Here is a 70,370-nt window from a genome sequence, read left to right as displayed (position 1 = left end):
CTGTGCTAAGCTAAGCTAATTGTCTCCTGGCTTCAACAGCACAGACATGAATGCTCCATTAAATTGAAGCATTTTAGTGTGTAGATGTGTTTTTTTATCCAACACTGTCAAAAATTAAACCCTACTACATTTTTTTTAATGATGATCAAATTATCAGCACCTTAACAGTGGAAACAGAGTTTGCATTAAGTGAACCAAAGACATCTGAACCCTAAAATATTCTGAGTGATGTTCTGGTATTCTTCACACGCTTAAGATCAGAAGCTGAGATCGTCTGTTGCAGTTATTACTTGTGCACCACGATGCTTCTTTTGTGATGTGTCCAGTTTACAAGAGGCTTCGTCGTGCTAACTTCAGGACCTGCCGTCTGCACGTCTTCCTGTCTTCTCTTCGGCAGACTGGATTAACGGCAAGCTGCAGCAATGAGCGAGGTTTCTCTGTGGACCAGCGGGTGGTTCGGACGGACTGGGTGGCTCTAATTGGGTGAGAGCAGCAGGGTTCTCCCTCCAGCAAAGTCACAGCCTCCCTGGTGGTCGGTTTCCACGCTAGCATGCCGTTCATTACCCCGAACAAACAACAGGGTCCAAAACAAATCAAGGGAAAAAGAGGAAGGACAGCAAGGAGAGGGTGTTGAGAAGACTTATGCATTCTTTTTACGTCGTCTTTAAAGCTGCCATATCTAATGATTGTATATAAAATAGTTCGAATTACTGGGATACATGCATGTGACATCATTTCTGACATTTAGCAGTTATAAAGCCAGATATTTACCTCAGGAGTAGGTGCAGGCTGATACTAGAGATTAAAGACACATAAGCCAGAATTAAAAATATGTTAGTGTTGCGTTTACAGCTTGATAAACAAATTAAAAAACGTTAACACAGCTTTAAGGTGAGTTTTTTTTTGGTCGCTGCTGCAGTCAGGTTAATAAACAGGAGTGATGATGAATCCAAAAGTTTAAAATGAGTCTGAGCTCTCCTCCCGTCAGTAATCGGCTCCGGATCAGAGTCGGACTCGGGATGTTTATTCCTCCAGAAGGTTCGGCTCTGCAACCGACTCTCTCCTTCATTTCTAGACGTAGAAATCAGATGCGTTGTGTTTCAGATGCACAGCAAGGAATCGCAGTAAGACACGGACATATTTTCTGTTTCTATGGTCGTATGTGTGTGTGTGTGTGCTGTGCTGTGTCTGGAGTTTCCTCCACACAGCCGCGGCCCTCTCGATTTCATAAAGCGTTATTAGAATCACATTATTTCCGCAACAGTTCATTTTCCACAATTCTTGCCTTCCTTAGGAAACCGGCCTGTATGTGTGCATGAAACAGATCAAATTTTGTAGAAGATTTCACACCACGGCCGCGCGACTTAAGAGCCCCGCTCTCACCAGTCGACATGAGCCTCACCGTTCAGTCACTTTATAGAGGGTTTATTTTTTCTGTGTTTATCACAATAATGGAAAGTGTTTCATGTGCTGCATGGCTGACACAGTCGGTATTCATCTTTCAGGGCGAATGAACAGGAGATTTTTTATGGTTCCGTCTTTTCTAAACCCTTTATGAAATTATGGAAATGGTCGAAGCCTGCCTGACCATCCTGGATTCTGTTTATCTCATGTGAGTGAATATATTATTTTCTTATTGGAAAAAAAGCCGAGAATAAATTTTATATTACTGAATTAAAGATAAAGGAAATGCATTTAGGCTACTGTACTCATTTTCCTCATTTGTTCAGCTGGATTGCAAATTAGTCTGAATCTGAACATGTGCCTCTGAATGAATATTATCTATTTCAGCTACGTAGTATCGTCTGTTTGAGAATCACCCGTTAATGATCCCACGCTGACGCCTCTTTGTGTCTCCAGAGTGAAGAGCTTGTCAGGTTGTTTCCTGACAGCGGGGTCAGTCGATAATGACGGAGCGCCGTGCCGGCCCCCCCAATCAATGTTGTTTTGTCTTACGATTTCCTCGGGGCGAGCTGATTTGATACTTAGAGATGTTGCATATTAGATTGTGCTGTTAAATATAGCTGTCATGTTGTCAGATGGTGAGCGATGATATTTGTGTTTTTGTTTCTCACTGCATCGACTCGGCTCTTTTGGAGGGTGATTTGGTGCACAGATGAAACGCTACAGCACCACAGGGAGGGACGAAATGATATTAAACTTCCTCCTTTCCCCCATAAAATCTCAATATTTCATTGCTTCTCTATTTTGGGTACTTTGTATATTCAGACAGTTCAGTTCACCTCGAAGGGAGAGCGGTGTCCAAGCTTCATGCTGGTGGATGTGTTGGTGCAATGGATACTTTCCATATTCGAGATCTAATCTATTAACATTACTGGTTTTATTAGTCTGATCTGAGGAGCTGACACGAGTATCAATCTCATCTTCACGTAGTTGTATTAGCATATATATTTGGGTTAGGGTTAGGGTTAGAGGGGGCTTTTATTGTGAAGAAGTTATAGAAAATGAAACGTGTTTGTAACTGAATTAGCGGAGCCACTTTATTAGCATTGATTCTTCGATGGTCCTGCGGAGAGTAGAGCAGATGTAATGGTCCCAAAGCTCCTCTGCTGGTGGTATACTGCTTTACTGGTACTGTGAGGCTAACTGAGCAAACTGCTTTTGCCCAACGCAACTTATTGGGTTTCAGTTTCAGGACACTTCAACATGCAGACTGGGGGAATCGAACCAGCGATTTTCCGATATCAGGACGCTGGCTCTACTCCTGAGCCACTGCCTCCTGCGTCTTGTGACTATGAATCTAACAGGCTGTTCTTACATATTGCACCTTTAAAAACGTACTTTTCATTCCTCAGTATAAGTCAGCTCACTGTATATTCTTCCATAAAGGATTATGAGCCTCGACTTGCATAATTTTTAATCTGTAATCACATTTACCCAAACGAGATTCCAGTTCTCATCTCAAGATGTTGTGTTGCACTTTGCACAGAGCGCAGTTGATTTCTTTGGTACACGTCAGGAAAGGGTTAACCTCCAGCGAGGGACTTAACTTGCCAGCAGGCACAGGGCTCAATCATTTTAATCAAATTTTCACAAAACCGTGCGCAGCAGCCAAACGCTTCTCGGTGTCTCTTCTGGAATATATATTTTCTATTGGCAGCGGTGGATTCGCACACTCTCCCATTTGAGACGAGGCCATTTTGTTTATCCCATTACAGACAGGAGGTCTGATTCTAAGAGCCTGCTCAGAAAAAATGCGATTTGTCCCGATAAGCCAATAAATGCCTCTTCATCGGTTTAGTGTTCAAATCCATTAAGGGAGCACTCTCCTTAGCAGAACAGAGAAAAATGGCGGAGTACAAACAGCGCCTCGAAAGACGCTCATTGATCTGAGAGATCAGAAATATCAGCTTCTGCATCTCGGCTGAATGTCAGTCAGGGAAAAACACATCACGCAGGCAACTTTCAAACTAAATTTTAAATGTTTTTCTCGCGACTTGAGCTCCAAGTGGGCACTTGGGAGTGGGAGCAGGTGACACCCAGGCTCAGGTGGGCAGAGAGGGCGCTAATTAATTCAGCAAGGTGAAGCCCAGCAGAGCGAATTGGTCTGGAAAGCGACGTGAATCACACACACAGGAGGTCTGCAGGGTCTACTAGGACTAAACTGTCTGCAGGGAGGCAGACGACGAGATGGTTCACATTAATTAAATCTGCCATATGTTGGCTCCTCTGCCTCTCTCCTCACGTCCCAGGCTGCAGCTCCCACAGCACAGCAGATGCGACAAACGATCAATTGTTTTGGAAATTAAATCTATCAGGGCTTGAAACATGAGAGATTGAGTGAATCAGCCAATCGCTGCTTCCGTCCTCATCCGGTCAGGTTTTTCCAGCTTGGCGTGAATCACAGTTCGTCTGAACGCTTGCCAAAAAAAGGCTGTTGCACGTCGTTCGTCCGTCCCGTTATATCTCGCTCTGATCTCCGTCTTGAAATACTGATCCAAATTATAAAGTTAACGTCTTTGAGAGATTTTGTTTTCCCATCCCGGGTGTTAATTGAAGCCACGGTGGCTTCAGATGGAGCTCAGATAACTTCAGATCCTGACAAGTTTTTATTTGGTTTCTGAATGGAGTAATATCACACAGTGTTGTGCCTCACAGACTTCTTACAGTGGCATCAAGTGAGTCCTGGTCTCGGCCTGCAGCTCTGCTCTCTGGGAGAGAGATAATCTCTGTCGAGAGCACCATCGTCAAAGGACTTTCTTCCAAGCCTTTATTGCCACTAATTAGATCAGCGTCTTCGAGAACCCCCGAAGGCCCTGTCAGTTCACTCTTTTTGTGATCATCTACACGTGGATTCGCTTTTCTTTTTCTTCTTCTTCTATCTTCTCTGTAGTTTTAGTTTGTAGTTTGAGTGGAAGGACTCTCTGAGTGCTTCGGTCAATAGCATCCTCGTGGAGCAGATCTTGATGGGCCTTTCCGATCAATTATTCCTCAAACTGCTTCAACGGGGATTAACTACCCCTCTGAGGGAGCTTCTCAGGTCAAAGCTCGCCTCATTTAACAGCTAATTAGATGCTTTCTATTGAGCATATGGTTCCTGTGAAGCCTCCGTTTCAGCAAAACATACAGTTAACGCTGAATGTGCACATGCTGGTCAGTGGGAATACTGCGGCCCTGCTTTGGCTGATAAGGAATTGGGATCTGTGGTTTCATGTTTGTTTGCCTTCAGTAGCTTTAGAGTTTTTTGTTTTATTTTTCTTTTTGATCAATAGGCGGCAAATTGCCTGCAGTATATTCACTGACTTGAGTAATGTGGAAATGTCTCGTGGAGTTTTTAAGCACAATTCCCTTTTTAAACCAGAACAAATCATCATGACGCCGGAGTGGAGCATCAATTGTCCCTCCATTACCCGATCAATCAAACCCGGCACGCCACTGGCAACTTCCTCTTCCTATTAGATTTCAAGACGAATGGCGCAGCAGATTCTCTGTTCATTACTCGTAGCGAGCTAGCGTCTGTCGGTGTTGTGCGCTAATCGTGCTCGTGTTTGCTCTTGTTAATGTGGCTGCAGACAGTGTGTGCTGTGTGTGTGTGTGTGTGTGTGTGGAATAATACACAGCCAGAGCAGGTCAGACTACACTACGCTACAAGTCCCTCCACAACAGACCCCGTTGATTATATTTATAAAATTGAATTACTCTGACACAGACAGATGGACTTGCTGTCAGTGGGGACGCTCATCATTTGTTAGCATCAGCGGACATGTCAGCCCTGAGGTACTGATGGGACCGGGCCTGTGTGACTGGAAACAAAAGAAAAAGGAGGGGGAGAGACAGACTGAGGAGAGGAGGACGAGGAGAGCCGGTGATCGGCTGATATACTGTAGCCCTGAAGAGCCTGCACTCATTCAGAGGAAAAGTTAGATGGTAATTTACTTTGCAAGAGTCGGACGAAAGGTTCACTGTAAACGCTGCGTCTCTATCAGGACGAGGCGGTCAGGCTCAATCCCATTTCCAATTTTTACCCCCTCGTTTTCGAGTGGCCCCTCGGCCTTCAGTACAGAGTCGCAAGTGGTGGTGGTTGAAATCTCCCTCTATGAAACGGGACAACTCCTCAGTAACATGATGCAAGCGAACATTTCCATTATGCGTCTTCAGCTGTGGAGCGTGCATTACTGTGGCTGTCCTGGCCATTTATCTGATGGAGGTAGAAAAGCATCGAGACTCGCAACTGATTCACAGCTTTAATCCATCAAGTAGCTCCTGCTGCTACTGGAGGAGCAGGAACACGTGCAGCAAAGTCGCTGCTGAACTTCAGTTACATTTCTGGCGTCATATGCCATCAGAGGAGGGGAATTAAAATGTGTGACCGTCGTGCACAAATCAGTAATGACAATGTGACATTAGCTAGTGAGCTCCCGAGACATCAGCAGACTAGTAGAGGTTGTTTTTACGTACAAAACCGAGGGGAAGGGCCGCGTGGTCGGAGCACGGGGTGTATTGGGATTGGTCCTTACCCCGACGCTGTTTAAAGTTGAATTAAATGCCTTATTTACATGATTTATCTTGTTTGTTTCACCCATAATAATATATCATAATGTCATAAATGTGAAAGGGCAGTTGGTGGTTTTAATTACACATGCACCAGCCAACTGGATTCAAATGTACAATCTCACAGACTCCACACAGTCACCAACTATAACAAGATAGAGTATAACGTGCTGATTTGTGAGTTTTAGTCGGGATATACCTTTAGACAGAACCAGGCTAGCTGTTTTAGCAGTCCTTGTGCTAAGCTAAGGTAATTTTATTTAGCGTGTGGACATGAGAGTGTATCAATCTCATCTCACTACCAGCAGAAAGACAGTAAGTGCACAAAATGTTGAATTGTTCCTTTTAAGGTAGTTAAAATGAGCTTCATTAGAAACAGCTGGCTCGTTAGGTTTCCATTCCTTTACGTATGTACAGGACTAATGTACAGCAGACTCGTACCAGAGACCTGCCATCAGGAGGTGAACAAGAACCAAATAAAACACATTTTTTAATTAAATTATTTCAGCATGTAGGATGAAGTTAATTTAAAGGGGCACTCAGCTGATTTTACACTTAAAGGTCCGACTGTAAAAATATTTGTAATAATGTCATCGGGCTCATCATGAGTCAGGCTCGAGACTTTAACCGTTTGACAGAAAACCTGTTTAAAACCATAACTGAACTTAATGTTGTGACATTTAACAGGCAAGGGAAGTTCAATGAAAGATGCTGTTGTATTGCATTATGGGGGATGTAGGATCTAGCCTAAAAATCTAAGATATCCCTGCCTCTGGTGCAGCAGTGAATCACCAGGTGAAGATGAACTGTTTGCTGGCTGTTGCCTGTAAAACAAAGACAAAGCAGTCAAGAAAAACTCACAACCATCCACGCTGATGTTTTTGCAGTCAGGGTCCATCTCCCCCCGGCGCCCTCCTCCATCCCGTCTCTTCCGTTTTCCCTTTCAACATATTGAAATTGGATGTCTCAAATGCCGTTTCAATGAATATAAAATCTATTCAAATTAAACCGAATGGAATGGATGCAGTACTTGGGCCTTTAATCCAGCTAGCTGCCGCTCTGTTCGGTGCCCTCTGTTGGTGAATTATGGATGAGTCTGGAAATTAAAGCTTGTTGGGAATTCATTGAGGAACTGCTGACAGTGTTGGTGTACCTTTATCTCCGCCGTGGGAGCCGTGGGTGGGCGCAGGTGGACGAGAAAAAGAGACGGGGACAACGGCTCAATACAAAGTACGTTAGGCAAAAAAAAGCTCGACAAAGAAAAGCAGCATTCGTATGAAACTTGCCCCGAAAAAACCCTTCAGCTGCTGCAAGCTGGGATGAGTGGGCCGGGAGAAACACTGAGGCCAGAACAGAACTCACAGAACAGGGCCGAGAAGCATGACGTGTGATCCGATCGGAGCCTGCAGGGTTGTGATCACACCTTCCTCCCACTGCCTCTGTGATACCGCAGCCCACGCCTCGTGCTGTGCTTTAGTTCTCCTTGTGTAAAAAGAAAAAAACTTCCATAAGTGAGAAGAGGAGGAAATAAAATAAAAAACAAAAATCCCACAGACCTTTTCACACCTACTGTTCTCTGAGAGTGAGAGCTGGGAAGTGAAAGGAAGAAAGCGATGCCAGACGGGGGAGGAGGAGGAGGAGGAGGGAGAACGGAGGGATGTGGGGCACCAGACCAATACTCACATCTAAAACATCTCAGCCTTTGGACCGGGTTTTTCTAAAACCTTCCGGAAAGAAAGACAGAACTCTCCTCGGGGTAAGATCCTTTAGAGCAGCCTGGCTCTGACTGTCTGGTGAGAGGCGTCAGCGGGGCCTGTGATGGAGCGCCAGCAGATAAACTGATCCACTGTATTCTACTGAGAGCACCCTGAGGAGGCCGGGAGGAACAGAACCGGCGCTTTGCTGCGAGCTACAGAACCAAGCGAGGATTTCACAGTCTTTTTATTTAGCGGGCTGAGCCTAAAAAGTAGTTTTGCTTGAGTATTGACATTTGACACTTTATTACTTTCTACTGCTTCTACATTTTTTTGAAAGTCGTATTGATTTTTTTGATTATGATATATGATTAATATGGTTTTGGCTTCATGAGGCTCCTTGTCGTGCTTCATGCCGCTCCACCGAGGAGACATCGGCCTCATCGGCACCGGTTAAACATTGGAGAGGCAACACATGTAGGTGATGTTAGATGATGTCACGATGTGAGCACAGGTGTTGCTTTAAAACAGTTTACTTGCACACCAATAAACCGTAATCATTATCTGATTCATGGAGTTACCAGATTATTTAAGTGGTCATGTAAACAATATAATGCTTTATTGGATAAAAGCCGTTATCGGATTATGAGAAATCGGATAAACACAGCTAGTTTTTTGCCAAATATTCTGTTTTCTGCGATACAAAAACAAACAGTTTTACGTCATGAACTGACTGAATCATCACATTAATAAAGTGCATGTAAACAGATTATTATCATCACCTGATTATTCCCAGTTATCGGATTATTCTGCTCACTGACTGGATAAAATATGGTCAGAGCTTCCGGGTCTGATAACTGAAGCCAATGTGGATCTGCATTCCTTCTAATGGCCATGAAGGGGCGACTCCACTGGTTTCAAAAATAAGTCTGATTGCATGGAAGCATATGAGAGAATGACCCTACTCCTCACTTCATTCATCACCTCAGTAAAGACTTTCTCGACGAGTTTACAGTCTCGATCGCTAGTTTCAAGTCCTCGTCAGTACAGCGTGATGTTCATTTTGTAAATGATGGTCGCGTTTACAGTAAAAACAGACGATAAAGCAGTTCAGTCAAGTTTCATTCAGATCCAATCAGAATATCCAACCCAGCACCTTCTGGCTCCAAGAATAACAAGACGGCGACTGCTATAAAGCCAAACTACGGGTGACGCCACACGATGTATCATTGATGTATCAGCATTAACAATCAAATAATGTCAAATATAATATTATAATAAACATTTTTCTGCAGAACAAACTCTGAGTACATGCCTCTTTAATTTACGTAGGCCTTTAAACAAAGGATCTTCACTTATCTTGTGTTATTATTACCTTAAGGTCGAATGGTTTGTGTATTTCTTCCACCGTCTTTGTCAGAATCAATACGAGACAGACTGTAACACAAACACGCCGGCTGTGAATATGAAGCTATTTACCCCGTGATGATCCTCAGAAGCAGCAGCCTGTTGTTACTCACCTCCTGCTTGATGTTACGTCTCACCTTCCCTCTCTGTAGATGAACCTTCCGCTTCATTGTGCATCATAAAAAGAGCCCCGGCATTTCATAACCTGCAGACGCTTTTTAAAATTAGAAAATATCTAACGCCTTTCTACCTCAGACAGTAAAACGCCTAATTACCCTTTTGCAGTATCACAGCAGCGGAGCAATCACCGTTTGCCCCTCACGGAGTGTGTTTTCCACCCAATAGGGCAATAAAGGACGAGATCAATTGAGCGTTTAATTATTGTAAAGATGTAAAGCCCTGATTTAGCTCCTGCTGACGGTTAAGAGTAGACTTACAGCCCTGATAATAAACATGTATACGGAGCTTTAACTGCGCTGCTGTTATTATTGAAGCTCTTCTCTGTTATGCGAAACACTTTTTGAGATTCACTGGCGTCTTTTTATTTTTTTAACGGCAGCCTGTGTGCGGATAATGCTGACGGTGCCGAGTTAGGCTGGGGGCCTGCTCGCATTTACCTTGAGGAGTTCTACCCAAGATGCATCTCTTCCAGCTGGCCGTTTGATGTTTTTGAAATGAAAGCCCCCCTTATTAGGATCAGTGGGGAAAACAAACTAAATAATCTGCGAGTGAACTCACGCTGGAAACAAACGCCTCGGAGAGATGTCATAAAAATGCAGCTATGACTACAAAAGATGCTCGGAGAGAGAGAGAGAGAGGGAGGGAGAGTGGAACGGCGAAGGAGGTAAAGAGGCAAAGATGACCGATGAGGTGCACTCGGAGGGCTGGTGTGTGTTTGTGTGCGAGTGCACGGGGGGGACATAACAGTATCTGAATGATGGGTGTGACAGAGGCTGATGTCTGCTCGGGGCCCGTGTGGCTCCGGTAATAAAGATACTGTGGCTCAAAGTGGATCCATCCCGTCTTAAATGCTCCTTAATCTCTCCATAAATGACATGTTTGGCTCCCAGTAAGGAGAGTGACAAATGCAAACTGTTTTGCGCCGCGTCCAACTGGGATTTTTTAAATGGCCGTGTCGACGGAGAAAAAGCTGCCGAGCGTAAAATGTCAGGAGAGCGTGATGCATCCCCTCATAATTTTTATACAAAACATTCAGATATGATACACTGCACATACTTAGCTTGTGGAAATTACAGCCTTACAGTAGCTCTCAACACTTAAGTGGCAAGAGAGAGATGATAAATATTGTGCGCTGCAAAAAAAAAAAAGCCACGTGTCTCTTTAAGTGCTTCTGTAAGTCAGATACAAGACAGGAATAATGTTTTTCCTGATGTTTCTCTGGTCATCAACAGCACTTTTTATGAGTCACTTTAACCGGACCGTCAATACGCTCCGTGTTCGGCTCTGACCTTTCCTTTTTTCTTCTTCGAATCAATGCTTTTCTACAAGGAGGGCAATTTGTGGAGCTCAAAGAAGCGGCAGAAATCATTCACTGCCTCTCTGCTGCCGGGTGTCACCTTTGTCATAGCACATATCTACACAGTACTGCATGTATGCTCACACATTCACGCAGGATGATTGTGTGATGAAAGCGTGTGGTTATGTCAGTGTGACAGCGAGAAAAGCTCATCATTTTGCAGACTTTTCTGGCGGCGCGCCCGGATAAGGGCCGTAAAGAATCGATCGTCGGGATAATGAACCTGCATGACACACCTGCAGCTGGAGGAGCAAACTCCAAGGACGTCTCACGACCTCCTTTCGCTCCCACATCTCATTATGACCAGCGAATGGTTAAGGCCGCTGATTACAGACAGGCGTCAGGGCAGAGCAGAAGGAGGGGGATTTACTTGATGGAGCTTATTTGGCTGACGCTGACACAACCGCGGCGCTGTAAGGTCGAGAAGGTGCTCAAGGAGACATTGTTGGAAGCTGGTTTCACACTGCGCTCCTCGATGCCTTTGACCTGAAGTTTCTGCAGCCGCGATATTCATCCGCCTTGAATCTGAATAGCAGAGGGGGAAGTTGTTTCATAAATCTGCTTTCGGGCACCAAGCGAAAGGAAATAATCAGGACGAATCATGTGTCTGTTGTGTTTGAGTCTAATAAACATAATATTAGTTGCTTCTGTATATTAATGTGATTCTTTATTGATCCCTGCAGGAAAACTCTTGTTTTTCTTGCACTGGAGATGAGAGCACAGCAGCGGAGACTCTTGCCTACTCAGTCTTTGATTCTTAAAGCTCTCAGCTCGAGGGTGATCTTCCTCCTCATCCTGCCAGCAAACCTCCATCTTGTCTCGATTTACTTGTTCATCATGTTTTCATTCTTTACGAGACAGCAGCGGCAGCCAGGAGGACATATTTTAACCTTCTCTACACACATGCAAATCACTGATACAAGAGGAGTCTGCACTCACACAACAACGACTGAACGTCTGAAGGCGACTTGGACATTTTGTCGTACTGTAGTGTCGCTCCTGCGTCCCAGGAGCTGTCAGTGTGACGGATGTCAGCGGTGCCCCCTCTCCACACGACCACAAACCATTTACTGAATAAAAATGGTTCCTTCAGCTTCTAACACCTCGGCGTGAGCCTGTTATTCATGCTGTAAATGTGTGTGAGAGCTTTTCTTGCATCTGCTGTGACCTCTGCACTTCTGTGTGTGTGTGTCTTGTCAGGATCACTGATTCAAAATCAGTGTTGTGGCAGCAAATCACAGAAACATGTTGTGCACAGTGTGTCGTGGTTTTGAATTTTACTTTAGTTGTTTCCTGTTTTATTTTGTAGGTTTATCCTTCTGCGTCATGTTCAGTTTTACGCTTCCTGTCTTCGTCTGCCTCGTGTTTCTCGTCTCTTTCTTTGTTGGGTCGTCTGTGTTTTCTCATCTGTTTCCTGCTCCATGCCTTAAAATAGGTCCAATACGTCAATAACAGACTGGCCTTCCTGACACATATTTTGATAAAGTGGAGGTCTGTTCCTCCTCCTGTGAGTCAGCCAGACAGAAGAGCCTCTTCAAAGGTGCGCTAGACGGCCTCGTTGTGTTGAATTTCATGGATATCAGGAGAGGTCAGACGATTGTTGTGAGAATGTGCATGAAAAAGCACGTTTGATATCCAGCCACAGATGTAACTAATATACCTTTTCCACTGGTCAAAAATCTCCACTTCAACCTGCTAAAATCGGCTTTTGTGTTGACACGCAGACAATCGACCTATTCAGTGGTTCAGGTATGAGGATGTGCTGGGATAGTTTGCTGATAAACAGCTGAAGTAGATAGTTAAAGGTCGTGGATGAACAGTTTGCTTAAAGTGAGTTAAAAGTTAGCCAGAAGAAGAAAAATCGTCCGTGGCGTCAATGAAGGGGCACTGGAGTTCATCTGACAGCGCTTTGTGCTCCGCCTGACAAACGAGGCTGGATACCAGTCGTGTAGATTAACAGTGGGCTATTTTGCATTTCTCAATATCAGCATGCACTTCATATTTGTTAGCACTATTGATAAGAGCTTAATTTGTCAGCACAGTTAAGGAGACAGAAAGGGGTTGCCGGTATTGAGTGCAAAGAAATGGGTAATTAGCTGACGGCTGACTCAGGCCACTTGCAGCTTTGTGTGTCAGCGTGTGGATGGAAAAACCGATGAGGAGCGTCTCCCCGGGTGTCATAAAGCTTTGCTTTATGGCCGGTTTGTGTAGCCGCGCAGATTAAGTTCAAAGAAAGACGGCCGCTCTTTTCTCCATGCATCTTAAATCCTGTTTCTCCTTAGCTGGATGTGTAGATCAATTCTGTAGCTGCGCTGAGATATCCCTGGTGTCAGCAGCTATAGGGCAGCTTCAGGAGGGATGGGGAGGACCGGGTGTCTAAAAATACATTATTAAAGGGACAATTTCACCTCAGATTTAATGGTGCTCATAGAGCAGCATGACCGTTCCACTCAAATTACATACTTTCCTTCAGTCTGGAGTGGCTTTCTTCCACAGCATAAGCACTGAAGCCCGTAGCCCCCAGCGGGCTCCAACTGCAGCCCAGGAAGAGGCGATGCAAGAATTTGAAAGGCAGGAAAATCACAGTCAATCAGTGGCTCGACTATGAGTCATGCAAAGCGTTCTTCCCTCAGAAACTACTTCCAGCATTTATCTCAAGAGAGCAGCACAAATGCGCCGGTGTCTGGAGATGGCACGCTTCTTTTCTCTGTTTAGACACAAAGACCAATTTCAAATGGTGGAGCTGGCAGAGGACCTGCAGCCGTCTAATCTCTGACTATACGCCGCTGCAGACAGCTGCTACCAGCTGAATGATCCCCGTATTGTTCTTCTTAGCTTCAAAGTCAACGCGAAAATGAAACGGCGCGAGCAGCATGTGTTCTGTCGTGTAAAAGACATATCTGTTACTACAGACACGTCAGCGGGAGAGAAATTTGGCTGCGAGACAAACTAAACACAGAGGGATTAAAAGATAAAAGACGGTGAGCGTGCACCATTCTCTGTTCTGAGCACTAAAACTGAAGCACTTATTCACTTTTCCTCGGGATTGAAGACATAAAAAAACACATCAAACAAATATGGTTCCAAGAAGATTTCAGCAGCGTGGTAGATGTATTAATATGAATAATTTATTTTAAAAAGTCTAGAAAATATAAACAGTATCACACTGACAAAAAAATGCCCCAAAACACCCGGCACAGAACATCGGCACACTTGCATCGAAACAGTTAATCAGTATTTACAGTCATTAAGTATTTATAGTAAGAAAAAAACAAATATATTCTCATATTCGTGACATTTTCACACAGAAATTAGAGCCGCTGTGCACTGCAGAAGATTGCGCCGGTGACATTTTAATCCTTTTTTCCAAAATGCATTAGAGACACTTGGAAGGCAAGCCCTGTAATTTCTTTTTTTCCCTTCGTCTCCTCCTCCCCCTCGCTTCTTCCGTGCGTCTCACCTCCAAGAATAACACTTTTTTTGTCAGACTTCAGGTCAGATTTGCTCTTTCAAGTGTCGTCTTTTTCTCTCTGAAAACACTGAAACGATTAGAAAATGTAATCATGAAAAAAAACAAAACAAAGCATAGTAACTTAATCACATCAGGACTTTGCGTCTTAAGAGTTTTCCATCGACACAAACAGCAGTTAGGACCTTTTATTTTGGATCACACACGCTCATAAATTTGGCACTTTTAATATCTTTAGCAAAACCATTAAAAAGTGACAATACGTGATCTTAGGCATTATTCAGAACTGAGATAAACTACATTCAATTTATCAGCATCGTGACGGAGGAAAACGTCGGCATGAATAAATAAATGTAATTCAAATCGTCTATGTGACGGGTTGGAAGGTCCTGTGTTCCACCAAACTATGGGACAAGTTTCTGAGCTCGGCCGCGGAGTGGACCTGTTTGTATCCGAGCAGCGCCAGAGTGTCGTTGCACAGATTCTGCACAGTCCTCACGATGTCGAAGCCGAGACGAAGCCTCCAGCTCTCCGCCGTCGCTCTGGAGTCTCTGGTCGTGGAGTACCTGTAGTTCCACTCGGACGGAGACGACGCGTTACTGTTGGTGTTCTTTGCAATCCACATCCGCACCCTGTCCTCCATCTCCAGCCCCGCGAACCTGTAGATCTCCCCGGCCTTGTCCCTCGGGTTGAGCGCCAGGTCCTCGTACCGCACCAGCAGGTAGCGCCCCCGCAGCCACGCCGGCCTCTGCAGGCCCGTCTCTGCGGAGGCCGCCATGTCCTTGCAGGTGCTGGTGATCTGCGACAGGTCGACGTACCGCGGCTGCCGTCCTGTCGCGTTCCATATTTTCCAAGCGCGGAACTGATCCGAAAACGCCATCATGCGCGAGGCGAGGATGGCTCTGGGGTCTCTCACCAGGTGAATGATCTTCAGGTCCAGACGTGGATCTTCTGTCAGAGTGCGCAGGTCCCCCACCTCAGGGACCCGCACGGTCTTTATGGCTACGTGTCCCCTTGACAGACATGACATCGAGGCTAGCGTGAGGTTGAGGGCCCCACACTTCTTAGGACACCAGCTTTCATCAGGCGGGTCGGAGGCCGCTACGTCCCCTCCTTCTAAACACACCGGAGGGGAGCAGAGGGCGTGGCTGGAGCTCCGGCGGAAGAAGGAGCTCGTGACGTGGTCCTGCGGCTCCGGGCGGATGTAATTCTCAATGAAGTGAAGGTCGCAGGCGTACAGGTTGAGAAGGAGGTCACGGTACGCTCCCAGTAGCGCCCGGCGGTCCAGGGTGCGGCGCAGCCTGCTGCTGGAGTTGGTGAAGGCCTGCTGGACGTGATAGAGAGGCTCGTACACGTAGAAGATCTCCGGGTGCTGGTTGAGGAGCTGCCCGGTGAACGAGGAGCCGCTGCGCGTGGTGGCAAACAGCAGGATGTGCTTCCCGGGCGAGTCGACGGGCATCCAATCACACAAGGCTCTCCACCTGGAGTCTGAAGAAAGACACAGTCTCATATTACATGATGCCAACATCAGCTCCATCAGTAGCTTTGAAAAAAACACCTTATACAACCTGTTTTTCCTGTTTCCTAGCTTCTGGTGGAAGAGGAGGCACTTCACTTATTTCAGAAGAGTTATTTCAGCTCATGAGAGAGAAAGCGAGCCAGCTTTCGTCATAACTTCAAGCCAGGAGAAAGTAAACGACTGAATCAAGCCAATAAAGCTTAAATAATTCAGAGGGTAAACACGCATGAGTAAGTTGCTTGTCTGCCTGGTGGTTACCGAGGGGGTTTATGAAATGGCGGATCTCTAAATATAGCGCAAATAGCTGAAGTGTAATTACTGCTGATGAGGAGTTGATTGCAAAAGGGATGTTACTTTTGTGTACAGGAGCTCGACGGCGGTGGCGGCGGTGGCGGCGGCGGCTGCTGCAAGCTACAGCTGCGCTACGAGAGGAGTTTAATGGAGATAAATTTGAGGATAATTGTAAAGCGAATCACACATATTTCATTTCTCTGTCCTCCACACTTCTTGGGAATTCCCTAATTTAACGACCAGCCTTCCTTTTTCCTCTTGCTTCAGTCACAGTTTTGATGCAGATAGCATCTCTCTAAAACAGGTGTTACAGGTGTGTCTGTTTATTACCTCACACACGTACCTTATGGATTATTTCTGTTATATTTGCATTAACAGGAGCATTTACACAGCAGCAGCTCCACACACGCTCTGTTCTCAGTGCGAGTATGTGGGGCGACCCTGACTGGCTGTCGAGGCGTACCTCTGTGGTGTCTGGTCTGGCAGCGGTAGGCTCCTTGACAGGGTCCAGACAGCGAGTCCCTCAGGGTTCGGATGGCCGTGTACTGGACCCCCAGAGACGCACACACCAGCAGCAGCACCGTCTTCCAGGAGCACTCCATCCTGCCCCCCCCGCCGGCTCTACATCCTTCACGCTGACGCCGCGAGGAAGACACACACACACACACACACACACACACACACACACACACACACACACAGATTTCATGTTGATGCATTTTTCTCAGCTTCACACATGTGGAGCTCCGGATCATTTTTTTTTTTTCATGCCTGCAGCCCCTCCACTGACGGCCAGTGAGCAGCTCTTACTGGAGCGATGAGTGTTCTTGCTCAAGGGCACTTAAACAGTGGAGGGTAAATTATGTCCCATTAACATTTCCCATCCAGATTTCCCTCCCGTCATGAGAACGACAACCTTTTTTCACCAGCAGCCGGTTAGCTTATCTTAGCATAAGGATCAAAACGAGGAGGAAACAGGAAGACAAAACAAATGGTTCAGCTCGCTAAATATCTTGTTTACTTTTTGTTACTATACATGAAGAGAAGTGTAGAAAGTCAGCTGTAGAGGAGACATGGTGGTTTTCAGGTTCTGTCTCTTTAAGGCTCCTCCTCCCAATTCACCAGCCTCCTCTGATTGGTCAGCTCACACACGCCTGACCCAGCACCGCTAACAACAACAGAGCAGCTGTGCTAAATCAATTCTTATACGCCAAACTAGTAAATAAAATGCAAATGTGTGACATGGTGACGCAGTGTGATGTCACAAAGTCACAGAATTAAAGGCGGGTCCACGGACGAGGCGTTTCAGGAGCAGTGTTTTGTGTGGGAGAGAGGAGCTTCTGTTTAACTCTCAAGACCTTTTTACATGACAGTACATGAATAAAACACTGAGGGAAAGGACAAAAAAGCATTTAGTTTAGCTGTTTCCGCTTGTTTCTGCCAAGCTAAGCTAATGGGCGGCGGGTTTCGCTTCATATTAGCAAGGAAGCAATTTATAGTATTTATCAAACCGTTTCACTAAAAGCACATATTTGCAGCGTTTCTTAGAAAATACAGATTGGAGAAAAGGCTGCTCTCTCTCTCTCTTTAAAAAGGGCAAACAGACAGCACCTCTTAGCATCTCTAAACACTTTAAAGAAACAGTTTTAAAGGTTTCTCCCTAAAAGATCCACAGAGTTGTTCTGCAGAAAAACACGACCCCAAGGTCAGACGTTCACTGGGAAAATTGTAGCGGTAATGTTCCCATCCACAATAGCCCCACTATTCAGGATACCGTGCACACAGTTGCGTAATTGCATTTCGTTTTTTTGCTTTTCCTCTCTTCTGGGTAATTAAGCCTCTAAGCACAGCAGAGAGCTACACACTCAGATAAATATAGCCGTCTGCACATCGGCTGGATGAGTGGAGAAGTTTCCTTTATACACTTGCGAGTTCTTTGCCACTGGGCCTGAAAGAGCAAAAAGGGAGATGCGATTTTCCAAATGGATTTTTTCGAGAGCAAAAAAAAGGTGCTGCCATCCATTTTTGTCCACATGCACTAAACTGATGGTAGGTAATCACAGGAGATCTCTGGGCGCAAACCGTCTCCATCACTCAAAGTGGCCTCACTGAGGCAATCATCATCAGAAACCACAGGTAAATATACATCATATTACTGACAAAAATAAATACAGCCTTCCTGTTTGCTTCCTCGGCCTGTTTCCCTGTCGCTCGGTCTCTCTCCAGTCTGCCTCTTGTTCATTAATGATGTTTATGTGTCCCTGGCAGACTCGTGTCCTCAGGAACGCATCACACTGAGCTCGGATCGGCTTTTGATGTTCCATTAATCACAAACAGCGCAAAACCAAAGACATTTACTCTGTGGGTGAGGGTGGGGGGGGGGGGGGGAGAAATCGAGCTGACATCATGAGGCAGTCTGTTTGAATATGGCTTAAAAACAGCGATCGCAGAATGAACTCATCAGGGGGAAGAAAGTTTTATTTTCTTGGAGTCGCACCCGGGAACTGTTTGTTTCTTGTTTCACAGCGACTTTAAAGCAGCTTGTCCTGTTTTTTTTTGTGTGCTCGTTGAAGGACAGGAGAGTCGGATGAAAAGGCAGAGATGTATAAGCACGAATGACTGCAGATAATGAGAAGCTTTTGACCGAGCTCCTTCTCGTCTCTGACACTTAAGAAAATGTCAATTTGACAGTCCTGCCATCCGTACCCTGCATGTGCTGCACAGCTGGCTGACCGAGGCGCATTCCTCAGCGACAGGTTTTGTTTTGGTGATCAGGGCTCAGAGCCTCTGTGCTACACTCCCAGCTGCCCTCTGGAGAATGAAGACAGATGCTTCAATGGATTAAAGCAATTTGATTTGCAAGTCCTCCTTTTTTTTTCTCCGTGACTTATAACTCCTCCCGCGCTCACACCAGGAATAATAGACACTCTGTCAACAGCTGGAAGGGGACTGCGAGCTTCAGACGGTCTCCGCCTTTGTGTCCCTCGTACAATAACGGTGCTTACAGGGGATAAAAGCCTCGGGGACGGGATCAGCCAAAGATTACACTGTGTGGCGCACGCTCCTCTGGCAGGTTTGAGTTGTAAATTCAGTGAGCAGCGCAGGCGTCGCTGCTGCCAAGATAACAGCTAGCTGCAAAAGTGTTGGGAGATAATAACATTTGTGCACGGTGCAGGAGAGGCAATTGCCTCGGTGCAAAAATAAAGGCAACAAATGAGGTTAGGAGTTAGTGATGAGGTTGGGACTGAGGGATTTGGGATGCAAGTGATTGAGGGATGTGACAGTGCCAAAGATTTTTCTATTAAGGCACCTCGGTGTGTTCACAGACCCTCTGAGTGAGGCTGTTTATTGGCAGAGCCCGGTGATCAATCCTGGAAAACACAAGAGTTGAGCAGCAGTAGCAAAACACCGGGAGGAGCTTCCAGTCTCTGGTTTGTCTTTATCGCTCTGCTCTCCATCTAACCCCCCCTCTCTAAACCAACACCACACACACACTCAGAAAGCCACAGGCGGAGAGGAGAGCAGAGTAGAGCGCAGAGGAGCTAATCTGACCCCGGGCTAAGAGTTCCTGCGATACGAGAGAGGATGAATCTCGTCCTACATGATTCCTCCAGCCGCACAAACAACACGGAGCAGGAGCACCGACACTGGAGGGAGGACGGCTGGAAGATGAAAAGGTCAACTCCTCATCTGATCTCGTCCAATTTATTCCTCTAATGGGATGCTGAGCGCAGGTGGTCGATTCAGAAAGAGAGGAAGGAAGGAGGGAAGGAAGAGCAGCGCCGGAGTAACTGAACCGAGAGAATAATGTAAAGTTTGGTAACGATGACGCTGAAGGATGGACGATGAGATCAGCTGCGTCTGAGCTCAAGTGATTATGTAATTCAAACTCAGAATGACATGAGGGAATATTGTTTACAAAACTGAATAAACAAGCTGTTCCTCAGAGGAGAGCTGGAACGGTGGCAGGGTCCGCCACATGTAAACAAAGTAAAAACAGTATAAAATTGAGTTCAGTTTGTGAAAAATCAAGTCAATGAAGATCTTTCTCTTCTGATTATACAATTTCTTCCCCAAAAACTACATACTGCACCTTTAATCTACATGAAATTTGGATCTTAAAACAAAAGAATGAATAAATGAAACAGTTTAAGTTGAGTTTTAATAACTGTTGGACGAATAAAATAAGCATATGACGCCACATGAAGCTCATGTGGAGCGTGACAGTGAACCACACACACTGCCTGTAAAGTGAGACCACATCACTTAACTCACCACTGACGCACTTTAAAGTCAATCACTGACACATCCACTGATCATCCTGCCTCATCTGCTCACTTCCACGTCTGTTGTCACTGCGCGTAAAATGCGCAAAAGACAGAAAAAAGAAAAAAAACAGAAGAAGAAGAAATGATGCCTTACCATCAACGCGCTCGATCAGATAGGATTCCTCCAGCCGGTCCGGTCCTCTCCGCTGCATTTGTAAAAAAAAAAGTGTGTGTATATGTGTGTGTGTAGGAGAGAGAGAGAGAGAGTGTGTGAGTGTGAGAGAGAGAGAGAGAGACGGAGGATGGATGGATCGAGCGCGAACCCGAACCCGAGGTGGATTCAGAGGTGGAGATGCGCCATGGATGGAGAGCTGCGAGATGCTGAGTGAGGAGGAGGAGGCATGTCTCAGCCCTCCGGAGACCACACAGGCTGCTGGAGCTCAGTCTCTAGATTGGATGCAAGATTGCCTCGTGCGCTATACGCTGTAGATGCCGTCGGGTACGTTTCATTACGTCTTTGTGCAGCTTTGACAGGCGGGTTAACGCGACCTGCATCACCGTCCAACTTAAAACAATTGGACCCCTATGCTCGCCATCCTTACTTTAATTACTCCGGTTTTTTTTCCTCAGCAGCTCCAGTCAGGCATCAACAACCACCTCAGCATCAGCACCATGAGCATCACAGTGTCACTGTCACAAACACACACACACCTCTCCCATGAGATTACAGTGGCACAATGACCTCTATTTTTCCTCATTCCAGTGAGGATGACTGCTATCATCAGATGTGTGTGCACCCCCCCCCCCCTGCCTCCACACTCCCCGGTGTGAAGGGATGGGTGCCATCTCATTGCCCCCAGGGGGGTTACTGTGGGGTCAGATTTGGCCGGTGACAGCTCCATTACTCCAGGGAATGGAGGAGGAGGAGGAGGAGGAGGGGAGTCGATTCTGTTTTGCGGTCTGTCAGATTTATCTCCTGCTGTGGCAGAGACACTGTGTGTCTTCTAACGTGAGAGATAATGTTGGTGATGTCTGCTGCTGCAGCTCGGCTTTCTGCTGTTGCAGGAGCATCAAGTTGTTTTAACTTCTCTGCCCTCATGTGTTCAAACCTTTTCCAGGCAGCACAAGCGAGGACACCGAAGCAAAAAAAAAAGATCTCAGAAATGGGAACAGGAGAGGCTGGAAGTCCTACCTACGCACGTACAGAACAAGCTTTTTTTCTCTGGTGATCCGCAGCTCGTACTCTACAAGTGCACACAAAAGGACGGCGAGCTGCCAAGAAACGACTGGTGAGTGATACAAGAGTGTCCTGTCCTCCGCACCTCTCCGCGCTGATCCCTCGCTCGCTCTGCCTGCCTACAGCATCGACTCTCCCGGCACCGAGCAGCCGAACGCCCCCGCACACCTTCTTGGTGAGATTTTTGGAAAAAAAAAAACAGGCGATGAAGAAAAAAAAGTAGAATTTTTTTACTGTGAGCTGAAAAAAAACCCTGAATCCTCCACGGGCCTCCATGTTTAGCTGTACCCACACTCGCTCCTCAACCACGCACACATGCAAAGAGCACAAAGTCAGATGTGGATTAGAGCTTCGGAGCTGCCTTTCATATTTTTCTTCTCCAGAACCAGCCCGGCTCTTAACAGATGCCTCACCAATCTGCACTCTTTCTTCCCCCATATCTCTATGATCCACTCTATATCTGATCTTTAACATGACAGCAGTCTTTCATCAGAAAGTGGATGGAAATGCTCAGCTGAAATCTCTCTCTACTGTTTCGGGATAACCTTTTTCTCCTTAGCTCGCTGACTTGATTTTTTTTCTGGGCTTGCTCGGCAACTTTCCGCACCTTCCACTTTCTTTTTAAAGACGCGATCCGTCTGTCAGATTATCTGTCAGTGAGCTCGTCACAGGGGAAAGCAGGTTTCACAAAAGTTATCTAAGGGAGGAATGTTGCCTGTGGAGAAAAGCTAGTGTTTTTTTAATACACTCGCTCTCATTTTGAGGGAGTGAAGAAGAAAAAAGCAGCCCCCCTTTTATTCAGCCCTCCCTCGCAGTAAGTGCAATAAGCAGGTGAAAAAGAAATCTCATTTCACCCACTAGTATGCCAGCGGAGACGGCTAAATCTAATCCAGCAAACAACCAGCGCCGGGCTCACCAGCACACTTTCTCTATTTATTACTGGGGATGTGCAGCGGCAACGTCGGAGAAGAACTCCCCCCAAAGTTATTTGTGGTGTTGACACCATCCAAAACACACTTATTTCATTTAAAGGAAGTCATTTTGGGAAATAAGTTCATTCACTTTAAGCTGGTTAGCTTAATTTGGCAGGAAACAAGGGGAAACAGCGAGCCTGGCTCTGTCAGAAGGTAACTAAATCTACTTAGAGAGACTTCAGACTCGTGTCTGCACTTTTATAAAATAGATTTTTTAATTTGGAAAACAAATCTAGTGGACATCGAAGTTATGTGCCAAATCTTTCTTGAGCGTGAGCATCAGTTTCGTGGAAGCTCTGCTTGTTACATGGCAGCAAAAGCAAAAAAGTGAAATGCTGTTTTCTTTTCACTTGGATGTTAACATGGATTAAACAAATGATATATAACTTACGTTAAAGAATAAGTTCATCATCACCTCTTCATAACCTCGTGCTGATGGAAAGTTTCTGGAGCTTCACAGCAAAACAGTGTTGCAGCGTTCCTCCGACACAGCTGAAGTAGCTGGGGACTCGTTATAAACTGTAAATAAAAAAACAAAGAAAACCTAATCCAAGTCTCCAGAAGCCCGAGGACCCCAAATTAATTTGATTAGACGTTATTTACACACTTCTTAAAGCCAAAAGCTTCACTGCAGCTGCTAGGCTAAAAGCTAAAATCCATGATGTGGGACCAGAGCGGCTCAGGCAACGTTGTTTCAGCACCATAAGGTGGTTTTATTTAAAAGTGTTACAATATTACACGTGGAAAGACAAACTATTTACAAAAACAAAATACATACGTTGGCAAACTTATGATAATTCAAACTCAACTCATGTGTAATTGGCTCCACGTCACGTCCTCCCACCTGAAAAGCTTCAGACAGTCTGCTTATATAGACTCTGGGCTGTCCCAGTGAACAGGTGCACCTGTCCCAGTGAACAGGTGCACCTGCCTTCCCTGCAAACAGGTGAGTCATTCACAACATTCATTAAATCCACATATTTCATCTCACATACTCTCATCTCGACCGCCAATCAGCTGACATTAAGTTAAGGTTAAGTTGGTGCTGAACAACAACTTAACCCGGTTTATCAGAAACAATTAAATTAACTAACACCACACCACCCCCCTGGACTTGGTTTCTCCCGCTGACATCATCAATGATGGTATAAAAGGAGGAAGAGGAGACGTTTTTCCCTCCTTTTAGCCCCGGGGACATGTGGTAGGTTTGGTAAGTACAAAACAAGATTAAATTATATTATCTACTGAACAAATATCTATTGTGAGAGGTACCAAAATAAAATACAGAACGTAAGCATAGGATTATTTATGTCTGCAAATTAAATGGTGGAAATGTGGTTCAACAAGTGGTACATGTGGTACACGCTTTATGTAATACGTGTTGTTCATCTTCATGCTAACGTTAGCGAGGCTGCTTGCTGTACACTTGTACCAATGATCTCATCTGAAGCTCCCGAGACCCAAAATGTCAAAACTATTTCCCTCAATAATGAAATGATCAGAGTATAAACGGGATATGAACTCGGAGAAAGCCCACGCTCTGCGTTTCCTCTTGCCTCATATTTCCTGACTGTTAATGGGAGGTCGTGATTGAATTGACCCCAATCACAGACTTTGTGTGATTGCTTGTTGTTCTGAAGCCCAACAGAACCTCCTGACCGGCCTCGCCCTCGGTTCAGTGTTCAGCGAGCCGTTTCAGGGAGACATCAAGGATCATCCGGGCGTAAGTTTGTATCATCCGTAGACAATCCCCACCGCTGCCTGTTTTCTGTGACGGCTCCAGCAGCCCCGTCTTTATAAACCAAAAAAATCTTTCAACTAACATTTACCCAGTCGTGGTGTTCCCGCCACGCGCGCCAATTTCGCTAAAAAAAGCCTTCATTTATTAGATTTAGGGGGTTTGCGAGGCCGAGGTGCGTCGCTGCTGGCAGAGAGAGAGAAATCTGCTGAGTGACACGAGAGATGATGAGAGGAAAGGATGAATGTGGGACGTGAGGGATGAGAGATTACAGCAGAGAGGAAGGAGGAAGTTTACACACACCATCTGTGCATCAAAGGTGTGGCTGCGCCGGCTCGCATCCACGATGCGCCGTCTTGTGATTGTTTTTGAACGAGAGATCTCTTGAATATAGATGGTCTCATTTTCACTCCCCCCGTCTACCCACGTTTTTTTTTTTTTTTTTTATTTATTTCATCTGCACATGAGTGAACAAGTCGGCTCTGCTGTCGTGTTTGTCGAAAAAGCCCCGCTGTGTTGTAATCATCTGCTGCATGCACGCGGCCAGCTGAACACCATACGGTGAAATTAAAACTTTCTCCTGGCTTTAAAGTTTTTCTCCCGACACCCGTCAAGACTTCCATCGACGATCCTTCTCCTCCTCATACGCCAAGACAGTTACACAAGAAGCATTTTCATGTCTGCCCGGTTGTTTTTCCTGCTTGCGAGAAGCTTCACACATGACTCATAAAAAGCCGGATAAACTCCTTTTTGCTTGTAAACATCACAGAATGATCACAATCACACCAGGGGATTTAAAAAGCAGAATGATTGCTTGTGGCGCACCTCCTGCCTCCCCCGACAGTTTGATCACACGGGGGAGTTGAAGTCTTACAATCTGATGGAGAGCGAGTATCACAACATCTCAGCCTCACGCCCACTAGTTTCTAGGTTATAGACTTCAAATCAAATCCACTGAAAGCCTTTGAGACTTCCAGAGGGGAAGTCAGTTTTATTGAGAGCGTTTGATTGGTCCTGGTCTCGCTTGGATTTCCCCTCTGAAAATAACAGACATAAATTCCTGCATGGCTGCGATCCAACCAGACACCTCCACATGTCTGGGTAGCAAGCAGCGCGCTATTAGGACAGAAAAGTCCCAAGTGGCTCGTCTCCCTCCTGTCTCTGAATCTGATTTCCTTTTTTATTTTTTTGCGGGTTTGTTTTTGGACCCGAAGGCCTCGCTCTGCTACTGTTTTTTTCCTCGGCACTTTGGCTGTGAAGCCAGCCCATCAGCGGTGCTCTCCGGTGCATAATTGGTGCCATTAGCGCGACGCATCGCACGCTTTCAGGCTCTGCGGCTGGACGCCGGCAACAGCGAGGTACCCCGCTCTCTTCCTCTTTCTATCTCTTTATCCCACCAACTGTTTCACACTCTCAGGACTCGCAGCCATCGCATTTGTGGGAGTAATAGGCCTGGCAAATTACAGCAGATCGGGCCACAGCAGGCTCAGCCCGGCAGCCACCAGGGAGCAGCGAGCCGACGTGCTGAATCCACAGAACATGGCCTCCTGATCGGACAGAAAGAGGCGCCCTGGGAGCGAGGGAGGGGAGCCAAGGAGGGATCATGTTAACATCCGCCAGCTGCGATTTTGATTGTTGCATTGGTGAGACATTGTCTAGTGCGTGTGTGAGAAAACTTTAGATAATCCTCACATTGGGAGTCTAGTCAGACACCTCGGTGTGCTCTGCAGAAGTTCTTCGAGCCCAAGTGAACACAAGAGACTCAGAGTAACAACTTGTCTAAACACAATTTCCTGGCTGATTTCATTGATTATTTTTTTTTTTTCTAACTTCAGATTTCTGCTCCGTCACTGCGACAGCTCAGTTTGCTTCAGCTCAAACACACACACACAGCAGAGACGGAGCTCGAGCACGCCCTCCCACACACACAGATGGTCTGAGAGATGCCTCGACAATTAAGCTGATCCATTTAAAGTCTCTCACTGTAACAAGCTGAAGGAAGCCTGCTGCCGGATCTCGCCGCTCTCTGAGGCGTGCTGATTCCTCTGCGCTCCGCCGGGCCTCCCGGGGGCCTTTCTGTGTGACCGAGCCCTTTTCTTAATTACACCTGAGAGCGGCGAACAGCTGCTCCTCTTCCACATCTGTGTCTCCATCAATCAAGCCTGTGAAGGAGTTTATGTGAAGCAAACTGACAGACATGTAAGATCCTCGTTCTCCCTCCCGTCTCCTTCACTCATCTGATTCCTCTGATGCTTCCCAGGTACGAGCAGCAGATGTCTGCGAGAGTTCCTGGTTTTGTATCGAGTTAGCGGCGGTGCGTCAATATTAAATCCGACTGCTCATTCCTCCGCCAGCAACAAGGCTCATCTTGTCCTGAGAGTATTTACGATCGCAGATTTTGTCATTATAAAGTTATTCTTGAAGACAAAGCATGACACTGTTGACATAACAGAGATCAGTTCTCCAAAAAATGATGCTCTTCATAAAATTGGTTAGTTTTTTTTTACAGCCCATTTATTTTTAACCCATCTCAGGATTGTGAAAGTGGAAGACGATGATAACGGAGAGCACGGCGCAGGGAAACAGAGGACATCAGCGTTGTTTATATTTTTGTCTTGTTTACAGAAATGATGCCAAAAAGAACAGAAAATAAGCAAGAAATTGATTCATGAATCTTCCAGAGAGATTTCTGTTGGACCAAAACAAAATCAAATTAAGAACAAAGATGGATTGTGTTTTATATAAAACCAGCTGAGCAAATACTTATACTCAACAGAAACTGTGTTCTTCCCTCGAATTTATTGCCTACTGCTGCGGACCATAAATATTTATCAGGGATCAGAAAGGTTAAGTATGTGGGAGTGATAGAATCTGGCAGCTGAGAAATATTGCTGAAACACAACGTCTCCAGATTATTCTGCAAGATGGAAATCTTCGAGAGCGCACAAGTGGCCTCTGCTGCAGCAAACATCTCTTAAATGTCCCCCGCGTTTTTATTTGTTTTGCATAATGAGCCTCGTTAATATCGCAACTTGTTACTGCCGACGTTTTTGATTTGCAGACTGATTTGACCTCATCAAAAGTAAAGGAGCACCACAGAGTTACAGCAGGCCGACAGTTAGAGGTCATGAAGTTGATTTTATTATGTTCTTTTGTCCAGTTTTGATGATATAGTACTTTTTTTTTTAAACTACTTTCTTGCTGCGACTTACATGAGACGTTTAACGGCACTGTCATGTCCGTACGGTGAATATGAAAGCTTCAGCAGCAGCTAGTTAGCTTTGCTTAGCATGAAGACTGGAAACGGGGGCATCATCAGCAGCATCATGCTAAGAGAAGCTAAATTACTGATGTTGGTAGCTTCACATGTATTGTACAGACATTAGACTGATATTGATTATCTTATTGCTCCCAGCAAGAAAGCAAATTAGTGCAAATTACATTGTGTCAACTCTTAAGATTGCTTCGCTTGCGTGAAGGCTGAAGAAAGACGTTACACACCTTGTGAAATGTGTGGTCGTTAAATTATCATAGTAACCGCTAGCTGCACAGCTAACTGAGCTAACTAGCTAACAGCAGTTACAGTTAGCATAGTAGTTAGTAGTCCAGACTGGGAGCTCGGAGTGGTTTTTAGGAGACAGAACAGGCCAGGGCTAGCTCGTTAGCATGCTAACTTGAGTAGATATCTCTGCAACATAGCGGTTATGTGTCTTTTTTTGTTTGACACTAAAATTCTTACATATTGCACCTTTAAGGTTCAATGAATGAAAACCTTTTTGATATAAAAATATGAATGTGATAAACAATATATGCAAATGTGTTGGTCAGTGTAACAACCTGCAGCCATCTGAGACAGACAGATTTACCGTATTCACCTCGGGTCATGATGGTGATGCTGATCTTCTGTGTGCCACTCCAAGCACACGCTGAACATAATAAAATACAAATTTTCCTCTTGTGTCTAGACGAACATGATACATGCTGTCAGATCAGCAGGGGCAGCACACACTGTCTCATACATTATTGAAGCTCATTGTGAAGTGTGGTCAGGCACCAGGAGCCTTTTCCAAAGCGCCGGCGTCTCTGACAACCTGAGACTGAAGTAGAAGTGTCTCGGCGGCCTCGCTGCGGGAGGAGCTCAGCGTTTTTTACCTCCAGCAGCTAAAACAAGCTGCAAACCGCTGCATATTAACGCTAAACACGTTACTGATTACGTGGATAATCCAAGAATGAGACGAGCGTTTGTTCTCTCGGCCGGGAGGTAAGGTAGGCCTCTAATCAAAGAAATCATAATCAGATGGACATGATGATGATGATGAGGCATTTTCCATATCCCAGTTTAAAAGTATTTATTTAAATACATGTGCCACAAACGACACTTGAAGGAGCTCAGCTTCCTCAGCTGACACTGTAGCAGCTGCTCACAGACCCTCACACTCAACTGTATATTATCATAATAAAATGCATAATCGAATCAATATGAACACAGTCAACTCGTCAATAATACATACGATTACTTAATGTACTGTATCTCATTTTGCAACACGGGATCAATAGCGATGTTCACTCTGCAGCAGTGTGCTGTGAAATTTGTTCAGTACTCAGCAGCTACAGAAAGATATCGATTCAGTACTGCATCTTATGTTTGTAGTATTCAGGGAGACGGCCTCGGGTACACTCTGATAAAAAAGATAGCAGTTAGCAGATAGGACAAGAGATAGATGCAACTTGAACATGTGCATTTGTCAAAGTGTTGTTTGTTTGCTCACATACCAAACCTTTAGAAACGTTGAAGTAGAGGTGACGGTCTAATCCTCTGATTCTCTTTATTATATTATGCAACGCTGCAAAAAGCAACTGATTCATTTTTAGAGGAATTCACTCAAATCTGATTTTTTTTTGTTCGGTAGCAATTCCAAAAATAATAAGCAAAGGTTTCTTTGAAAGTAGAAAAAGCGTGCAACGTGTTTGGGCTGCTGTTTGTGAATCTTTTTCCGAAAATAAGGCAATTTTTCCGTGATGAAAGTCAGGAGAAGCATTTCTTCTTTAAACAGAGGTAAGCTGTTTGGTTTGTCTGTTCTGGGCTGCTGTGGAAACACTGGGCTGCAACAGGACCTGCTCCCTCTGGAGATATGAAAAGGCTCATTCAAAAGCACAATGATTCATAGTTTCAGGAGGTTATTTCCAAATTAAAACATTAAAATTACCTTTAAAGCTGCACCGATAAACATTTCCATGATATCGACAGATCAGAAGACAAGCTGAGTGCGTTTCAGAGTCTGTTAACTCGTTTTGGTTTCTGTGCCTGCAACTTTACTGTTTTAGTTGTCTGTGAAAAAGCTCTAAAATCGTCTGTACGCCATCTGCTCAACACCAAACAGCAGACGGACACAGAAAGCGACTACATGGTGAACTCACTGGAGCGTTTAGCAGCTAAAGAATCAGATATTTCCGTCAGGCTGAGGTGACAAAAGGGCACAAGGACCGGTGTTGTGTTTACAGCTTGTTGCACTGCCTCTAAATGACTCTAAAAAACTTTATTACACTTGGCCTCCTGTCAAATTCACGCTCAAAACAAATAGGGAGCAGTATATCACCGCATGAACTGCCACCAACTGTAGCCGCCCTAAGTTAGTGAGCTCAGCTAGCCGTGCAGCTAGCTGATCGGACTGGGAGCTCCAGGAGACCATTGGTGTTTACACCACTAGCACAGGAGCTTTGGTACAGGACTGGCTGAGAAACCTGGTCAGGGACCCAGGTCCATATATTGATTACTTCAATGTGCAGCACAGCAAACAGTCAGTGTCACAGTGAAATGACTCTCTCTTGTTTAGATTCTTCAGACAGGTGCTTCAGGTTCATTTTGGCCGTTACGCTCTGCCTTATTGGCACCGAGCGACGCGTTGACAGGAGAGCAGCCTGACCAGTTTTTAGTCATCATTTAATGTCACATTACAGACATACCACCCTGTCAGGTCATCAGATAAGTTCCCATCATCTTATTGCACTGCACTGACTATATGGTATTGAGCAATCAAGTACAGCGAGAGAGAGAAAACAGAGGAGAGACTTTGTGACAGTGTGACATTTCTTTCTTTTTAAAAAAACAAGAAGACACTGATATTTTCAGACACAAGTCAAACTGCATTTTAACAGATTCTGCTGAGTGAAATCCAGTTTTAGTCCCGAGCAACCCGGCATAAACATGAAACTGAAAGTTTAAATACAGTCACCAATTAAATGATCTCCCTATCCAGCTGCAGCTACGTGCAGGTTTCAAAGCACAGTTTCATGTCCGTTGCATAGAAAATGTCCTGGAGCGACGTCACACGACCCGTTAAGCGCTGTATCCATCATTGTGAGTCAACCTCTCAGTACACCCTGGGTCCACGTTCATTTTTATGTCCCTGGTCGCGGCTGCCTCTCTCTGCTTCGGTGAGGCCTTTGACCTCTTTTTTACTACAATCACTGCGACGATCGCCCCGACCACCAGCAGCCCAACAAGTCCACCTCCCACGGCGTACGCAGTCACATTAGAGGCTGGTGGCGGGTCGGCTGGGGGGTTGGCTGCTGGTGGAACTGGTGGCCCTGAACCAACACCTGGTATTCTCTTGTTTAAGCTCAAAATGTACAAGATGGTTTCCTGTTTGAAGACGCACCTGTGTGTATCGGGCCAGTATCCGTCATCTTCCACAGTTTCATCCTCGGTGTAATCATCATCTTCTGTCGGTTCTTCAGTATAATCATCTGCGTACTCCTCCTCCTCATCCATTATTTGAGGGCCCGCTAAAACAACACACCAGTACACCCCTCCATCTCTCTCCTCCAGGAGGGAGATCTTCAGCGAGGAGCCATTCTCAGACAGAGTCACTCGGCTCCTCAGATCCTCTGGGATGGGAACAGTCTTGTCCTTTGAGTCTTGGATGAGCTGATTTTCACCTGTTGGTGTTCGCCGGTGCCACTGCACCCTTCGGGGGTCGCCTTCGCTCACTTCACAGTCTAGCGTGACGTCGCCGCCTTCAAAAGCATTTTTTTCTTGGGATTCCTTTTTGGGGCAAACAACCAGCGAGTACTGAACCTCAAGAGAAGTGGAGATGCATGAATACTGTCCACTGTGGTAATCAGAGACTGCAGGAAATACCAGTGAGAAGTCCTCTGAATCGTCACCTAATGATATGTACATCTCATTGTCCGTCTTACTGCTGCCATTGATCTGCCCCTGTGGTGTCTCCCAGTGCTGGAGGTTACCATCGCAGGTGCAGTTTAGCACCACTCTGTCGCCTTGAGAGGCAAAAACATCCCTGCTTTCACTTTGGTCAGGCAGGTACAGGTCCTGGAAACTGAGACACTTCTTACCTTTGACCACGATGCAGTAAAATTGCTGGTTATTCTTTAACACATTGTTGTCGAGCAAAAGCAACGCTCCGCTATCTCTGACCTCAACGCCACCCTGCAGCTCCTCCACCAGAGGGTCCAGCGACACGCTGCTGTCCAGGAAGAGTGTGGGCCGAAAATTCGGATACATCTCACTGTACCAGCGCACAGAGGTCCCCTCCAGGCCGATGGAAGAGCTGTTGCATAGGAGCTCAGCCCATCCGCCTCGTTCCTTCACCGTGATCTCTTTGGATTGAACCTCCGCTTCACACACAGAAAGCTTCTGCGTGTGCTGGCTGACAAGTTTCTGGTTCTGCCAGCATTCCCTCCTATAAATCCCAGAGTCCACGTGTGTGAGGTCACTGATCTGCAGGCCGAGCAGGTGCTGGTCTTTGTTGATGCGGATGCGACCCCGAAGGTCTGCTGGAGGTGTAACGGGCGGGTCGTCAGCTGAAGAGTTGCCAAGCAGCTGGTCTCCCGCCGGGGTGGATCTGTAAACAACGATGTAATCCACTCCGAAACAGTACCCCATCTCGATAACGCTGCCCTCGGATCTGAACACGGGCTCTGCCTCCTCGCTGTACACCCGGTGGAGGAGGAGGAGCAGCAGGAGCTCCAGAAACCTGACGGAGGTCATGTTGTCCATCTGTACCAGGCCATGTGCTTGTCACACTGTGGAAAGTTTGCTTACAGTAAGAGCGGTTAAATGCATCCTCTTTGATTTGTCACTGTAGATCCGCCTCCAGTTAATAGTAGTTTCCTCCTCTTTCACATTCCTCCACAGACCTAGACACACACACACTCAGCCTCAGAGTGAGGCACGCACACACACACACACACACTAACACACACTCAGACACACGTCAACCTAGTTAATGAGTGACAGGAGTGGGAGGAGCGGCATCAAAGTCATTAAAGTCATTATGATTGTGGCGACCAATCAGGCTAAACAAAAGCCAGGAGACAGCTCACGATAAAAACTCAAGAGTTGCACATTAACCGTGTTGTTGTGCAGTCGGACAGGTTTTCCCTCGGCTGTGGGTGTGGTCAGCCGCCGCGCAAGGTCGTCTGACAGCAGTTACAGGGAGTGTCGAGTGCCCACGTGTTATTATGGGGATTCCGTGCGAGCAGGCATGATCACACATTCGCTCTCCCATGCAACAGTGGCCTTTAGTCAGCGAGCGGACTAATCTGAACTGAATCTAAAAAGCATCAGTTAATCTGCATCAGGTCTCCACTGCCTGGCAGCCATCACTGTGTAATTTGTTTTGAGTAAGCACAAAAGATCCATTCAGGCTTCGCTTTTCATCAAATGGACGGAACTGCGTGATCCACTTTCATCTTACGCAAGAGTCGAGTAATGTGACGCTCGGCATATCATCTTAAAATCAGAATCAGTCCTGTGCTTTAGTTTTTTTATGATCGCCGCAAGTCAGCGACATTTAGAAAATAGAAACGTTTCTGGTCATTAGTGCTGCTGCTAATGGCCTCATGATGTTTCACTTTGCATCCTGACGAAATGTGTTTCATGTTTATGATTGTGTTTTTATGTAAATGTTGTCATTTTGGTGTTTAATCACACAATCTGTTAATACTAAAATAAAAATAAAAAGACTTTTTGCTGACAACACGCATAAAGTCAAAAATCTGACACAGACGTCTGCAGTCCAGCAGCGTTACACAACTTAAAGATGACCTATTATGCTTTTTCCTTTATTTACTTTCCTCCAGTGTTTTATAGACGTTCTTGTGCACGTAAAAGATCTTGAAAGTTAAAAACGGGGGAACTCCTCTCTCCCACAGAAAACACTGCTCCTTAAACGCCTCGTCAGTGGTCTCAGCCTAAATTTGGTGACTTTGTGACATCACACCACGTCACCATGTCACACATTTGCATAAGTTATGTCACATAAGAATTGATTAACTGCTCTGTAGTTGTTAGCGTTGCTGGGTCAGGCGTGCGTGAGCTGACCAATCAGAGGAGCGAGGTATTTAGGGCCTTAAAGAGACAGGCGCTCATTCAGTTCAACTCCTTACTTCATGAAACCTGATGAACTGTAACAGCTCCTCACAGTTAATGAATAGCCCAGGCTAACTGTACTACTCAATACATCAATACTCCTCTCACTGGTGTTGCGTTCAGGTTGTTGCACAACAGGACAAACACAATGTAGTTAAATGCAAACAAGAGTTTCTTTATTTATTGCAGCAAGGACGACGATGATCGATGACACAAAGGCAGCAGGTTTGTGATTCACGCCTGCCTTATCGAGAAGTATTCTTGTTTTCACTGTCCCTCCCTATCCCTCTCTTTCGGTTTCTCAGGTGATTAACGCCTGGAGTTTATGTTTTGGTGACAGAGAATACAAGCACATTGTCTGGGAAAACCCCTGTACTTTATCCACCCGTGCATGAAGCGTGTCAGGTGGCAACTTTGGGTATTATGTAGGGAAATTACGCTTGTTTTCTTTAAGGGGAAGATTTTTGGTCAAGTGTGGCAAAGGTCAGAGAAATTTACAGCCTGTAAGAAAACACCCTGAGGTCCTTACAGCAGACAGAGGAAGGAGAGACACGCTATCTGGAAGTTCTCGTTGTGATTTTACTTCTCCAAACTCTGCAAGAGGTCTGCCAGCCTGTGACATATCGTGCTCGTGTTGCCCAGTGGCACTGCTTCTCCCTTCCTCTTCCAGTTCACTGCCCTTTGTTTTCTTCTTTACGCCAACATCTGGTCCGAAGCTCTCCCTCTCCCCTTCTGGCTCTTGTTGATGCTGTTGTTTTCCGAACTGACTGTTCTGTAACCTGGTGACGTCTTTTAATTTTTGCGAGAGTAAGTAAACATTACATAGTCACAGTGAGTGATGCAGCAGTTTTAATCAGGGCTAGGCGTGTTACACAGAGAAAGGAAAATATCGGATGAAACGCATCATGCAGCTTGGATTGAAAGATTCCTCAGATTGGCATTCTCAGCTAGGTATTATTTGACACTCATTTTTGTCTGTCTGCCCATTTTTTTTTCTGCCACTGACATTTTCTCTTCCATTTTCTTTTGAATTTTTATGATTTTAGTTCCTCATTCCTGCTGAAACCACAGCAGCATTGTAGCAACGCAGGGTGGATACCGATTGCGTGACTTTGCTCCAACCTTTGATAAATGCCAGGGATACAGTTAACAGGTTGACTGCCAATGGAAAAAGAGGGAACGACACTGTTTACACTGCAGGCCCACATGTTATTTTATATGCCTGCTTCCCTCTAGAGAGAAAGCTGCTTCCCATGACACACAAATGCATGTCTCTCTCTTTTGGACACGATCCTTCTGAGAGACGGTTTAATTGCTAACTGAAACAGTTGTTGTTTGTAAATGTGTTGTGCTTTTGTGCATTTTGCTAATAAAACTGATAATACTGTTAACAACAATATAACAGCATCAGTGCACTCTGATGACCGGCTCACTCCCGTCAACATATGGGCATTAAAAAAAAGAAAGAAGCACCAACCTGTTTCCCTTTGAGACACATCATCTGTTTACTAGTACATAAACTATAATGAACCCAGCTACCCACTCAGCAGCAGCAGCTTCAGTGCTGTGGAGGGAACAGCTTGCAGGGCTGGTGATCAAGCATCATGATTAAGCACCAACTGCGAGAAAACTCTCCGTGTGTTCGGTCCAATTCAGCCCCAGCGCTGATTACACTCATCAGGGCCCCGTATGCTGCGGGGTTTGGAGGCGAACCAACTGCTGTTTGAGATACAGATTTTTGCCAAAATTATTTAATTACTGGACATATGGGCTGCAATAAAAGAGCAGGGCTTTTGAAAAGAGGAAAGAAATAGAGGCAATGGGAGCATTAAAAAAATCACATAACGCTCGCATGTCTACGCTCTGCTCCAAAAAATGTTTTTCCCCCGCAGAAAAACATAAAATCAAAGTTATTTCAGGTCACATTTGAGCTGCAAGTGCTTAGTTGCGCTGCGTTGCAGTACCGCTCTCCGCCGCGGCGTGTCGCTGTGGCGCGCACGACAACACATCGTCCAGCCGTAGAAGAAGAAATCAGTTCCATAACAACACGTCACATCCGCTGACCGCTGCTAAAGGTAACTGATTTCATAACAGAAATGTCGATATATTCGCTAAACTGTGCGCATATTTACAAACTGCCGTCAGCAGTAAGTGGCGGCAATCGAGTTAAATCACGGGGCTGAGTCACATCATGTGGTGAAGCCGTACTGCTCCTGTCTCGCTGTTCTTGTTAGCCAACTAGCATGCTAAGCAGATAGCATGCTCCTTCAATTAAAATACCGGACTGGATGCGAGAGGACTTTTATTTTGAAATCGTTGACAACAAGTCCCTCTGCTCAGCACGAATAAAACGCACTAATGTGACTAATTATGCCCTTATTATGCTTTCAAACGTGTTATCTGATAGTGCTCGGCTCACTGACTGTGACTCATGTTTCAGTGCATCAGCAAGTTAGCTCATGCTTTCCCACGTTCCCCCTGTGTAACATCTGTCAGCAGATGTGCAGGATAACCATAATCCTCTTTTCAGGTGGAAAGGCTGTGATGAGTGACTTCACAGAAACAGCAACTGGGTGCACTTTATTAAAGCAAGGAGATTAAATTACAAAGTGCTTTTAATCGATTTACTTACGGCGTGTTAGTTTGAAAATAATACAGGGTGCAGTCATCAGGGTTTCTGATGGAAAATGCAAAATGAAGTCGTATTTCTGTCAGTGTTCTGCCAATACTTGTTCAAGAGTGGAAGGAGCTATGAAGAATCGCTGCTCTGTTTCAAGTTGAAATTCACTTTGCCTCCTGATTGTGTGGCTCAGTGACAAGTCAACAGGAAGCTTCGAAAATAACCTCTGGCTGTGCCCGATGTTCGGAAGATACTTCATGTTAATTATTTGACCAGTGGAACAAATAAGATAAAGAAGAGTCATGGTTGTCAGTCTCCGGTCCGGATAGGACCTCATGACTGCCCTCCAGCCTCGCAGAGCCTCACCACAGCTGCTACTATCACATTATTGTTTGATGAGCAGTAGAACTGGGAGTGCTACTGTGCAGCAGTCTGCTCAAGCTTTCACTATCCAGCTCTCTCTGCTACTTATCAAGGTGAAGCAGGTATTTTTAGTAAGTAGGTATGTTCTGTGTCTGCTTGGTTGTCACCCACTGCACTTTCTTCTTCTCCCGCCCCTTTAGGTGACCGCCTCAGGACTTTGCATCAATGTTGCGCTTGATCGCGACGTCCCTGTGCCTCCGGTGCCAACGTGTCCCAGCTCTACCTCTAAACCTAAGGCCATGTGCAAGCCTGAGCTCCACAGAGAACCAGCAGACAGTTGAGGATCTCTATGGTCTCTCTGTGGACATCCAGAAGATCCGAAAACTTAAAGGATGGGTCCTGCATCAGAGTCCAGCCTACACAAAGGAGGTAGCTGGGCTCCTGAATGACATGGGAGCCTCGGGCTCCATCGTGGCTCGGATCTTAACGGATCACCCCGAGGCGGTCCTCTGTCTCCCAGAGCAGATGCAGACCCAGAGGGAGCTGTGGATGTCCGTGTGCCCAAACCAGAGGGAGCTGGTTGGCATCATCGAGAAATTTCCGGCCTCCTTCTTCACTTCCTCCAGCCACCATGACAACCAGCGGAACAACATCGCTTTCTTCCAGAGCTTAAACCTCAACAAGCGAATCATCACTAAGCTCATGGCCAGCGCTCCGCAGAGCTTCAGCCGGCCTGTGGAGCAGAACGAGGTGATGGTGCGTACGCTCCAGCAGGCCTATCAGGAGCTTGGGGGAGAGGAGGACAACATGAAGATCTGGCTTCAGAAGCTGCTGAGTCAGAACCCGTTTGTCCTCCTCAAACCTCCCGAGGTGCTGAGACAGAACCTGCTCTTCCTGAAAGACAAAGGCTTCAGCACGGCAGAGCTCCTCCGCCTCCTCTCCAAACTCAGGGGCTTCGTCACCGAGCTGAACCCGGACAGCATGCAGCTCACCCTGGCATACTCCCAGGACATGTTGGGCTGCTCCGAGGCGGAGCTGCGGGACATCGTCCTCAACTGCCCGGCTGTGCTTTACTACCCTGAAGCTATTTTGGCTGAGCGCATTACGGGCCTCCTCAGCGCCGGGATCAGCATGTCTCAAATCATAAAGACTCCGACTGTTTTAGAGCTGACCACTCAGATAGTGACTTACCGCATCCAGCGACTGAGGGCGCACGGTTATGACATAAGGACAGGCAGCCTGCAGGTCCTGAATGGCACTAAGAAGGACTTTGAGGTGAGCTGTGGAAAACTACAGCTGCGCAGAGAGAGACCACTTTTTAACCCTGTTGCCCCTCTAAGGGTAGATGACTGACAGAGGCTGTGTGGACTAATGCAAGTGAATGACAGCTGTAACTGGATGTTTACTGTCCTGATTATTTATATCAGCATCCGATTAAAGTGTCTAAAGGTGCTCTTACGATCAGCATTTCATTTATAATCAACTGCCATCGCAATATTTTAGTTTTCTGCGGTCTGTATATTGTTATATGAAAAAAAAACAAGAATTTCTCCAGATAACTTAAATACCTACAGTATATTTGGAAAGAATTAATCATTCTGGAGTGTTTAGGGTGATTTTTGTTTGGAAGTGCATTTTATCAAACAACCACAGGCCCTGCTTTGTTTGATAAATAGATTGTAGCAGTCAAATCGTTTGACTTGCTATTTTTCTTTGTTTGGTGTGACGACAGGCTTAAAAGAGGCGGGAAATGGCCCCCGGGGGCTCTCACCCTCATACTGAATCTGCCCCTGACCCAGTCTGAAGCTCTTTGGGGTACCCCTTAAAACCCTACAGCCCCTTTACACCTTCAGTTTACCATTTTATTTCCCTGGGGCTTGTAGGAGCACATTTATTTATTATAGCGGGAAGAGGCATTTGTTTATTGTTCATTGTCCCAGCAGTGGACACTGGGCGTTCCCCTAGTTTTACATGTTTTTCGTTTGTATTTGGCCTGTAAGCAATTTACAGCCAGTACCGCCACAAGATTAAGAATGATCGAGGTTCACACAGCCTGCACTCACAAGCAACAAACTCCAATATACCAAACAACCCTTAAATCAGATTAAATTAGGTTATATTAGGCAGCTGGCTCTTGTAGATGAGTCATGGAAAATGAGAACTGTGTTGAGTTTTGTTGAGCATGTCTGAGCTGGTTTGCTTTACTTGGATGGGTGGTAAATGCACACTCAGGTCGAAGTACAGATACTTGCATAAAAGACTCCCAGGATGTCGAATAGCCACATTTTGGGTTGGTCAAGCGTCCCGAGCAGCAACAAAGTGAGAAATTAAGAAACTCTCTGCAGATACGAGACACTTACACGCCTTTTCTCCTGTGTGCAATGATGCAAAGAAAGAAAATCAGTATTTCCCCTCAAATGCATTAAAATTAAAACAAGTGTAGAAAGTTCAGATATTTGTGTTTAAATGTTGGGAGGAAAAGTCAAAAGTTGTCAAGAAAATTACAGATTCCTGAAAAATCTTGAGTATGTTACTTCCCACCTCTGCTTACTCGACTGCACATTCTGTGATGAGACTTTTCGATGATATAACGATATATTGTGCAGCTCCTCGGTGAACTTGACAGTGAATCTCAACAGTCAGGGTGCCTGAGTTAAACTTAACTGACTGGGGGAAAAAGAAACCCCAAAATGCAAGATTTAACAAAGACGGGCTGAAAGTCTGTTTTTCCTTTACGTGCTCAAACGAGGAACTCCCTCTGATGAGTGTAACCCTAAACACCAAGTGCAAAAATGTACTTGTAGTTTCCTGTTTATCAGGGAGTCTGACGGCGCTACACGTGAAGAGCAGCACACTTTTATCGCAGGTGTAAATTCATGTTGTAAGAGACGACGAGGGTGGAGTGATATCAGAAAGTGAGACGAATGTAACGGCATCTTAGTGTCGTGCTTAATGCTCGTCCGTTGCCAAATAGAGGATTTATTCCTGTTTATTTACAACTTCCCTCATCACAGTTAACGTCACATAAAACACCTCACGACATAACCGCACAGACGGATGTGCCGGCTCGTCCGTCAAACGCATTTCTGACTATAAGCGAAGACAAACAAGGCTTTTCAAAGCGTTTTATTTACAGCCGGCGTAAGTGTCTCATTTTCGTACTCTGTTCTTGGCAGCACAAGTGTTCCCCTCAGGGAGGAAATCTGACTGCGGCTGAGATTTGTATTGTTTCTTTACAGATGGAGACACTTTATTATAAGTTATTCTCCTGCAGAATTGTCACTTTATTATCATTTCAAATGGATTCAAATGCGCCCACACTTTGGGATGACAAAAAAAAAGAAAAGTCCTTTCACTTGGATTGGGAGTGCTTTATTTGAAGGCACTCTGCAGTCTTTGTTCAAAAAGAAGTTTCAGTTCATTTATGCAAAATAGATTTTCCATTATGTTTGGCTTTATTAATAAGGTTTTCATGTCTGTGTGCGTCATACGGAGGTTTTAAAAAAAAGGGCTGCTTTTGGATTCGTGCCCACATATATTTGTATAAGCTACAAAATCAATATACAATCTTTCTGAGCTTTGTCTAAACCGAGAGCGGCGTTTTTTATAATGTCCCCCCTGTCTCGTTGTGAGTGTGTCTTAATGTTTCAGATCCAGCAAAAAGCCCTTCAAACATGCTTTTTTTGGCCTTGTAATGGGAGCGAGCGTCCCGGCTAATGAAGTCATGACTTTATGCCTGAAGGTTCCTTCGCTGGCGTAATGTGGACGAGGGGGTCACAACAAAGAGAGAGAGGACTTGTGTGTCCAGAGGGAGGAGGAGGAGGATGGAGGAAGAGGCTGAGGGGGGGGGAGTCATATACATTAACAACTTCTACTCCCCATCTGCTGCATCACTCAGCATGGCTCTGTAGTCATGGCGATAGCCACTGGGCAGATGATGCGAAAGTGAGTGCATCTGGTAATGAATGTGAGCTCTGCAGATGGATGCTTGACTCGTGCTCATTTTCCAGACCATTCTCGACACGGAGCCCCCCGAGGGCCGACGACAGTACCTCAAGTGCTGCAGCTGATGTGCTGAAGGTTCCTAATTTTACACAGACATCTGTGACTTTTCCTTTAATTCATCATGTTGCAAGCGTGTAGCTCTCAGTGGCGCCGAGTAATAAATACAGGGAGTTAATCAGGATGGATCAAGGTGAGGCAGATGAGACAAGGCCTCAGGTGACTACATGCGAGTCACCTCTATTTCTTACCCGCTGTCCTCTCGTCCCCTGTCGGCCCCGCGCCGCGCTTCTTGAATTACACAGACAAGCCAGGGAGGTTAATAGGAGGGAGTATAAATCGTCCTCTTTCATTTCAAACATGACACTGGTTGATATTAGCCACGCTCAACTCTTTGCTTTTATGGGTCCTATCTCACCAGAAACAGATGACATCTGCAATTAAAAGCTATGATTTCCAGCTGCAGCCAGAGAACGGGCGACCGCTGCAGCAGTAAATAATCTTTTCTTTTAAAGTCAATGTAAGTTAAAGGATAAGTTCACCCAAGAGCTAAAACTCAGTGTTTATCTACTCACAACATGCTGATGGAAAGTAGAAGTTTCGTAGACCACACAACATTTCTGGAGCTTCACAGCAAAACAGCTCTGCAGCTCCTAAACTAAATGGCTCCATACAGCTCGTCCAGCGTGATCCAACTCTCTGGAAGCTCCTGGATCCTAACCTGATGTGAAAAGATGTTATTTGCATCGTTGACACACAGTGGAGCTTGTGCACCCACTTCAGAAGCTTTTAGCTCAGCAGCGACTATGACTTAAGTTTTCATTTATGGGTGAACTTATCCTTTGAGGTCAAGATCTGGTATTTTAATTTAGAAGCATTTGATTAAAAGCAGCTAATATAGGAGGAAAATAAACATATACACACATATATTTATATATATATTGTTATTGCTCTGGTGTTCCTTCCCTTTATCGTAATATTTCCAGTGTGGGATGTCAGTTTGCACTCAGCTCAACTCTTCTCTCCCCACCTACACCAGAAAGTTTGCTTTCTGTTATAATTACTTATCTCTCAGTAGAGACTCCAACCTGCGCCCCGATGACATAACACAAATATCCTCTACAAGCTGAGGGTGAGAAATAAATGTCACTTTGATGGACGTTGAACGCACCAAAGCTAAACAACCTCCTATATTGAATGTTGCATCTCAGATTCACAAAGGCTCATCTGTCACTGCTGGTGATTTGCCTCGTGGTGAGGGGAGGTCTGTGAGGATGGACGGTCGTGTCACTCCGTCTTTTATAATGTCATCGACCATTAAAGCAGCTCGTCCTGGAGACTCAGACAAATGTTTCTTTTGAAATCACGGGAAATCTGATCACAGGAGGCGTGCCAACATGTCTCAGTGATAAAACAATAACTGATAACTCTTTAATTAAACAGAGCCATTGTTAACGGCGTCTGTCTGGTTCCTGCTACGACAAGTCAAAACTGTCTGCGGCGAGAAAAGCCTCATTGTCTCATCTCCACAGTCGACAGCCCTGTACTTTCCTCAGTGTACTGGGATTTTTCACAGTATAAAGCTTTTACCCTTTATGTTCGGGTGTATTGTAGGTGAATGAGTTTGTCTTAAAGTGTAGGAAGTTATAACACAAAGCATTTTTTATACTGCAGCCGACGAGGCAAGCTGAGTTTAGCTCCGTTGAGACACGAGGCAGTTTAAAATGCTTTACAGGAGAATAGCAACACATAAAAAATAAGACTTTAAGACACATTTTTTAAATTGCATTTTTAAAAAAACGACCAGCTGCTTCACCAGACTCGGTTTTGATCCTGATCCAAGACCTTTTAGTGCTTTTAGAGACAAGTAATCACATTTTAAAATCTGACACACAGGAAGCCAGTGCAGTGATTTAAAGGGGCATTATGTAGAAATTAAAACTCAAAATTTGAACATATACAATATTGATGAGGTAATAAAACAAACTGAGAAGTATTTATATTTCCATAAGTGAATAAACAAGCTGCTCTCAGAGGAAAATAAGGTCCAAGAACGCTGTTTGAAGCTATAAAGGTGGCAGGGTCCGCCACATATAAACATTATTATAAACACTGTGTTGTCCTTTAAGCTCAGTTTGTTTATTCAGTCATGAAAACAAAGAGTTTGATTATTCTGTTTGTTTAGGCATGAAATAAATCAGTCAGATCTTTCTCTTCTGATTAAAATGTCTTCCTAGAAACTACATAGTGCACCTTTAAGGGTTTGAAAATGTGCTTTGACCATTATTATAATTATTTTATTGTGACAAGACCATGAAACCATCAGTATCCAATAGAAAGAGCTCTCTAATATATAGAAAAAATGCCTTTTGGTTGAAGCTGGTTGTAAAATCCAGGACATGTTGCTCGGTATGTCTCGGTCTCTTGTTTTCTGTGATATGACGCCATCTAGTGGCAAAAACTACGTATAACCAGTAGATGAGGTTCACAACATGTCATTTTCTATTAAAAATGTACCAGTTTGACTTTAAACAAACTTTATTAATATAGCATAGAAGTCATACGTCAGGTGGAGCTTCAAGTTTCTGAACACAACATGAAGTTAAAAAGAGTTTAAGTAGAATATTTAAAAGAATAATAACAGAGAGATAAAATAAGTAATAAGACATGATAGTAAAGATGCAAGTCTGAACACACACACTAAATAAAAGCCGGTCTAAACAGGTTTCTTCCACAGCAGGTCGGCCACCAGAAGACCTGAGGGATCCAGTGGGTACAGTCATGAGTCCAAACAGTGACAAACCTTCATCAACAAGTCTAAACCAGGCGGGTGACATCAGTGCATTTCAACACAGAAGGCTTTATATTGCTAACGCTCAGTCTCTGAGGTGCTCACACGGCCAGCTGTTTGTCTGCTCCAGTGGGAAGAAATTGGGGGTCTTAACAGTGTTTATCCCGCTGGATTAACAACACTATCTCTGGGCAGAACCTCCCAGTCCCGGGTCATCTGGTAGCTCACTCCACCAGGAGTGTAGCCACCTCCTGGGCTGCTTTAAAAAAAGGGGTTCCTCTTCCAGAAATCTGTGCAGCAGCTTCGTGGCAGGGTTAGGGTTGTGTCTTTTCCAGGTCTGGGCGAGTGGAGAGTCTTCTGTTCCTCGCAACGTTCATACTTAGTTGTTATATGGTCTCACAGTGGAAATAATTCAAGAGTAACTTAACATAAAAACTTGGATAGACGAAAAAAAAAGTGGCTGTGCTCACACTGTTTCAAGTTTTTCATGGATTACAAAGGTCCCATTCACACAAGTTGAAATGTTTTTGTGTTTCTCAAAAAGACTTTGGCTTTCCTTGAATACAAAGATTGACTGTGAGTTTTGGTTTTAGTGTGCGTGTACAGTCACACTTGGAAAGAAATGTCTAAATGGACGAGCGATCAGAAAAAAATCACACACAAGAGTGATTTTGCTTATTTTCTGTGTTCTTCTGTCTACACTGCATCACCAGTCTGTCTCTTGAATACCTGACATTTGTACTTAATGCCGTTATCCTCGTGAACTCCACTCGGTACATCAGGAAAGCTGAAAGAAGAAAAGGTTTTACGGGTTCATTAAAGGCCAGAAAACAGCTGAATATAAGAATTTAATGGATAAACAATTTAATGAAAGGTGAAATATGACTTTTTCAATGGCAATAACAACAAATCATTAATTAATAAACTACCAAACACATAGTAAGAATCTACCTTTAACATGATTTGCTCATTAACTTTTCATATTTAGTAAATTTGAAGTAACTTTGCTCTTTAAACAGCCGGTAACGGTGATGTCAGCAAATCCTTTCAAGCACTGACCTCGCAGTCTGTCCACGCATTGTGCTGACGGTTAGTTTGTAACAAAGGGACAGCAGCACGGCACGGAGCGCATTGTTGAATACATTTCATAATAAATCATCTGCTGAGTAACTAAGTAGGGGTGAGGTTCAGACTAGTCACCCAGATTACAGTGGTTATGCCCATTTTCGGTAATTTCGGGTGGTTTAGAGCAGAGGAACAGACGGCGTGGGACGTTGTTTTATATCCAGACTTGTGGGAAAGATATTATCAAGTTTTAGATCACATCCATGTCTGTGCTGTCAGATTATACGCTGTGTTTAATAAAGAATAATATGGGCGAGGAGAGCGCTGCGTGGCTCTGACGGCTGATCTGACAGGAGCTCTTTATTGGGGCAGATGGGAGTAAAGAAAGTAGGCGGCTGTGGACCAGCTTGTCTTGTAGGGCTGCCCGAAGGGAGGCCCGCGGATCGAACAAAGAACATGCATCTTAGTAGAACGTGTGAGTTGTGGTTTTAATGACATTTATTTCACTCTGGTAAAGTTGTGTCGATTTGAAAATGCGCACCGCTCCTGCTGCCTTCAGACGGATGTAATTAACCACAAGAGAAAGCTTTCACAGGCGGCTGTGGAGCACGAGGACAGACGCTGGTCAGCTACTTCCAATATTATTTTTTTGTTATTTCCGATGGTATACCTCTGACATGTCTGCCGTCTGAAGAACACAGAGTGTGTCTGTGTGATGTTGGAGAGGTGTGTGAAACCATCAAATAATGCCGGAGGACACGGTTCACATCGCTTTCACGAAAACCATCAACACCAGCGGTATCAGACATCGATCTGCATAATAAATACTCACACCTGCTCCACCTGACACGCGAGTTCAGTTTACACCACAAAAATCCCAAATATGTGGAAACAATCCAAATCTCATTTAATGACAAGTGTGTGACTGGTGGAGTAGCCTAGCTTTGAGGATGTTTCTATTGTGGTAGATACGGACGCATTAAAACCTGCAGATTTTGCTTCCTTGCCAGTACTTTAATAAATGCATTTATTTTAAGACAGAGGAGACTGAGCAGAGAGTGTTATCTTTCCAGGAAGCACCATTTTCTTACCTTTCTTGTAATTTAAACAGCTCTCTGTCGAACTCGGGGAAGAAGACGTCGCAGTCGAACTCTGCCATGACGTCTGTCAGGTAAACCAGGTCACACCACGGGTGCTTCAGCGCATCCTGATCATACACGAGAGAGGCTTACATTAACGGTGTTAACAACCTGGCTTTGCCATGTGAAGTGTAGCACAGTGTTAACACAGATGAAGTCTGAGCTGCACAAGACAACTTGCATTTAAAAGGTGGAGTAAGAAGTATAACAGGAGAGGTAAGTAGAGAGATGAAAGCCAATGCATAAGTAAAAACAACTCTGAGGGCACAGCAAAGGTGTTTATGGTCTTTAAAGCTTATTTTTGTGTCTTTATTCATGTATCTCACTCGGAGAAACCCGTTTAAGAAGGAGCTCAATGGTGACCAACAGCTCATTTGTGCCTGTTTTGCTAGTTTACCTCGTAGACCCGCGTCCCGCCAATGATCCATATGGTCTCAATAAGGTCAGCGAGGGGGGGCTTGGCTGCCAGGAGGACGGCGCTCTCAAAGTCTTGACACAGGAAGTTGGCGTGATCAGGAACTGTGCTGTGAGAGGAGAGACGTCCAGCCGTCAGGAAATAAAAGCATGACAATGAAAAACCTCTGTAGCTTTGATGCAGATGTTTGTTTGTGTGTGTGTGTGTGTGTGTGTGTGTGTGCACTCACTTCAGTGTCGTACTCAGCACCACATGCAAACTATTGGCTATTGGGAAGGTAGAATCTGGGTGGTGTTGGAAGCAGCGTCTGCCCCAGACCAACAAGTTCATCTTTCCTGAAACAGATACAAGAAAATATGTGACACTGAACTCAACATCTCAGCTACTGCAGCTCTCACACCTCTTCTTATGGCACACAGTACAGGAGTGGGTTTCTCAGTCATCCAGGTAATTATAAGTGCTGTATCGTAGGCAACCGGACTGGTTTCGGTTCCTTGAAGACATTTGTGAGTTGCAGGCTTTTAAACTCTGTGTGGGAGTGTCCTTACAGAGTCGTTAAGGACACGTGTGAGCTCTGAGTTTCAGAGTCGTTGAGCAGTAAAAGAATAATTTAATGTCAAACTGGAACGACAGTGTCAGACCAGAGGAGGCGGCCTACGACAACTTTTCACCCACCCACAATGTTTTGTTTTGAACCATACCCAGGCCTGTATGAGGTGTTGATAATGTGATGACGTAATGTTACCTGGTCTCGACACCCTCGTGATAGTCTCCATAAAGAACTTGAATTCAGATCTGCAAAAAGTCACATTTTCAAGATTAAATGAAGCAGAAAACAGTCGGCTGTTACTAAGCTCATTAATTCTGAGCACTGCTGCTTAAAGTTTACACATGGAGCAAACATTGCTCTGGGGAATGAGACGTAGCTACGTACCAAAACAGAAATGAGTCACCACTACTATAACTACACATGAACTACTCTACTGCACCACTACGCTCCACACCCTGATAATCTGAGCCATGTAAACAGTGGCTCCTTTACACTTTTCGGTGGAGTGGCCGAAGAGGAGATCCTTCATCCTTCTAGTCTTTCATATTTTAGCACACATTTTCCTTTTCCTGTTTCTTGCTGCGTGTACTGTACTTCTGAACATTTTAAAGTGTAATATTTCTAATATGTCAAGCACAGTGCTGGAGGGGCAGACAAAGCATTTCACTGCACCTTTGTAGAGTTATGTTGAGTATGTGACAAACAAAAAAGCAGTCCAGCTGCTTCCACTGAGGTAATAACAGGTTACTGTTTGTAACTGTTGCCTTTGAAACAAGTGCTGCTGGTTTTCAACTACAGCTGAGTTCTGAAGCCTCGTTTAAAGAGGTCATGTTGTGCTAATTTCAGGTTCATACTTTTATTTGTTGGTCCTAGTAGAATAGGTTTACATACTTTAACTTTCAAAAAACACATTATTTTTCTGACATGGTGCATTGCTGCAGCCTCTCCTTTCACACTGTGTCTTGAACGCTCTGTTTTAGTTTTGGAGTGAGACATCTCACCTCTGTTCAATCTTTGGTGAGAGTTGCACATGCACTTTACGTAACAGGCAGGATGTAGCCAATCAGAGGCAGAGTAGGGCGGGTCATGCTGAGCAAGGTAGTGTGATCTAAAATAACGCTGCTACAGCTGGTAACCATGGCTGCAGGACAGCTGTATATATTGTATAACATATATTTAAATATATATAATTATATAACGCCTGTTACATAGTGATGCACATAAGTTACGTAAATAAAGGCTCGGCTCAAAACAGAATTTATTATCAACACAGTGATGTTAAAAAAACACAAAAACAAAATACTCAAGTAAAAGTTAACACAAAATATTACTTTGGTAAAAGTCTTCCAGATGAATTATACTCAAAAGACTTGTAGTAACTGATTTTAAACATACTTGATAATCAAAAGTATAAGTACATGTAAACTGTGCATGTATTTAAAAGTACATATGTAAAGGCTGTCTACTATGAGTCGTCTGGCAGATTATCGGTGGATTTTTCTTAACATCAGTGGGTTTTTTGTTATTATCTTATGACAGATAAAACAAACTAATTTAAAAATGTGGCATTTTTCTCTGATGCTGCAAAGTAAACAAGTAACTTAAGTTATCTAATGAGTGAAGCAGAGTAAAAGTACAATATCTGCTTTCAAAATGTAAACAGAAAATACAAATAGGCTACTCAAGTAAAGTACAAGTACCTCAAACTTTTAATTAAATGTACTTAGTTACGCTCCATCACTGATCATCCATCAGGTTCAGTCCCACATTTATGGACTAACTTATTAATTATATTCCATATTTGACTTCAGAATAAATTCTGCTTTCATGACCTTTAAAAGCTTTTCCTTAAAATTAAATTACACAGAGGACTGAAAGACAAAACACAGTCCTCCTGCACACATGTGGATCCTCATCCACAGTAACTAGTCTGTCTCAACCATCCTACAGAGAAATGCTTTCCATCTTACGGTATGTCCCAGGGCATTTTCCCATCCTTCCCCATGCCCCTGTCGTTGCAGACTGCTGCGATGAGGCGGATAGGTTTCTTCTGCACTTTGTCCTGACACGTCTCCATCTTCAGCAACACAGGAGAGCTCGAGATCAACAGGCTGGGACTGACTGCGCCTGTGCTGCGTGCAGGAGCCATTTATTGAGGCTGGGGCTGAGCTATCACCGCCCACCGGCCGGCAGCTGCTATTGGTCACCAGCATCCTGAGCACGAGTCAGCGGCTCCCCTCCTCTCCGAGGCTGCCTCGTCACACAGCAACGTGACTGGCTCGTGAGCGGCTGTCCTCACTGTTTACACAGGCATTATTTATTCTGCTGGATTTACTGCACTTTTATTATACAGGTAACAAAGTGTAGATCAGTCTACCTGGACAATGACACTTCCCTCAGCTGTTAATACATATACAGTGAGACAGATTAAATTATTATTTAAAGAGGTCGTGTTATGATGATTTTCAGGTTCATGCTTTTATTTGTTGGTCCTAGTAGAATAGGTTTACATACTTACATTTTCAAAAAACACATTATTTTTCTCATATGGTTCATTTCTGCAGCCTCTCTTTTCACACTGTGTCTTGAACGCTCCATTTTAGCTACAGAGTGAGACATCTCGCCTCTGTTCAATCTTTGGTGAGAGTTGCACATGCGCATTACTTGATGGACAGGATGTACAGGTCACGCAGAGCAAGGTAGTGTGATCCAAAATAATGTCCCTACAGCTGGTAACCATGGCTGCGGTATAAATATATATATATATATATATATATATATATATATATATATATATATATATTATATAACAGCTGTTACATAGTGATGCACTTGAGTAACGGGCGTAAAGGCTCGACTCCAAACCAAGCATGTCGGGCAGTGCAGGAGCTGTGTTTTCTGTGGGAGAGAGTAACTCCCTGTCGCGGGCTTTTCACTTCGCAGACCTTTTACATGCACAAAAATGCTTCATAACACAATAAAAGGAAGGGAAACCCCCCAAAAAGCATCATATGACCTCTTTAAGATGAGTTAACGTTGAAAAGTGGTATTCAAATCTGCACGTTTTAGGAAAAACATGTCAACACACGTTCTCAATTCCTCTGGTTCAAAGTTCACATATGCAGAGTTAATAAATAGGCAGTGGCAGCTCCCCATGATCTTTTCCTGTTATTGTTGAAAAGCTTTGAAACAGTGGTGACCAACACGTTTCGTTCCAAAGCTCCTGTGCCAGCAGTGTGAGAACTAATTCTCCTTCCCAAGCTCACGGTCTGGACCGGTAGCTGCACAGCTAACTGGCTAATGGCCAAATTGCACCATTTAAAGTATCCGACTGCAGATAAAATGAATTTAAAATTGTTTTTTAAGTTATCGAAAACTTTTAGTGGAGTAATAAGTTAAATATTTGCCTCCAGCCTGGAGCCTAGTGGAAGAATAAAGTAGCAGAAAGTGGAAAATATTCCATCACTAATCAATAAGTCCTGAATTGGACACAGGATGTGTGAACAATGACACTGAATGGGAAAGTCTGAACTTTGTAGCATCACATGGTTAACTGATAACATCTCAAGATGTCACGCAGGTCATTCTTCCTGGAAAAAGAGAAATAAGCGATATAAAGTGTCATTAAAAGAAAGATAAATCAAGAGATAACAACCGTAGTTTTACCTTTTATTTCAATACAGTTAGCATTTGGTCATTCTTTGTACAAAAATAATAAGATTTACGATCACATGGGAGACAAAAGCACATGCATTCACAGTTGAGCTCTCGAGTTTTGGTAAGACATTCATTACAAAAGGAGCCGTGAAACCCCACGACCAGATATACAAAAGTTGGAAATCAAAAACAATAAATATTTACAAACTTTTATGCTTTTTGTAAGGCCTGATTTATTGCCAAACCCGACAGTCTTGCCTCTAATACTTTACTACCGTACGTCAGACCTTTGTGTCCTAAATGCTTGAAAAAATCCTTTTTTCACATTACTAACATTCATGACAGTGTGAATATTCTTGATGTGAAACATTTAGGGGCGTCTTTTTAAAGGAAAGAGACAACTGTGTTTAATCCAAGTCTGAAATATGTTTCAGTGCTAACAGGGGGCGAAGGTGTCAGCTGTTAGTCACAATTCCCTCCAGTCTCCTGATTGTGTTATCAATGAGAATCAGGCTGGAGCAGTCATGTGTTAGCAAAAAGATTGCCATCTACGAGAACTGACATTTAGACATCCAGCTGATTGAATAACCGATGGAAAGACGGTGTTTTGCTTCCCGATTACAGTTTTTTATCTCGATGATTTCCTCGCCCGACTGATGAGGGGTGCTGCAGTGGAAAAAAAGGGCATTCATGATAATGATTAGTGGCTTTGACACACTATAGTGGAAGACAACAGGTGGCCTGACAGCTCTTCCATGTCAGGACTTTATAGATCATTTTATCTGCCTTCAATTCACTTCTGCTTCAGGCTTCTTTTTCTTCTCTCAAGTCCTTCCTCTGTTCCTGAGATGTGAAATGTGTCTTATCTTAAGAACAAGACATGTTAACAGCAGACTGGCCAGTCCAACTTCTGACAATTTAAACTGACTGCACATATCATGCACTATGGGGGTGTCCTTTCGTCAAACAGACGATGCCACCAGTCAGATTTTCAACCATTCTGTCTCCTCTGTGGTTGTTCAGTTACTTCTGTGCTTCAGCTAAGGGCACTGAAGGAGAGGATGATATCCATGTGATTGGTCACGATGAGGGATCTTTGTGTTCGGCCTTTTTGCTCACTACTTGTTCTGCCGCCAGCATTTAGAGGTGCTTTCCAGTGGAGGATCTTCACAGCGCCGTTTCTGTGCAGCATGCCCTCTTTCTGCATTGAAACACGACACAAAGGACACACGTCAGGATATGATTTAAGGTTCACACGGTATCAGCCTGCATTTTGTTTTGTGAATCAGAATATACCTGGCCTTATTACTTCCTTTTGCAGTTTGCAGTGGTAGCTTACTATCGTTGTTCAATATGTCTGGCTTGTTTTGCCAGAACAACAGTAGTTTAGTTATGCTCTGTGATAAGGTCAAGCATTCCAGTTACCAGTTCTCAAAGGCCAACAGTGATCATGCAGGCCACTGATAGCAGCTATTTGATTTCAAGCTACCAAATGACCTAAGTCTCATGATGTTTTTGAGAAATAACATGTATGTATCTTGCCTGCACTGTACAATAAGTGTATGTATGTATCAACGTGCAAACAACTGAAGGTCAGCCATCCAACCTACAAAACCCACCTGGACCTCGGCTGATCCCCGTGTTGACTCTTCCGACAATACTGCGATTCGTGCCATTGTGATGATTGACGGGTACTGTTGCCAGCAGGCCTGCAAGGACAGCAAAACATTTTAATTTAGCCACAAGAAAACAGTTGTTTCGGGGAAAAAATTAGGAACATTAATTTCTTTTTTTTGAGGGTGTGAAAACCGTTCTTTAGCCTGAGAGAAATCTGTGGCTAACAACTCAAACATGAGTGAGTTAACTGATTAAGAGAACAAATGTCAGAGCTTCAACTCAAAGACTGAGTGCTTTGGAAAATGTGGAACTAAAAGCCTAAAAAGCAGCTGATTGGTGATAATGTTCGTATGGTAATTACTAGAGAGCCAAATCATTGCAATTTTCTGCAGTGAGGTCACAGAATCATCCGTCAGTAATTGTACACTCAGGCTTTCACACTGCAGCACCTGAAAGCTGTAAAACTGAACCACAAAGGCAACATCTATCTGTTTAGACCGGTGCTTGACCTAGATAAGCTGACAAGGATGTGCATGGATATTATCAAGAAAATTAGACCTTTCTAATCAAACATGTGAACCCTTTAAAGCTTTTTATTTCTGGGCTCATGAAGTGTCTCCACATAGTTATTGCTAATCATTATATTGCTAATATGTTTTTTTCCCCAAGTATTTAAAAACACATCGAAATGACAGCATGAAAGTGTGAGTATGAGTTGATCAGTATCTGGGTCATGTCCCTACCGAGTCCTCTGTAGCAAGAAAGCTGCTGGTAAATTTGCTTCATCCGCTCGATGTTGATGCGGCTGGCCCCAGCATGGTTCACCATGGGCTTGGGGTAGTGGACTCCTATGATGCACTTGACTGACTTCTGCAGTTCCTCCGGGGCGTTCCAGGGATCGTAGATGTATTGGGCTGGAAAGCCTCTCAACACGGGCAGATAACGCCTGTGAGCAAGAAACAGAAAGCAATTAAAACAGATGTGGACGATTAACAAATGGGTGGAACATGATATAAGCTACAAGAGGCTGATGTAACACATGACAGAAATATGTGACGGCTTCAGATGCGCCATATTACATAAACTAGTGTTTAACCTCTATTAATATTAAGAGTAAAAGCTCATTATTACATTCCCCATTAAAAAGGGGTTATTCTAATTCTTTAAGGAGTGTTGTATGAGGTAAACTGATACCGTTACATCTTTTTATGCTTTAATCAAAGCCACCAGACTCTGTTGACAAAAACTGTAATTTTACCTCGAGGACATGGGAGTTGCCTGGCCGAGTTAGGTTGTTTGTGTTATCATGGGACTTCAGTGTTTTGTTTCAATGCACCAAAGTCACACAATAAAACAGTCAAACAAATCGATCACGGCAGTGGTAGAGCACCAACTCCCGTGTTCTGGGAGGTTAAATGACTGTTTTTACAAATACAAAAATTCTATTTGTTGATGTTTTTGTTATCCTGGTGCAACTGTGACGAATCATTTCCCCCATGTGAGGCTACAAAAGAGCACAAGGTAGCCGTGAGGTTTTAATCACCCATTCTGATTTTATTGCAGGGGGCACACGTACAAATCAGCCTTTCAGAGGCGGCTGCTTTTATATTCATGTGATGCAGATGAAAGTAGCGACTAACCGTATGAAGTCTCCGTTGGGATCTGTGCGTCGCCCAAATCCCACGGGACAGTAGCAGTGGAAAAACTGCTGGAAAAAAGAGCTGCAAGAAAGCCACATCCAGCTGCCGGCGTTCACACTCCAGTCGGCGTCTATAAGCAACTCTTCAAACGCCTGCACGAGAGAAGTCGAGAAAATGCATGTTAGTAATTTGAACCATCAGGACAGCACCTTCATTTACTCCAACTGTTCTTTTAAGGACCAAGTGTAAACCCTACATACTAAAAAGCCTTTTCCTCTGGTCTTACCTTCATGCCTTCCTCCCAGCTGATCCACAGGTCTCCTCTGGTGAGGAAGCAGGCCACAGCGTGCCTCGCCAAATGATGGATCCACCCCTCCTGCCTCAGCTGTGTCATAATGGCGTCTATCCAGGGAAAGCCCGTCCGTCCCTCTGCCCACTTGGCCAGTGCCTCAGGGTTTCGGTCCCAGGGGATCTGGACACACATAGGGTTTCCCTCCATCTTGTCAAAGCAGGGGTTGTTGGTGGCAGTCGTATAGAAGAACTCCCTCCACAACAGCTGGCCGTACAAGGAGAGCGGTGGGTTGTTGTCCTTCTTGACCTGACGAGATGGAGCAAACAAAGGTTACAGGATACAGTAAGTGAGTAAAAACAAGACGTGATAAAACATAACGTTTTTTTCCCAAATATGAATTGTTCGTGTTGGTTCATGTCTCGTCTGTGGTCATTCGTACCTTCTTGTACAGGTCAGTGAGTTTGAAGTAGAAGAGGCGACAGGAGAGACATCCGAAGCGCAGGTAGGGACTGAGGCCTGTGGGACTGGCCAATAGGGAGTTGGCGTTCATACGTGGACGCTCAAAGTTTGCCACCCATGCCTGTAAAAACAGATTCATTCAGATAAAGCAAGCAGCTTTGACTAAAACAATACCACTCTGATCTCTGAGAGAAAATCTCCAGCTGAGATCAAATGGGATATGAAATATTGAGTCTCAGGCCTCATTACCAGAGGCATGAAAGAGGTCAGACAAGATGCTGTTGATGGTGAATTAGTTTAGAATAAACTAACATCTTGTCACATTGTGTTTTGGTCTAAATCACATATTCACTTTTTTGCTATCTTTAATATGTTGGTGTCAGCCATGCAAAGTTGTTTCTGATGATTAATCTTTGCTTTGTAGTTTCTAAGATTTTTTTCTTTTTCCACACATTCAAAGCTAAATGTCATCCAAAAGTTGTAAATCATCATCATGCTCCACCTTCATCTATTTCTATTAAAAAATTGTCTTCATGAGATGGGCTTCGTTATTGGTTAATTGGCCAAAGCCAAAGTTGATGATAACTGTATGTTTTTTATTTTGTGCATACACTGTGTGGTAAAACGTCTTTTTTACCTTCCTCTCCAGATGCCTCTCTAGCCTCATGAGGGCTTCTGTTTCTCCACCTGGCCAAACTGCTGTGGGCAGACCGTCCGTATCAAAACCTGAAAAAAACAACATAAATGTAAACTGTAAGCTGGGCAGCGCTTGTTTATATACAACATGACCAGTGTATTCGTGCACACAGACAGTTTCCGATGAGGGAAAAACATTACCAAGCTCTTCCAGGGAGGGCACCCCAAACTTGTCATCATGGTCGTCGCTGATGGGTGTGGCACAGTTTCTGATAACCTCAAGTGTGACTGTCTCCGCGGGGAGCTCCACGGCATCCATACGGTTGATGAGGCCCTGGAAGCGCTTGTACGTGAGAGGAGGGTGACCATCGTTGAGTTCTATGATCCTATAGGAAAGAAAAATGTAAATCATCAGACAAACAGGCAGGGACAATCCACACTGTTTCAAACCCACTGCTACGGGACATTTGATTCAGATGATACCGTGTCGTCACTCACTTGGCCAGATCGTAGAGGGTGTGTGAATTTCGCACCGTGACCTCCACCCCGGCCTCGCAGGCCAGTTTCTGAATGGCAGCATCGCGTTCCTTGCTGAACGGCTCAGAGTCGTATTCATAAGATAAACGGTTGATCTGCCATTCCTGAGGAGAAAATTAATACACACGCACATATACAGTTAAAGATATGACTTACTGGTTTGTGCTTTAAACAAACTGTTTCCACTCTGTTGTTAATCTACCTTAAAAAGACGAGGGAAGACATCTGTGGGCTGGCCTCTGATGACGAACAAGCGGGAGTTGAGTTTGCGCAGGCTGGCATCCAAGTCCTCTAAACACTGCAACAAAAACCTGGAACCAAACAGACAGAAGGATCGTTTAATTAGTTAATACAGCTGAGATAACCTCCTCACACTAAATGCAATCAGGAGACGACTAATCACAGATGTAGCTACACCACAACTGCTCCTGCACCAACATGGTGTGTGTGTGGTGTGTCACATTTCAGTCCTCATTGTGTTTAGCTTGTTTGATAAGGAGTTGTTTATATAGTAGGAGTCAGCGTCTCAGGCTGTTGCTTAGCATGTGAGCGGTTAAACTTCCTTCAGCCGTGAATCTGCAAATATAGATAGCTGGGAAAAGTTTGTGGCCACGTTACACAAAGAATTAATCACAATAGTTAACCATCCCCAGCATGACAGAAGGCAGCAATAGTTATTGTCACCATTGTTTTGACAGCGCGCTATTTAAAGAAAGCATCACTTTGGCTATATGTTTATCAAAACTTAAAATTAAGAAGACACAAGCATTAGATTCAGGCCATACCACTGAGACTGTGTTACAGAAATTAAATATTAGGCTTAGAATTAAACACTAACCTTACAACTAATTCAACTTAAATGTGATAAATCATTTGAATCGCACTGCAGCAGCACAAGTCATTTACAGTTGTGAACATAGCATAACATAATATCTTGATGTAGTCAAAATTAAAATTATGATCGTCACTTGATCAACACGTGATATAAATAATATATTCAGACTCATAAATGAAGAGAGTGCACGAAGTGGAAGTGTTCAGGTGAGAACAGGGAGCCCTCTTGTGGTGAAATGTTTTTAAACAAGCACCAAACACTGACACTGCACTTGCAGTACTGCATGTTACTGAGGACGGCAGCAGAATGACGACTACATAACAAGATAATCAGACTTTTTTTTTCTCCCTGCTCAATGCTACTCTCTAAATAATTCTCTTGTGGTATTAACATGAATACTGATGAGTAAATTCTGTGTATTCCTGAAAAAAATACTAAAGACTCCACATTTGAAGTTAAAAAATATTAAACTATCAGTCTCTTGTCCTGGGTTTTCATCAACACTTTTTCTGCTTACTCTCTTCATACCCAGCACATTAAAACAGTAGCAGCAATCTTTAAGCACTGACCACTTGACAATGCTTCAGCTTGTCTAGGTATTAAAACGGAGAGAAGTCATACAAAGGGAGGGCCAGCACTGCCAGACACTTTGAAAAGCTGTCAATGTGCACACAGTGACGTCAGAAAACCTGAACGCTGTCGATGTCTGTGATGAGTCAGAGATAGCTTGCACGTGAGGTAAATGAGGTAGTGTAGCTGACCGGAGAGGGTGCAGTGGAGGCTCTGGTGAGTGTGTGCCTAATGTAGGTCAAAACTGTGAAGGGGTATGATGACCCAGTTTGACTGCACTCCATTCAGGGCTGAGCAGCAGAGATATTAAGCGGGAAAAATGACTTGCATCGTCATGGTGGCTGGCCACCACGATTCACTGCGTGCAGCAGGGCTGCAACCAACGTTTATTTTCATTCTTGATTTACTTGCAGATTATTTTCACGATTAATCAATTAAACAGTTGGTCTATAAAAGGTGACACCTTCAAATTACTTCAACCATCAGTCCAAAACACAGAAAAACGTTCATTTACAATCTTCATCTAATATCATAAGTGCCAAAAAAGCAGCAAATCCTCACATTTAAGAAGTTGGAACCAGCAACTGTTCAACGCATTGCCTGAGAAATTACTGAAATGATTAATCAATTGTCAAAATAGAAAGGAATTAATTATCTTTTCGATTGTTTAATCGATTAACTGACTAATGGGCCTTTACAAAGGGCCTTCTCTGGACATGAAGGTCAAAGTCCTATTTCCATTACAGTAATAGACTCCCCACTCATCCAAAAGCGACTGTGTGGCTAACTGATACAATCATGGCAACGGTTATATTCAAACGGGCAGTCAAGGAGAGAGGAATGAAGATTATCAAGCTCTGTGGATTGTCAACCACCACAATATCCTAAACTGCGCTCAACAACCAAATACAGCTATTTTTTTCTGTTGGCTCTCAAGTGATGAAAAAGTAAATTAGTTGCAAAGCAAAAAAACCCCAAAAAAGTCCATTAACCACATATATCACTGATGATTACACTACAAAAGACAGCAGACTGTATATTGATTGAAGGTATGAACTGAACCCTACACCTCAACTTGATACTGGAAGAGACCCAAAAAGCATCTTGATATCTTGAATGCATACATGACAAACTGGACAGTCAGTTTGTATTTGTACAGTAATACTTTAGCAGTAACATTAGATCAAGTCTGAAGACACTTTAAATACCAAGTGGTCCTATTTTAAAGCAGGATTTAGGCAGGTTAAATGCTTTATGCTCGATGTTTTTGTTGCATGTTGGGAGCTCAGGGGGGAGTGACAGTGACAACAGGGTTCACATGAGGACATCCCACGTGTACACTTCAAATACAGGCTATATCCAAACACATACACTGCTCACTATGTAAAAAACAATTAGTGTCTCTTTTGCATACAATATTGCCACAAAACATATAGCGATAAAAACAATGCAATCATGCATTATGGATTACATAAGCAGTCTGACACACCATATAATGTAAAGGAATTATTAGTTATAATTAAAGGATATTAGAAGCAATACTTCTTAGGATTAACCAGAATTTAAAACACAAGGTACATTTGCACAGACCAGCAGGTTCAGTCAGGTGCAGCTGTGATATCATTAACATGGATAATCAGTGGTTGTAAATAGAGGTCACTTGATTTGGGGTTGAGGTCCAGAACCTCCACCCACCCACATCTAGCAAGTTCTGACATCATGTCTCGACCCTTACCTCCACCTGTTGATGCCCACATTGGAGGACCCTGCGAACCAGGGGTCCAGGATGTAGATGCATCGCAGGCTGTCGGCTCCCCGGATGGAGTCCCTCAGGGACGGGTTGTCGTGCAGCCGCAGTCCCTTCCTGAACCAGTGGACGGTGTTGACCACCATGTTACCCGCCTTCTGTGTGTAGAAAGAGAGGAGGTGGTGTCCCAAAAAAACAACAAAGATGTCCTCTTCTGTTGTTTGGTGGTGGTTGTTGTTGTTGTTGTTGTAGCTTTTCCAGCAGGGTTGTGTTAGCAGAGTCTAGCTTTAACCTTGCTCCATGAATCTATCCACAGAGTTGAGTCTCCTGACCAGCGGTGGTTGCATGTGTGGAGAGCAGGTGACCACGGCAGCCGCAGTAAAAAAAAAACACAGGACAACTCCTGCCTCGATTAGTAGCAACGATGAAGTGAACACATTAGATGTGAGATAACTGAAAAGAAATCTGTTTCCCAGTCGGCAGCGATGAAAAAGATTGTTTTTAGCTTCGTAAGCTGTCTCACGAGGTGTCAGTTGAAGCTAGCTTGCAAAAAGTTGACGCGCGAAAATATTTCCGGTAGTTTCCCACAGGTGACACAAGTCCAGTTCAAGTTAACAGACTGTAAACTTCAGAATAACGTTAAAATCTCTGTATAAAGTGTAGCGCTGACCTGACGGACCCGTCCTGGAGGAAAGCTGCCCTCTGTGTATCAACATCTCCACCCACAGCGATACGCAGTGAGAAATGCAGCGCTGTGATTGGCTGAGGTCGACCGTTATACAAGTGCTCCCCTGTCACGTTTCCGTAACGTGCTTTCTTACCAACGCTAAAACGCTGCGTACGCTCGTTTTAAACCACCTAAACGTCGATATTATTTCATATTCTCACAACAATTTGTCTTTGGCTTAATATTCCGGCAACAGAAAGTCAAAACAACCCCTAAAAGTGTCTGATGTAAGCAGCTAATCAGAGGCTTTGGACGGAGTTATGTGTACACTCAGAAGTACCCGGATGAGCACATGCCGCACGGCGAGGCTCGGCTCAGATCGGGTGTGTTCGATTTGACACACAGGACGCACCGCTCCCGCTGCTGGTGTGCGTTTGTAGCAGCCATAACCAAACCCCGCCCACTCGGGGCAGCGATAATCTATAAACAATGTGATCCTCGTTAACTTACATAAATGAAAAAGTTGGGATAATAACATGCGCAGGAGATTATCTGCAGCAGAGTCAGGTTGTTGTTGTCTGCGTTTCTGTCTTACCATGAATGCAAATTACAGTTAAAGAGAAAAATGCACTTTGTATTGTGCTGTAATCTAATTATATTGGATAATGTCAACACACACAGACAGCAGCAGGCCTTGTTATTATGTTTCCAGTGACATTGAAATGTGACTTCATGTAGGTGAAGTGTAATTTACAAATAATTCAGATGAGTTTAATTTATTTATTGTGCTGGGAACAGTGTCACTTTGCACAGGCAGTAGAATCAGGCCAGAGGCTGCCATTGTGTTGCTGTTATATGATCCAAAGATGATGCTCTGCTGTTCTGAATAGAGAGAGATTAGAAAAAAGCATGGACTGCAGACAATGTGTGACCTTTGATGGAGGTTGGATTTGACCTTTTTTCCCCACACGGGTATTATTTTATTTGTGAAATGGCTTAAAAGCAATTTCTATCTCTCTCTCTATATATGATGTTCAAAAAATGATTGACCCAGGCCCGTGGTGCTGAACGATCTTCTCTTATATCTCTCCTCGCGGGCTTTTATCTTGTTCTGAACATTTCACATGGCAATTTTCTATTCCTGTTATCTAGAATAGACTAAGGGGGAAACAGCTTGACTCAAAACACCCCGCGCAGTGCTTCAGAAACTGAGATCTAACTGTAAACAGCAAAGCTAAATATATAAGGCAGTAAAGTCAGTGCTGCAGCTAATCCTGGCGTATTCATGACACCGGTTTTCTTCAGGGGCTGCAGCGGTGGCCTGGTGTTCCTGGGCCAACACATCCCTCACTTCCAGAGTCAATTATAGTGGATGTGCCTGTAAACCCACAGCAAGATGGGTTTTTTTCAGGCGTACCTTTGCTTTCCAGCATCACACATTTAAAGTGGTGAGCTCAGGCCTCTAAATGTAGAACAACATGTAATTAAACAAGTAGTTTAATTGCATTTTGTAGCATCTTACTGGTAATTCAGCTAGATCGTATTTGCATAGTGATTCCAGGAAATTACTTTTTTCCTCTCACTGACGGTATTCAACACCAAATGGAGGCAATAGTGGCTGTGTTATGTTTTTCCTTTATTTAGGCTATGACCTGTGAACAAGTTGGGATTTTTTTGAATAGCTGAGTGGCATTTCTGCATTTCTTTCTGTATATGACATGTGCATTGTGTGAATTCATGGATAGCTTGCCAAGCAAAAGTAACCTCCTCAACACTGTGCTGTATAATAACACTGTGCAATATGTGCTGATTTTCTTGAGTGGAGCTCCGAATCGTTTTGCTTCTCACTGATTAGCTTTTCCTGACTTTTCCAAAAGCCACTCTCCAAATACTTTAGGTAGTCATTTCTATTTATTCTGATTGCTCATGTCAAAGACTTGGCTGCACCTTAATTGGCTGTGTTGAGTTAATTAAGCTGCATCAGTGTTGTAGGTTATAGTGATCAGAGCAAACAGCTGCACTCGTAAGATAAGACCAGCTTCATTTAGTAAATAATGCACATTAAAAAAACATGCATGTAGTTTTTGCGAGTGGACTCTAGATGGCAGTCTTCACCAAGTATTGTTGTTGAAAAGCCTTGGCCTCCTCTTCATCACAGTCTCAAGGCTTTTGTTTGATGCTGTGAGACAGTAACACGTCTAACATAACTAGCACTGAACCAAAAGTTGAGAATTTAGAAAGAAAGTGCACGACTGAATGGTTGAGGCGAATCATGAATGTCTGTACCAAATGTTAAAGCAAAATATTTCACTCAAAACCATAAATGTCAACCTCTGGTGGCAAACGAATGACTGTACAAATATTTCTGCCAATCAGCCCAGATGAGGTTGAGATATCACCAAAGTCAGGTATATATCCTCTGGGCACCATGAATATCTGCACCAAATTTCATGGCAGTCAATAGTTGCTGAGATATCATTGTGGACCACGGTGGTGGACAGACCTTCAGGACAACATCACTGTCCTTGGACTCGTGTCGAGCTCCTGATGGGTTAGAAAAAGGCTTTTTTTTAAAACCACCTGTTTAATTACCTCCTCCCCGGTCGCGCTCCCTCTGACACGCTGCTCCCTCTATATTAACTCTGATTAAATAAAGTCAGTCAGCTTGGCGAGAAAGGTTATTTTGCCCCCAACACAGACATGAAACTGTGATATTAAATCATCTCTAGGACGATTTAAATGACATTCAAGGTGATAGCTGCTTAAATTTTTACAATAATTGATTCACCTCAATTATTTGGTGCCCAACATCATAGCCCCTTTTTTCTTCTTAAAGGATAGAGCTGTCATTTAGCTTTCAGTGAGGTTACTGAGATAAATTAACATGGATGAAATTAATCAATATCTGTGCCTCTCTGTCTGAACCTGTAGAAGGAGGGCATCACTGGTAAGGAGGCAGATCTCTCTCCTTCTCACTGTTATTCACTGTTTCTTGAAGTTGATCCTGAAAAACATGTTTTTTTTCCACACATCCTGCATCGTCTGTTTTTTTAGTCTGAACAGTGTCTTTTAAATGTGTATGTGCAGCAATGTTACATGCTTGCAATGTGTTAACAAGCCTCTTTCACAGCACAACATTTAAAGGACAGGTGTAACTAATAACAACGGTGAACAATGACAGAGCAAGCATGTATAAACACCAGGAGGCTGAAAAACATGATGCAGCTGAATTAAACCCAGCCATCATTAATTTAGTGATTTACACCTCTGAGATGGGAATGTTATCTTCCTTCCTGGAGCTTCAAAGCAAAACAGTGTTGCAGCACTGGAGAAGATGGGGGACTTGGTTGCTTTGAGTGTAATAAACAGCAGAAAAAGAAGAGAAAGCAACAAAATAAAAAGCCTTGAGATCTGAAGTTGATTTGAAAAGATGTTTTATAACATTGATGTGCACCCACTTCAGACAGGGTGCATGATGATGCTTTAAGTGAAGATTTGGGCTTAACAAGTGCAAGTAAAGTCTTTTCAAACCATTTTGGGGTTCAAAGGGCTTCTGGAGACTGTATGGAGCCATTTTATGGTTTTTTTTAGTCCCCAGCTAATTCAGTTGTGTAAGAAAAGTTGTGTTTTTTTTCTGTGAAGCTCCAGAAATGTGTTTTGTGGAAACTATTAAAATTCATCTGTGAATGATAATGACTGAATGTATCACTGATGGGTGAATTTGTCCTTTAAGCTGTCTTTCCCTTACAAATAAAGTGGCGTTTCACTGCACAACACCAGGGTTCACTGTTGCTCCAGAGACACTTGCAGCCTGCTGTCAGATGCAGAAGCTTCAGTTTCTCTGCAGCTCAGATGCAAAACAGCTCCAATCCAACAGATCTGTCAGAAAAATCTCCACTTCAGGGAGTAATTACTTTTTTTTCTTTTTAGATTAGATTTTTTTCCACCTCGTAGACAATTTTTCTACTGGGCTTTTTTATTCACACTGAGCTAGTTTAGTCAGTGTTACAGTGGAGCTGCTGTTATTTCCAGTATATTCAGTGTAAACTCCTCACTGCTGCCTGACAATCAGGAACACATCTTCCTTTTTTTTTTTGGATACAATTGTTGAATCCATCATGACGTTCACTGAGGTGGACTGGGGGTTCATCCAGACTCCACTTTTCAGGGTTCAGAGGGAGGAAAGGTTAGACAGACCCTGTGAGTGAGTGATCCCAGCTAATGACCTTGAAAAGTAATTCAGATCTTTTTCATTGAGTTCTCCTCCAGAGGAACGGAGAAGAGGATACATTATGCATGCAATCTATTATTAATGCTCTTGAGTCATGTTACGATCAGACATGGGCCCCTCAGAAGATATGTGGAGAAAAAATAGCTGATCCTCTGGGGCCCTCTAAACATGTTTTTATATATATATATATTTAAAAAAAGCAGCTGCTTGTGTATTGTGTGATTCATTATTCACTGCAGTTTCTGTCTTTACTTATAACATTTAACAGGATTTCTGCAAAGTTTTGAAGAGTAAAGTTTTTCTTGCAAGTCTGCAGAGAATAAACACTGAAGCACTGTGCTCCATGTGTGCATTGCCTTCTCTTTTTTATTATTAATAGGCCTCATCAGGGTTATATTGATGACTTTCTATCGATTCTCTAAAGCAATCCAATTAAAACTCTTTGCTGCTTCATCCCGAGAGTCCATTGGCTGACAGCTGCTCTCGGCTCTCCGCCGCCCCGCCTCCGTCTGTCAAGCACTGCGCTGGTACAGCACTGTGACTGTTGATGTAGTCAGATTACTACTCTTTAACTTTAATGCGACAGCGCTGGATGGACTTTACAGAATAAAACAGATTCACATTTATCGTGGCGCTCGTGCAGAGACGCGTGCGTAACCAAACTCCACCGCCTTGAATATTTTCCTCCACTTTTCCCCCCAAGCCCTCCTTTACAGCATGAAGTGCAGTTATGGCAAGGAGTAGCAAGACAGCAGCGAGGACCCTGGAGGATTTGACGCTAGACTCGGGTTATGGTGGAGCCGCCGACTCCTTCAGATCTTCCAGTGCGTCGCTGTGCTGCTCAGAGGCACATGGGGGGACTCACTGGCATTTAACCGACTCGATGCACAGTCGACACAACAGCCTGGACACTGTCAACACGGTCCTGGTCGAAGACGCCGAGATCCTGGAGAGCACCGGGCAGTGCGCTAAACTACCCGAGCTTGAGGATGTGCCGTGGAGCCTCGGGGAAGTGGCGAGCGCGCTGAGCAGGGACGAGGAGATGAGCCTGCCGACCCCCCCGCAGGACGTCCTGCACAGGCTCTCGGTGCTGGTCAGCCGGGCCCTGGTGAGGGTCGCCAAGGAGGCGCAGCGCCTGAGCCTGCGCTACGCCAAATGCACCAAATACGAGATCCAAAGTGCCATAAAGATGGTCCTGTCGTGGACCGTGTCGATGAACTGCATCGGCGCGGCCCTCAGTGCCTTGTCCCTGTACAACATGAGCACGGAGGAGGACAAGTTCAGCCGCGGTAAGTCGGTGCGCTGCGGACTCATCTTCAACGTGGGGAAGTTCTTCAGGTGGATGGTCGACAGCAGGGTCGCGGTCAGGATCCACGAGCACGCCGCCATCTACCTGGCTGCGTGCATGGAGAGCCTCTTCCGCGAGGTGTACGCGCGGGTGCTGCGCAGTGCGCTGCTGGAGAGGGATAACGGGATCCCCAAGTTTACCGTGGAGACCCTGGAGCAGGCCATCAACGGCGACGCGGAGATATGGGGGTCTCTGCTGTCCTGGCAGCATCTGATCTGTGGGAAGAATGCAAGCGGTGAGTTATGAATACTGTAAGTCCATGCAACAGGGTCCTGCTCCACTTCACCCACAGATATCAAATCCCTTATGCGCAATATGTCACTTGTAGGAGTCCCCCCTCTCATCTCTCAGTGCATTAACACCAGAGCAACACTGGTGAGGCTTCTCCCCTTTTACTAATGCAACAAGAAAGATGATACTGATCCAAACCAGCCTCATCTGTGTCATTAATGATTATGAGCAGTATAAGAGCTCCCTCAGATCTCTGATATACACTGTACACACCACCGTCTCTCTTTTGTTGAGCAACAGTGAACTTTAACTTGAAGACATCAGTGAAAGAGCTTTCATGGTGCAGAAGCTGCAGGCAGGTGATGACTGACTGACTGAGTGTGTCAGGATCAGTCAGAGTGGTCCTCTCCAGGCCAGCTCGCCTCCTCTGTCTTCTGTGCAGCGCCACACTGCAGATGTTATTCTCTGGTTGCCCTTCTTATACTGTATGTGGCTGTTTTGTTAGTGCACAGAATGATGAAGCGGGCCCTGCGTGTCCCCGGGCTCACTGCCTCACTTTGAGAGCTTTCAGTGAAAGGGGCTCTCCCTGTTGGTTTTCTCACAATGATGCCCTGCAGAGGTGAGTTTTATTCTTTTCACCCAAAGAGGAAGGAGGTCTTTGATTCCTGTGTACATTCGCCGGTTCTGGTGCACACAAAACCATTTCACATCAGCTTTTTCCAAGTGCCGAGAAAATACCTTTCGGTGTGTGTGCTTTTCAAAGTAAGTGTAATTGCATTCAGAGCTCACTGCCACTAAACCAGCAATACATCACAGACCACTCCAACACATGCTTGCTCCTGTTTTGATGGATGTTGTAAAAATGCTGCTGTGGCTCCTCTTGCAACAGGTTTACGTAATGAAAGGCCTTAGGGGACCTATGTGCTATCATGCATTATGCAGAGTGATGTGAATAAAACTGAGTTATAGAGTGAGGGGGAGAAAGAGAGACAGACAGGCAAACAGAGAGAGGAAAACTTACAGAGACTCTGTGACCGTATTGATGAATCACCAGCAGAAGCTCGGCACCATGAGAGGAGCACTTTACTTCACTGTACCTCTTTGTTTTAAAGGCACAGAGAAGCGTCTGCTTGTTTACAGTAAACGACTGCAAGCCTTCTGCTGCACAGTCAGAAACAGACTCACGTAAATTATTTGTCGTCATGACAGCGTGTAGCATCATTATTTTACACTACGTGTCGACACATCGTGCAAAAAAGTGGTCGGCTCAAAGAGACTGCGATGTAACATCAGAGTGACAGAAGGAGCGTATACACTGTACAGTATTAAATGTCAATGTTCAGTCACTCTGCACACTCAGGCCACTTGGCATGCAGCTCCCGCTGTAGAAGAGGTGTGGCGAGTGTTCAGTGGTGCATTGGACCGGTGAATAGGATGAGATGCAAGAAAAACGTCTGGACCATGTGGAATATTTAAGTTATACCTAAGGCTAAAAGAAAAAGTGGCATTTTGTGCAAAGTGCTCTTCAGTATGTGTCGTACGAGCACGAAAACGTATCCGACAGCGGCTAGAATCTATATTTTCTCGTAACAGTGCAACAAATGACTATACAACATGAAGAGCTCTTTATAGTGGCAGTTTACTCACTGTTTTGGTTTTCTAGTTTGCAACTCTATCGCTTTGATTCACTCTTACCGCTCTCTGACTGTAACGAACGCTTAACGACGAGTTATTTTATCAGCTTGTTGGCTAGCTGGTGAACATAGTGGAGCATTTAGCCGCTAAAGAGATAAATGTTTCCCCTAAAAGGAGATTTTAGTTGAAAAAATTCAAAAAATCAACTCAAATAATCAAAATAATGTTGATAAACAGCTGTATTGACATGATGTTCATGTGTTGGGCTGTGTTTCAGAGATATCGACTGATGTTAGCGTGCTACCCAGCTACCCTTGGCCCGTCCTGGTCCTAAGCCCCTTAGCTAGCACTACAAACATTAACACTCCCCTGGTCACTGAGCTGCCAGTCCAAACCGTTAGCTGCAGGGCTAACTGAGCTAACTAGCCAACAGCAGCTATTGTTAGCAGCAATTAGCGGTCACTCTGGTGATATGCTGCCCCCTAGTATGAACTTAATAGGTGGCCAGTTCTTGCATATTGCACCTTTAAGGGACTGGAGGAGACCAAAACAAACAAACCAACAATGAATATTGTACCTGTTCGTCAGGTGAGCTCAAACACAGCTCCAGACTGAATGCAAACGTGGCTCCATAAATAGGCAATTCATGCTAACATGTCAGATATATCGACTTAAAGTGTAATAATACATCAGTGTTTCGTTCACAGCTTCTCTCTGCTGTCTCTGAGAGGCAAAAATCAAAATGAATTAATGCAGCCTTAAGTCTACAATACTGCAGATACACACAGTATTTTATCAGATTTTGAGATGCACACTGCCCCCTCCTAAGTTCACAGTTTAAACTTTAAGTGATAATATTCCAGTGTTGTGTCCACAGTTTGTTTCTGCTGCCTGAAAGGGGCTGAAAAGTCATTTACTGCAGGTTTAAGGCTGAAAGGTTAACACACGAAACAGGCGTTCGTCTGTTGGAGGCGTCAGAAGATGACTGGTTGAAATTATTTATAGGAACTTCCACATAATGGAAGATTTTGCCCTCCATCACATTTGCTACTGTGACACCGCAGGACCTCTAAACCTCAAGATATCCTCTATCTGCAGTGACAGATAAGGCAGAGACACAGCCGCATTATTTCTTGTCTTCACAGTAGAATCAAACAGCCAGTCAATCTGAGGGTGGGTTGACCTTAACCGAGCCGCTGCCTGCCAAATTGAACCTCCGTATCGTTCCATCCATTCTCTCCGTCTCTCTCTGCCAAGTAGGAGTAATTGAGGTGATTTTTCCATATTATGCCAACGCTGGTAGCCCGGCTTTGTCAGGAGGCCTTTATGAATATCCTTATTGCATCTCCTCCACATAAGCTGATGTCATTTTTTGTGCTGTCACAGATTCAATAAGGTAGTGACCGCGTTGTATGTTTTTTCTTTTTTAACTTTTAAACAGGTACCTTGGTGATGAGCTACAGAGCTAGAGGTTAAAGGTGCAATATGTAAGAAATTTAGTTATAAACTTTTTATTTTATTATCAACAGGATGTGAACAAATAACAGTTTTGACATCATGATATTTACGTACTGTGTTGCAGAGATATCTACTGATGTTGGCATGCTAACCAGCTAGCCACAGCTTGTCCTGATCCGAAGCTGCTGGGCTAACAGTGTAAACACCAAGAGTCACCTGGTCCTCCGTGGTCCCAGTCGGGACTGCTAGCTGCAGAGCTAGCAGCAGCTAGTTATCACAGTTTGCAGCAGTTAGCGGTTACTATGCTGATATGCAGCGCCCTGTTTGCCATTATTCTTGCACATCTCACCTTTAAAGCAATGGTTTTGTCTTTTGGGGAAAAGATTTCTTGTGAATAAGATGAGAAGATTGAAACCACTCGTACAAGTTAACAGTAATTATAAAGCTACAGTCAGCTACCAGTTAGCTTAGCATTAAAAGTTGCCTGGCCCTGACCAAACATAATAAGATTCACCGTCCAACACATCTAAATCTCTCTAATTAGTACATCATGTCAAACACTGAAGTATAAAAACAACAATTTGTATTTTCTTGGCCGGGAACAGTCACTTCCTCAAACCTCATGCTGGTTGGTTGGCAACTACATGGTGATAACATAAGTAGATTTCATGAAGTTTCTGCTTCTGGCTAATCAAAGGCCTGCTAATGCAAAAGCTAACGGCTGCTGGCTGTAGCTATAAATTAAACCATACACGTATGAGTGTGGTATCAATCTTCTCATTTAACTCTCGGCAAGAATGCAAACATGTGCAACCCTCACGACTCATCGGTAATAGAAAAGCAGTCCAGGTACTGTATGCTGTATGTTATATACAGGTACGCATTGCTTTTTTTCTCTGTTGTTCAATTTATACGAACAAGAGGAGAAAGCTTGTTCTCGGTCGTCTCATGAATTGATGTGTCTGGCCTCAACACAGGATCCATAATTACCCGGCGCTATAATGTCTGTTCTCACCTACTGCACATCACAGTTCTGCAGTGGCTCATCCAGCATATGGCAGGCCTCCCACACACAAGCCCAAAACACACACATACATCAAGATGTCAGGGGCTCCTCTCACCATGTCTGACTCAGTGTTATTTGCAGGTGGGTGTTGGATTTCCCTTCTTCGGCGGTGGTATCCTGTCAGAACAGGAAACTGCTCTATATGGTGGAATATTTCTTATGGCTCCCGCAAGACACGGCAACACAGAGATGCTTTGATTTCCTTTAACGACGTGTGCATGTCACAGAAAATGTCTGGTGGAACGTGATATCCAGCGCTCAGGGATACGTACCACCCCGAGGACGAGTTTGTAATCACACTCGAGGTGTGAGATGACTTTCAAGTCTGGGCAGAGCCGGTTGTGTCGAAAGAATTAACGGCGAGTTTTAGAAAAGACGTTTAAAACAAGTTTACGTAAGGTACGTCGCCATTTCAGGCCGTTTGGTTTTATGGTGGTGGTTTTTTTTTTTACAGGTGGACAAACATGCATGACTTGATGTTGAAATGTTGCCAGTGCAGCTACAACTCATTTTAATACCGATGCCTGTAAATGACCTACATAAGCAAACTATGATAGTGGACTCCATTTCTAAGTTAGCTAACGTTAGCATTAATTGCTCTCCATTAGTGGAAGGGCGAGAGGCACTAAGACGAGTCACTCAAGAAGTCAGCAGCATGAAACAACTTAAACGAATCATCCACAGGCTCGTACAGGCGAGACAGACAGACAGACGGCTAATACAAAAGTGGTTCATACATGTAAATTGTTATAAATAGTTACATATGAACCAAACATGTGAAATCGATTCTCTCCCAAACTGAAAGAGGGTCTGAGGATGGAGACGGAGGCTGTTCGCAGCATCTTTAGCTCATTGCTTTGGTGCTCTGGTCGACAACATACCATTTTGGTTCACTTTCATTTAGCATCGACATTTGACGATCATCACAGATTCTTCTTCTTCTTCTTCTCGACCAGTCGCAGCCTCAGTAGAAATACAATGCAGCCTCAGTTTGCATCTTTGTGGAGCTGTTGCCAGTAGCATGTGAAATATAACCCTTGTCGAGGGGTAATTTGAGCTAATTCAAACAACTAGGGGATGCTGCTCTGTGGTATTGTTCTCTCTTCACTCTCACCTTTTCCTCTCCTGGAAAACATTCTTCACTGTCTTTTTCCAGCACAAACAACACACCTCTCTGAGGGCGAGCCTCACGCCGGGCTCAGGCACGGTACACTATCCTGGCCCTGGCACGGTTGGAAGAGGTGTGCTTCGGCACGGTA

The 70,370-nt window shown here is 44.3% G+C and overlaps 5 protein-coding genes across 12 annotated transcripts in view; 2 read left to right on the top strand and 3 right to left on the bottom strand.

Moving 5' to 3' along the window:
* Nucleotides 1-13,756: 13,756 nt before the first annotated feature.
* Nucleotides 13,757-20,682, bottom strand: LOC311264054 (carbohydrate sulfotransferase 1). 2 transcript variants are annotated; one of them, XM_084364588.1, is made up of 3 exons: nt 20,352-20,682; nt 16,393-16,564; nt 13,757-15,607 (listed from the first exon to the last, which is right to left on the bottom strand). In XM_084364588.1, exons 1-3 carry the CDS (start codon nt 20,352-20,354, stop codon nt 14,487-14,489), a joined length of 1,296 nt encoding a protein of 431 aa, XP_084220714.1. In that variant the 5' UTR covers nt 20,355-20,682; the 3' UTR covers nt 13,757-14,486. The 2 variants fall into 2 exon arrangements, with proteins under 2 accessions (XP_084220714.1, XP_084220715.1); XM_084364589.1 differs by lacking the exon at nt 20,352-20,682 and adding an exon at nt 20,205-20,285.
* Nucleotides 20,683-23,584: 2,902 nt separating this feature from the next.
* Nucleotides 23,585-37,981, top strand: mterf2 (mitochondrial transcription termination factor 2). 6 transcript variants are annotated; one of them, XM_084363502.1, is made up of 2 exons: nt 23,585-23,618; nt 36,724-37,981. In XM_084363502.1, exon 2 carries the CDS (start codon nt 36,749-36,751, stop codon nt 37,874-37,876), a length of 1,128 nt encoding a protein of 375 aa, XP_084219628.1. In that variant the 5' UTR covers nt 23,585-23,618; nt 36,724-36,748; the 3' UTR covers nt 37,877-37,981. The 6 variants fall into 6 exon arrangements, with proteins under 6 accessions (XP_084219628.1, XP_084219632.1, XP_084219630.1 ...); XM_084363506.1 differs by lacking the exon at nt 23,585-23,618 and adding an exon at nt 33,745-33,765; XM_084363504.1 differs by lacking the exon at nt 23,585-23,618 and adding an exon at nt 34,447-34,491.
* A 5,061-nt stretch (nt 37,982-43,042) lies between these two features.
* On the bottom strand, nt 43,043-48,624 carry LOC311263732 (dihydrofolate reductase). The gene is made up of 6 exons (XM_084364004.1): nt 48,456-48,624; nt 46,681-46,730; nt 46,165-46,270; nt 45,918-46,044; nt 45,473-45,588; nt 43,043-44,103 (listed from the first exon to the last, which is right to left on the bottom strand). Exons 1-6 carry the CDS (start codon nt 48,560-48,562, stop codon nt 44,013-44,015), a joined length of 597 nt encoding a protein of 198 aa, XP_084220130.1. The 5' UTR covers nt 48,563-48,624; the 3' UTR covers nt 43,043-44,012.
* Nucleotides 48,625-50,141: 1,517 nt separating this feature from the next.
* On the bottom strand, nt 50,142-59,482 carry cry1b (cryptochrome circadian regulator 1b). The gene is made up of 11 exons (XM_084364250.1): nt 58,464-59,482; nt 55,526-55,634; nt 55,285-55,427; nt 54,988-55,172; nt 54,788-54,876; nt 54,131-54,271; nt 53,686-53,997; nt 53,400-53,551; nt 52,503-52,705; nt 51,762-51,851; nt 50,142-51,343 (listed from the first exon to the last, which is right to left on the bottom strand). The coding sequence occupies exons 1-11, from the start codon at nt 58,619-58,621 to the stop codon at nt 51,261-51,263; spliced, it is 1,665 nt and encodes a 554-aa protein (XP_084220376.1). The 5' UTR covers nt 58,622-59,482; the 3' UTR covers nt 50,142-51,260.
* A 4,349-nt stretch (nt 59,483-63,831) lies between these two features.
* btbd11b (BTB (POZ) domain containing 11b) overlaps nt 63,832-70,370 on the top strand; it is a 72,098-nt gene continuing 65,559 nt past the window's right edge. The window contains exon 1 of one of the 2 annotated variants that reach the window (XM_084364727.1): nt 63,832-64,956. In XM_084364727.1, the coding sequence (XP_084220853.1) occupies nt 64,104-64,956 (853 nt within the window). In that variant the 5' untranslated portion in view covers nt 63,832-64,103. The remainder of the gene's footprint in view (nt 64,957-70,370) is intronic. The other variant, XM_084364726.1, reaches the window with a different exon arrangement.

This window comes from Pagrus pagrus (assembly GCF_965226575.1).
Source record: "Pagrus pagrus genome assembly, chromosome: 10".
Taxonomy (NCBI): Eukaryota; Metazoa; Chordata; class Actinopteri; order Spariformes; family Sparidae; genus Pagrus; species Pagrus pagrus.
Note: the sequence above shows the minus strand (reverse complement) of the source record. Positions and strands in the feature narration are given on the sequence as shown.

Excerpts from the sequence above, each read along its gene's own strand:
- mterf2 (XM_084363502.1), top strand. The coding sequence starts at position 36,749 with ATGTTGCGCTTGATCGCGACGTCCCTGTGCCTCCGGTGCCAACGTGTC.
- LOC311264054 (XM_084364588.1), bottom strand. Across the intron at positions 15,608-16,392 it reads CCAGACCAGACACCACAGAG|ACTCCAGGTGGAGAGCCTTG; the intron begins GTACGCCTCGAC and ends GTCTTTCTTCAG.
- LOC311263732 (XM_084364004.1), bottom strand. The coding sequence starts at position 48,562 with ATGGAGACGTGTCAGGACAAAGTGCAGAAGAAACCTATCCGCCTCATC. Across the intron at positions 46,045-46,164 it reads GTGCTGAGTACGACACTGAA|CACAGTTCCTGATCACGCCA; the intron begins GTGAGTGCACAC and ends CTCCTCTCACAG. Across the intron at positions 45,589-45,917 it reads GCGGGACGCGGGTCTACGAG|GATGCGCTGAAGCACCCGTG; the intron begins GTAAACTAGCAA and ends GTGTATGATCAG.
- cry1b (XM_084364250.1), bottom strand. The coding sequence starts at position 58,621 with ATGGTGGTCAACACCGTCCACTGGTTCAGGAAGGGACTGCGGCTGCAC. Across the intron at positions 53,998-54,130 it reads TCACTGACCTGTACAAGAAG|GTCAAGAAGGACAACAACCC; the intron begins GTACGAATGACC and ends CCATCTCGTCAG. Across the intron at positions 51,344-51,761 it reads GGGGATCAGCCGAGGTCCAG|AAAGAGGGCATGCTGCACAG; the intron begins GTGGGTTTTGTA and ends GTTTCAATGCAG.